Below are 72,089 nucleotides of genomic sequence, written 5' to 3' on the forward strand. Positions count from 1 at the left end.
ACCCAGTCTGCGCCAGTCCCAATGGTCAATTTACTTAAGGTCTCTTAGAGTTCTATTTATTCTCTCTACCTGTCCTGAGCTTTGGGGTCTGTAAGCACAATGCAATTTCCAATCTGCCCCAAGAAACTGAACTATTACCTGACTTACTTTGGACAAGAGAGCAGGTCCATTGTCTGAGCCTGTTAACAAGGGAAGCCATATCTGGGCAAGATCCCCTCTAGGATTTTCTTGGCTACCACATTTGCTGTTTCATGCTTAGTGGGAAATGCTTCTACCCATCCTGAAAAGGTATCTATAAAAACCAGAAGATACTTATACCCATATTTGCCAGGTTTACCTCAGTAAAGTCCACTTCCCAGTATGTGTCTGGCAGCTGCCTTGGAATCGGTGACCTTTTGCCTTTGAATGGGGGTAGGCATTGACTGTCTGACAAGCTTTGCAGTTCTTCACAATCTGGTCAATCAGATCATAAACATTCTGGACCATTTTATGGTGTCAGCCATTTTTCGTGGACCCATGTGGGTGGTTTTGTGGATCCTGGTTAAGATTTTTTTTTTTTTAGCCTCCCCCTGTATATGCTCATAGGGTAACAAGTCTCTTCTTGGTAACCTGTTATTCTTCCTCTGAGTGCCACCAGTCCTCCCCATCAAGGGGACATGGTCAAATATGGGGCACCAGAGCTCATGTGCACATCAGACCCCACTCTTCACTCCACTGTGGAGCATGTCCTGTCCATTGGCTAGATCTGGGTAGGAGGTCCCCTCAGCCACTGTCATAGGGGAGGGGAGTAAACAGAAAATGGGAAGGAGGAAGGAATGGGAAGATACAAGTGATAGGATAACAATTGAGGTGTAATATGAATAAATTAATAAAACATTTAAAAATATTTAAAAATATTTTTTTTTTAGCCAAATGTCCTGGGAGGACCACACTCCCATCAGTACTCCTCCACCATCTTTTTAAATATTGGCTCATGAGGTGGCATTTGTCCCAGTTATGTTCCTCTGGAATATATTTGGGTAGGTCTGGAAGACATGGTAGGCTAGGATCTGGAAGCAGGGTACTTATGATGGTGGGCTTGGGTTCCTGAAGGGATATCTCTCTGGTAGTTTTGTCAGCAAAGTTATTTCCTTTTGGCACCAGGTCTTTTTTCTTCTGGTGCACAGGGTGATGAATGATAGCCAACTTCTCAGGAAGCCAGAGAACCTTTAGTAATTCCAGAATTTCTTGTTTATTTTTAATGGCCTTCCCTTCTGCCATTAGAAGCCCCTTTCCTTGTAAATGACCCCACTGTGGCGAATGCATACCTACTGACTGTGTACACATTCAGTCTCTTTCCCTCACCCAACTAGAAATTCTTAGTGAGGGCAATCAATTCAGCATATTAAGCAGAGGTTCCTGAGGGGAGGGGTTGGGCCTATATTACCTTGTTCTTAGTAGTGACTGCTGCTCTGGTCCTCTTTTGTCCAGAGATGATGAAGCTACTTCCATCAATGAACCAGGTGGCCTCAGCATCCTTCAGAGGCACATCTAATAAGTCTGCTCTAATACTATGATCTGTGCCAAGATTTCCCCAGTCACGGAGGGGTGGTTCACTGTCTGGGTCTGGCAGAAACATTGCCAGTTAAGAGGCTGGGGTGGCTGGAAAGTGACCTTCTCAAGATTCAGGAGCAAAGTCTGATAATGTGTCATTTGGGTATTGCTCAGCCATTTTCAGATGACTGCTTGATAATGCTTTCATTAGCATGAGGGGTGGTGCCAGTAAGGGCTTGGCCAAGAGTTAGCTTAGTGGCATCTTTGACTAACACTGCTTTAGCAGCCACCATCCTCAAACATGGAGGCTAACCACTTGCCACACTCTCTAGTTTCTTAGAAAGGTACTCCACAGGGTTTTGCTATGGCCCTACATGTTGGACTATAACCCCTTTTGCAGCTCATTCATCCATGTACAGGTGAAAGGGCTTAGATGTATCCTGGAGGCTGAGAGTAGGTGCAGACAACAGGGTAATTTTAAGAGTCTCAAAGACTTTCTGGTGTTCAGGTTGCCAGAGAAGCTCATTCTTGTCTTTTGTAAGTTCATAAAGAGGTTTAATGATTTCATCAAAACCTAGTATCCAGAGGCGACAAAACCCGGTGGATCCCAGGAATTCTTGGACCTATCATGCTGTTCTGGGAACTGAGGCATGGAGGACAGTTTCCTTCCTTGCCTCAGTGAGCCATCTTTCCCCCTTCCTTTAGGATGTAAGCCTAAGTAGGTTACCTGGGTTTGGCATATCTGAGCCTTTTTGGAAGAGGCTCGGTACCCATGTTCCCCCAGAGTCTGCAGCAAGTCCTCAGTTCCAGCCCAGCATTCTTCTCTAGTGGAGGCCACTATGAGGAGGTCATCCACAGATTGAAGGAGTGTCACTTAAGGGTGCCAGACTGATACTCACCCAAGTCCTCATAGAGTGCCTCATCACAGAAGGTAGGGGAATTTTTGAAGGCCTAGGGTAGCCGGGTCCAAGTGAATTGCCCATGTACATTAGTCTCAGGATCACTCCACTCAAAGACAATAGTTCCTGGCTCTTGGAAGCCAAGAGAAGCCTGAAAAAGGCATCCTTAAGGCCTAGTACAGTATACCACTGTTTCTCTGGAGGAAGAGAACTCAACATGGTATAAGGGTTAGGCAGAGTTGGGTGGAGGTCTGCTGTTCATTTATTGACCTGGTGGAGGTCCTGGACTGGCCTGTAGTCCCCTGTCCCAGGTTTTTTAATGGGCAACAGGGGAGTGTTCCATGCTGACTTATAATGTTTGAGGACTCCCTCCTTAAGGAGCCAGGAAATGTGACAATTAATATCTTCATGTGCCTCTACTGACATTGGGTATTGGCATACCCAAACTGGCTCTGTACCTCCTTTTAGCTCCATGAAGATAGGAGGCCTGTGAGAGGTAAACCCCATCTCTCCCATTTCAGCCCAGGTTTGGGAGTAGTGGGTCAGCCAGGATTTATTGCTCCCTGGGAGGTCTCCTGATTTCTGGAACACTCTGTATTTTTCTCCCAAATGGAGGATTAGGACCTGTGTAGGTTTTCCTTGGTGATCCAGGAGGTGTTCTCCCTCTGAGTCAAATCAAATCTGGGTTCTCATTTTGAATAATAAGCCTCACCCCAACAAGGGGTAGGGACAGTCTGGTATGACCACGAAAGTGTGAGTTACTCATCCCATGCCTAGATCTACTGATCTTCAGGTAGTCCATCTATTGATGGAGCTTGGTACCTGTGGCCCCTTGTACCAAGGATAGCTTGGATGACAGAAGTCCTTGTGGGTGTTGTGACCCTGTGTCCACCAGCAAGTCCAAGGGCTTCCCCTTTACTTTTAGGATTACCCTGGGTTCGGGGAGGGAGCCTGAGCCCCGTTCCCCTCAGTTGCTGTCCTCCCCAGTGACCAGAACTTTGGCCCAACTGTTCTTTTTCCTGGGGCAGTCCTTTACCCAGTATCCTTCTTTGAAATAAGCACACTGATTTTTGCCTAGTGGCTGCTGCTTCCCTGGTGTCTTGGGTTCATGCCCTCCTTCAACCAGTTACTTTAACTGGCGGTGCAGGTCTGAGGGGTCCAGTCTCAGGGAGCCACTGTGGCTGCAAGAGTACCTTAACTAGATCCTGGTATTGTCTCTTTTCAGACTTGATCTGCTTCTCTTCTGGAGTATCTCTATTATTGTACACTTTCTCTCTCAATAGACACTAGATCCCTTAGTGACTTTCCCCCTAACCTTTCTACTTTCTGCAATTTCTTTCTAATGTTATTGGCTGATTAATTAATAAAGGCCATGGCTACCATGGACTTATGGTCTGCATGTTCAGGATCATAGGTAGTGAACTGGCAAAAAGCCTCCATGATCCTTTCAAGAAAGGCAACTGGGTCTTATTTGGCTCTTGCCTTAAATCATATACCCTTGTCAAATTGCTAGGTCAGCAGGCTGCCACCATAAGACCTGCCAATAGAATCTGGAGGTAGACCTTGAGGCGATCCCTTACCTCTCCCATGTTATAGCCCTATTGGGGCTGGATCAGGGGGAATCCAGCATTGATGTCTGCAGCGTTCTGGGTAGGGACTCACGAGTTGCCAGGGGCTAGTTAACGAGCCTCCAGCAAAACTCTTTCCAGTTCCTCAGTGGTGAATAAAACCTGTAAAAGCTGTTGGCAATCATCCCATGTGGGAAAGTGATTATAAAGTACAGTTTCAAGCAAGTTAATAAGGCTCTTGGGATTACCCGAAAGGGGTGGATTCTGGGCCTTCCAGTTATACAAGTCAGAAGACGCAAAGGGCCAGTATTGGTGGGGTTGGCTTCTATCCTCGGTTATAGTGCCAGCTGCAGGAAGGGAAGTGCCAGGGTGGAGTGTGCCTCTGAGAAAGCCTGCTGGCTTTGGATGCCTTGAGCAGGCCCTGACTGGTTGACAGGAGGTAGGGGGATAGGGTGGATAGAGGAAAGAGGAGGGGGGGTAAGAAGTTCAGTCTCAGGAGGTGGGGGTGGCATGAGGTTAGGAGGGGACAAAGGCAGGGGCATGGCTATAGTGTTGCCTTGTAGAAGTGGGTATGGTGATGGAGTCTTCTCGGGTTCCAGGGTGACCAGAGCCTAGCCTGTTGGTATCACCTTGGAACATCTTCTTCCTGTGTTTTTTCTTTAAGTGGAATGAATGGCTTCACCTATATGGGTGGGTAAATTTTGAGTCCCTTCTATACTACAATATAAGGGACTTGGTCAGGTTGCCCACGGGCTCCTTTCTAAAAGACTTTCTCTTCCATAGCCTCAATGATAGGGAGGTGAAATGTGCCTTCTGGAGGCCAATGGACATTGAACAAAGGCCATTCTGTTGAACAAAAATTCATTATTTTAGCTTCCTAACATCCACTGACTAGTCTTGTGCTCTGGCTCAAACTTTCTTAAAGTGAACTAGAACTAAGTCCAGGGGGCTACAAGTCACCTGTCCCATCTTGTCAGTCAAATTTTAATAAAGATCAAACACAGAATAGACAGAACACAAATATATACAGACACTTTCAGCTAGTTGCTAAAGGAAAAACAAAACAAACAAACAAACAAACAAACAAAAACAAAAAAAAAAAAAAAAAAAAAAAAAAAACCCTGGCTTAGCTGCCAAGAGAAAGCTGAACTGGCTGCCCGAAGATAGTTGATGGTAGAACCAGCCAAGTGGCGTGGAAACTTGCCTAGATCCGGGTACCAAGCAAGAGAACTGGCCAGGCAGCACAGAATTGCCTGGAAGCAGGTAGCAAGCAGAAAGCTGAGCTTCCAAGAGAGAAAGCTGAGTTGCTGCCAAAAGACTCAGTGAGGTGGTGCTAAAACGCACCCTTTCAGGGCACTGGGTAGAAACTTGAGGTCCCAAGACCTCCAGAGTGAGATTCTAAGACCTCCAGATTGGAGTCCTAAGACCTCCAGATGGAGACTTTTAGCTCCCCCACAACCATGACTGCTGCCACAGATACAGAGCCACCTGGGGACACCTGAGACCAAAATTAACAGGTTGACGAACAACGCAAATGGAACAATTACAGGACACAAGTGCTCAGACACTTACCAGCTGCTCTTGGACTTTCTGAACCTGGGGTACATGGAGGTCTGGAGGTTTGATGGCCAACGCAACAAATGTAATGCCCAAGTTGTGAGACCCTCCCAAAGAAAATCAGGAATCAGCCAGATGCAAATCACAGAGTCTAATTTATTTCCCTCAGAGCCTGGACTGTCAGCCTCCTTGTGAGGAGGGAAGATGGCAGTCTTTAGAGCTAGGGGAACAGGGTTTGTAAAGGAAAAAACTGGAGGCGGGTGTTCTGAGCCTTGCTGTTTGTTACATGATAGGTTAGAGGGATGGAGGAAAATTGCCTTTAAAGTTGATTGCCTGGGGGACCAGGGGTAAGGGAGAAGACCAGGGCCAGACCACAGGAGGGAATTTTTTTTATATGTTCTGGTCATGGTAACCTGTGGCTCTGATTGGTTGTCTTCTAGTCCAAGCTTCTAGGAACAGTTGCTAGCTGTATGTTTGAAACTCACAAGGAACTCCAGGTTATGGGTGAGAGGGAGGGGGCAGGGGGATGAGTTCTCAGGCTCTGAATACAAAATTCTCATGCCTTGATCACAAAATGGCACTGATTTGGTCCCTACATGTTTATAGGTCAAGACCCCTCTCCTGTGGGGATCACGGAACTCCTTGCCTGGACCAGGCATGTGACCTCATTTCAGCTTCGGAGGATTCTGCTCCACACCCTGGGCTCCCCACTGGGCCAGCAGAGGATGGTGTTGGTGATCTGCCTCCCATGATTCAGCCTTAGATAGTAGTGTGTGTGCTATCTGCCTTTGGCTGTGCTATGGAGACCCTGCCCTTAGCCATTGGGACCCTGGGGCCTCAGTTCAGTAGGCCAGAGGCTTGTGGCTCTTGGCTCGGGTTCTGCCTATTCTCACTATGGCTGTGAGGCCTCTGTTCAGCCTGCCCAAGAGTGTGGGAGCTTCCTACTGGGTTAGACTTCTACCCATTCTGGATCAGGGCATGGGAACTTGGTTCAGTCCATCAAAGAGTGCAGTATCTGCTCACTGGCTTAGGCTTCTTCCCATTCCTGGTTAGGCCATGGCATCTTGGTTCAGTCTTCCAGAGAGTACAGGAACTGCACCATAGCCAGTGAACATGTCTACAGCCACCTGCTGTGCACCTCCTGTGGGCCATGGGTCCCTCTGTGGACTGGGGTAATCTGGAGTCAAATCTATCCCAGACCCACACTCTGAGATTCTCCACTGGGCCAGCAGCCACTGACATCGGTGCTCTATAACCAACAGTTTTGTCCCAGAGAGTGTCAGAACAGCCTGATAGGCTGCACTGGGCTTTGGAGACCCTGCTCATGGCCACAGGACCTTGGGGCTTTCTGTGGATTGGCAGGGTAGTCTGAAGTCATATCCACTCATTCTCCTGGTTTCTCCCCTGGCCCAGCAGATCCAGATGCTGGCACATCACCACCCACAGTTCAGTCCCAGATACAGACCAAGATATAGAACCCAGCTACAGCTCTCAGGCAGGTATGCGGCCATTCTCTGGGGACTGGGTACCTGTCCTCCATGGACCAGTTAGATGGCCTGAGGTAAGACTCACCTGTGTTCTGCACCATGTGGACGCCTGTCACATAGGTCCCCTCCAGGTCTTATGGTCTGTAGCTCCTAGCCCAGTCCCTAGGTTCTGTAACATCTCTCAGACACTGCCACATTAGATCTTCTCAAGTCTTTAAATCTTGGACCCTACATACTACAAAGTGATTGGCCACAAGATTGATGTAATAGCAGCTTGAATGTTGTGAGAGTGACTACTACCAAATTCTAGTTGAATTTAAGCCTGGTCCTCAAAATAGAACCCATACCTGGTACTGTTAATTGTTAAAAAATAAAACAAGCAAAAACCACCACCAACAAAATATATGCCTGGGTTGTCATAGCCCCAGAGGAGATTCTAATATACTACCCTACTAACTTAACATACTATAAAATACTCGCTAAGTTCTTATTTCTAGAGCCATGAATTAGTGTATCTTTTAGCTACCATCAGATAAATCTCCTCTGTGGTGTATGGTGCTTAATAAGAGATTCAGAACTGATCAGTGTGCATGGAATAAGAGACTGTGAAGTGCTCAGCTTTAGTAAGACAAAGCCTCCTTCCAAAACTCCTGGATCATCATGGAAGATGAATGATTGAAGATGCATATGTGCATTACATGTGCATATTAGCTAATATTCATTTTAATGAACAAATATAGACCTCTGGCATCACTTTAATGACTATTCAATACTTATTGGATAGAAAAAACTAATTTGCTTAACCAATGCCCAACTGTTGGGCATTTGTGTTGTGCTTCATTTTTTCCCTATTAGAAATAATGGAGTTGAACACCTGTCTGGAAAGAAAAGGACAGAAAGAAATGAAATGTGAAGCCTGGAGCTGAAAAGAGTACCAGAACACTTAAGCGTACAGTCAATCATGTACTCAAAAAGAAGATGGAATTGTTCCAGAAATTAGAACCATCAAAGAGAAGCTTCCTGATTTGCAGTGGAGCAATAGAAAAGGTGCTGCCAACCAAGAAAGAGAACCTAAAGGGTATCTTGCTCCAAGAAAATAATTGCCTAGAAAATTTTTCATGAGATTTAGTGTACAGAAGCTGCTGTAGCTTTGGTCCAAGAGGAGCAATGTTAATCATAAATTGATGTCCAAACATCAGTGTTGTCCATGTGATACTGGCTTTAGAGTCATTAATGATGAAAGATTCAGGAGATTATGAGCTTTTCCCCCAGGGTTTCATGGAAAACCATGCAATCAGACAATGTATTTGAAGGTCAAAGTCTTAAGAAGAGGTGAGGCAACAGGCCTGACCTGGTTGCCCAACTCTCTTTCATTTTGTACTGGTAGGAACTCTCTGCTCATTTCACTGTCGTTATCAAATGACCATCAGCAGAAACATAACAAACATTTCTGCAAGTGATCAAAATGTTTTATACCCTCCTTTAATCCACTTGACAAACAGAACTCTGCAGTTTGAACCTGGGCTTAGAGAGTTTAATCCCAGTGACACATCACTCTGCTTTTGTCCAGACGCAGTTGAAGTCAGCAACTGATGAGAATTAAAAACCAACTACTAGAACTGAGTAACTAGGGGCTGACCCTAAATGTTATTCTGAGTCCTGTTGTTTTCTATGGTCATAGAACTGAGGCATCCTGGTAAGGTAGAATACTGTATTCCCACATTCTGTCTGTCTCTCTCTCTGTATATATATCTGTATCTCCCTTTCTTTGTCTTTCTTTAGATGATATTCTTTATTATGGGGAGTGGCCTTAAGGTAGCATAAGAACAGCTGTAAGGATGGCTCTGGCTGTCCTGTAGGTTTGTTTTGAACTCATGATTTTTCCATTTGAACCTCCACATGCTGGGTTTTCAACAGTGCCCCACCATATCTGGCTTACTTTTCTTTTTTCTAGCTTAGGACTAAGATCAATTCCACTTTTAGAAGCTGCTTACCGTTTTTGCTATGTGACCTTTCTCTGTAAACTAGGAATGAGATCTGCCAGTCCTGCTTCTCCCTAATTTGTTCTCTGCTATATCTTTGGAAATCAGTCAGCTACATATCAGATAATTGAACTTTAGGAACACATCTGTCTGAGTTTTCACCTTTAATTTTACTTTTAAAATGATCTGTACAATAGGCTTTAACATTTAGGTTGTTATTCCATGTCCAGTCGTTGCCTGGGTTTCACATCTGGTGGTCAGTCCAGAGCTCTTTGCTTCCAGATGGGAATACAGGGGCCTCAAGATCAAAGGTCCTATTTCTCTCTCAGGAGCATCTTAGAGTGCTCAGTGCAAATCCAGTGTACTATGTGAGCCTTCCAGTCTCATGGGGTGGGGGATGGGGATGGGGGTGAAAATGAGTTTTCCACTGTGTTTTGGAGTCAGCTCTTTTAAAACGAGATTGCTGGTCTCAGATGGTAGTGTAAACTTGGGAATCCCAAAAGCCTGTGATGGTACCAAAACTGTTACAGTCCTTTGTTAACAATAAGTGATAAGTCTCAGTCAGTGGAGGAATGGAGTGAGAGAGCACGTCTTTATTTTCCTGAATCAAAACATTTTAAACCTTGGGCAATGGGAGGGTTCTTGAGGCTGAATGTGTTAGATTCGCTGGTGCTGGAAATGCCAGTGATACTTAATCTCCAAGTAACAAAACACCCCTATCAAGAGGGAAAAGCAGTACTGAATTATTTTATGGGGGGGTGGAGGCAGAGAATCTTATGTAGGGTTTAAGGTCATTGGTTGAAAGCCAAGACACCAAGACAAATTATTAGCATAGTGTTGGTATCTCCATTAATCCCCAGGTGCTAGCTGAATGGTTTTTTTTTTAAATCAGGAAAGCATTGAGCCTATAATCTTCTTTGAGGGCTATGTTATGCTCCTTAGGGCATGCGAGGTTCACTAAACCAGGTAAAGAGAGAGAACACCACTTAGGAAGGGAGGCCGTCATCATGCAATGAGCTCAGAGGCTATGCGGAAATGCCAAGCCTCGACCTAAATAGCAGGGCTCAACAGTTCTTTAAATGTTACTCGACTTCTTTTTTTTTTTTTTTTTTTTTAACTTCTTGACACCACATTTGGTAAAAAGACACCAGAAATCAGATTTTTATCTTCCTTGTGCTGTGCTCAGGGTCTCGCTAAGATATGCTTTATTGATATTAAAGAAGAGCTTGCTAGTGTCAGGATGTTTTTTGCTCTTGATGCAAACTATCAGTAGATGCTTCATAGCATAATCTGTTGCACAAAGATGCACAGTTGCACAACTTGTCGCAACAGCACCATGACTTGTAACCTAGTGTCCAGAGAGTATTGTTATATAGCCATTCTACCTGAAAGAATTTTCTTTCTATCCTTGTCTTACTATTTAGCAATTTATATATGAATTGGCATTTGGCTACCCACACAGAAAAGGTTCGAGAAGATTTATCATGGAGTACAATATTCTATGCTTTGGATTCTTTTTTTCTTTTTTTTTTTTAATAAATACTTTTGCATATACATTTATATTATTATAAATATACGCAATAGAGAAGAACCATGACAATATCAGGAGTTATATAAATGTTACATTCTTAGTGCTTTGGCTATTTGTATTTGACAACCTTGATGAAAATATCCTTTCTATCTTGGTGCATTTAAAATTCTGAATGTAAATCAGTGTCTATCATATCTCATTATTTTCAACTTAAAACATCTATCTAGACCTAAAAACATCTTAATCCATAAACAACTAAGCTTAATTGTAAAACTAAACTATCTGTCTTCATTATTACATTTATTTACCCATACCAGAAAACACTGAAAAATGCTTGAAAGTGAGAATCATAGTTTATGATGTGGAAATACAATACTTACCGTAATATATTTTTCTTGTAAAATTGGGAGGCCTTGTTACAAATACATATGACATTTTCTTTAGTCAGTATTCTGTAAGAGATCCTAGTTTTATTTAGTGCTATAACCACAAAATAATATTATAGTTTATATAGTTAACATTTTAGTTAGTAGATAGCATGCCTTATTGTCTATTGAGGGACACACAATGTTTATAAAATGTTATTTCTAAAGTCAATTATATATTGGCAACACAAACGAACTAACATTCCTAAAAGAATATTTGAGCAATTGGTCACATGTTTAAATATATTTATTGCTTTTTCAGAAAACCTAGGTTCCTATATTTTCTCAAAGTCATAGATATAAACCATTCATATTATAGAATTCATATTATAGATCGAATATTTAACCATCTACTGTTTTATGATCTGTTTTCTGTTTTAGGTAGTTCCTAAGATTCCTTTACTCAAAAGTGTGTATTCTCTTGCCAAATGAATTTGGTTTACATTAATCAATATTACCTGTGTTAATAATAAATTCAATGTTAATGATGATTTTATTATAAGTGTATATAAGTGATATATTGATATTAAAATAAATTATATTTTAATAATCAGAAAAAACTTCATGATAGTGGCACTTATTTCTATTTTTCATATCATTTTACAATTATCTGTGGAACAATTGTAGAGCTTGTAGTGTTCTCTGCTTTTCTTTAGTGTGCTGTGAAATCCCATCTGTGAAATCCATTAGAAATGACACTGTGTATTCATGAACAGAGCATGACACATTCTCCTTGACATGTCTCAAGGACCCACATAGCTCAAAGACCACACCTTGGCATCTATTGCTATTCTTATCTGTCTCTAGGTCCAGGTTGCTGAGATTCAGATTTTATAATGACAGTACTCGAGAAAAGCCATGTTCTCTTTTATCAAAAGTGCTTCTGTCTGGAAGCCTTATGGTTATTGTGACAGCAAGAAGGTCTAGGCTGTAGACAAGGGAGCATGGTGAATGACTAGAGAAGACGAAACACTGTATTGTAGAGGAGGAAGACATGGCTACTGTACTGCACAAAGATGGCATCTCCCATTAGCATCAGAAGGATGCTGAACAACTGTCTTATTCTTCTTCCAGTTTTTGTGATAATATACCCTGGCAAAAGCAGTCTAGGTGACAAAGTATTTATTTTTATTCACAACAAAGAATGCAGCCCATTATTCCAGGAAAATCATATGTGGGGCCTTGACATGCAATCAGGAGCAGAGAGAAATGAACACATGTATGCTTATATTTCCCTAGATTTCTGGAGCCAAAATTGGGGAACAGGGACACCTACATTAAAACCCCATATTCCTAGATCAATTAATATAATAAAAACAATTTCCCATAGACATACTCACCATCCAGCATGATCTAGACCAGTCCCTCAGTGATAACTCTTTCCTAAGGTGATTCTAGGATGTACAAAGTTGACAATTAAACTAATTATTAAAATAGCTAACACAATTTCTTTTGAGTCTGAAGTTAACTAAGTTATCTAGGTTTGGGTATCTTAATACCTCATTTTGTCTTCAGGGTGTATTGTTTCAGTCTCATAGGAAATGGACACAATACCTACCCAATAGATATGTACTCATTTATTTTCATTTCTGCACCATTCACAATAACCAGATAACGGAAAGAAACAGCCTAGATGTGTATTAACTGATAAATGGACACTCGAATGTGGTATGAATACACAATGTAATATTAGTAGTAAAAATATGAAATAATGAAATTCACAAGTAATAGATGTGGAAACAAAGGTTCTGTGTGAGGTAAGTAAGGCCCCTTAATATAACTGCTACACATTCTATCTCAAGTGTGGATATTATCTCTGACTCTTTAGAGATTCAGGCTGTTGAGGTTAGTTTACACTCAATAGCCTGAAAACTAGTAAAGCCATGGGAAAATTTAAGAAAAAAGAGACATAGTATGAAAGATAAAAGGAAGAAAATGGAAAAGGAATGGTTTATGAGTTGAACAATGAAAAGGCAAGATAAGTAAGGATAGTGAAAAAGGCTAACTAATATAACTAATTAAATATATACTTATATGAAAAGAATTTAAATGGACTTGTCATGTGTCAGGAGAACAATGTCTTCCTCAGAAACCACCGTTTATCAAGATAAGGTGCAGTGTGAGATAAGCACTAAGTTTTTCCAAATTATTGGTCTGATGAGTGTGTCCTATAATTTACCCCCAAACCTTACAAGATATTACAATTGCTCTCAGATGTTTGCCAGAGTGTCATGGTCAGGCTGTATTGCTGAAGATATTTCAATGGTAGGACATGAAAAAATCAAGCTAGTACTGATCTATAAATGTCAGCACTACTATCTAAATTAAATAGGTTCACTTTACACTACAAGGAAGAAAAGGAGTCGCCAATCCTAAATATATCTGTATGTGTGAGATACAAAAATCACTGGCCTGGCATGAAATGCACCCTAGTACAATAATGGAATGGTTGTTATGTGGTCAACCAGCCATTTTCTGGTCATGGAATTCCCAGTATTCTGTGGTCTCCACTATAACTGAGGCTTCATCCTCATCAATGGCCTGTTCTCTCCTCAGCAGGGAGGCTCTGAATCTGGCACACACTACTGTGTCTCAAAGGTTTTCCATGGCCTCTCATGCCTTCAAAGGCACCATATGAGAAACCTTTACATTCTACACTATTTGGCAAATTCTGTTGGCAGCTTGAAGCACACTTTTTGCTCCTCACTGGATCACAGCTTCTGTGTGCTGACTGAATAAGTATTCTCATAGATTTTCCTGGGCTGATGTTGCTCTCAGATTCAAGCCAGTTAATTACTTTATATTCCAGACATCCAGCACCAACTATCTAAATAAAAGAAAGCTGTCACTTCCACAGATAGTTTTTTGTTTGTTTCTTTTCTTTTAAAAACTGTTGCATTCAAAATCAATAGTAAATTTAGGATAAATCATCTCTAAAACAATAATAAATAATCTACACAACTTGCTAACCTAGTTTTTGGAGTAATTCCATTCCTAGCTATAGGACTATAAGTCTGTGACAGACATGTGGAAAACTCACATAGTCCATTATCATAAAGAATAGTAGTAAAAAATAAGAAGGCTGAGTAGACTCTTTAACAACCTAAGCACTGAATATCCTTTTTTGCTTTGTTTTCAGAAAGTATTTACTTTGTAGTTCAGATTGGCATGCAGTTCATTACATATCCAAGGCCAGTCTCTAGTTTATGGCACTCACCTGCCTCAGCTTCCTTAATGTTGGGATTACAGGCATGAGCTACCACGGCCATTCCGACACTGGACTTAGTGTTTTAATTTAAAAATAACCAAAATTTTGTAATTTTATACACAATCCAATGTAATGCTGAAACAATCAGCATTTTAGCTTGAGAAGGGATATGTAACAGGGATGGAGCACTATCAGTGAAGTCTGCAAACCCTGTTGTACAAATAAAAATGAGTGTGTAACGGGACAAGAAATCCAAACACTAATGGGAAGGCGATCAGGAGGCTTGCATCCTTTTTTCTCTGGGATGGCTCTGTAGTTGTGATTGTTTTATATGTAGAACTTTTGACACATTAGATACAGACTTTTTTTTTCACTGTAATTTGAAGACTCATCTTGACTCAGTTCAGACCTCTCAGGTCTTATGAGTGAATTCCAGAAGTCTGCCATGAGATAAAGAGTAACATCAACAATTGCTGTAGTGCCCTCATTTCACAGTGCCTCATAAACAATGAATAACTTTTGATTTATTCCAGGAGCTATGGACACAAAAGTGTCAAGAAGAAAATGTTCTCTCTCTCTCATAAAAATATGTACAGTGCTTCAGGAATGGAGCTTCCACTCTGCCAGGCAGGGCTTGGGGATTTCTGCCACAGGAGATGAAAGGCTCCTTCCTCCTGTTTCATTGCTCTATGCTTCTGAGCATTAATCATCCAGCCATGGCATTTCTCCTTGTTGGATCCTAGATGCTATTCTGATAGCTTCTTCCAGAGATGGCTGCTCTCCAAGCTGAACTGCAATCTGCGTGCCATTGGATGTTGGCACTAAGGTCAGAGGTGTGGTGTCTGTAGTTGCGAAATGATGTGTATGTCTTTGGTGTCCCAGTTCTGAAGAGGTTGTATAGAATGCCGCCAGGTCTTACAATTGCAACCTACTGTTACTCTGTGCCCTAAGTGGTGACTGTAGCAACAGAGTGTGTTTCTGCTGAGATGACTGCATCGTGAGTGAGTGGGGACTGTATAGGTGTGCCGTTGTGTGCTATCATGGTGATGGTGTTGCCAAAGGCCAGCATGTCAGCTTGAGAAGTGTTGACATGTTGAGTCCCATCCTAGAATATGAGTGTAACCTGTTGACGACACCCAGACTGGGTGACTATGGCTACTTGTTTAGATACTATGTCCTCCCCTTCTACACCTGCAACATATGTGATCTGGTATTCCTTAAGCTCATCATCATCATCGCCTTGACCTTGGGGGAGGCTAAGAAAAGCCTTCCTCTTCCTCCTCAATGGGCTCTGTGTCATTGTGGGCTGTCTGTTTGTGCATGTCCAGTGTAGAGATCTGTTTGTATATTTCCCCTCAGTGGTTACAGTTCTGTAGTATAGAGTAAGTGTGGATGGCAAGGGGTTTATACGAACTGGGATATTCTGTAAACCTTTTTGTCACACCCAGGAACTGTGGCGATACATGGCTTTTCTCCTGTGTGTATCCTCACATAGTTTTTATAATCAGTTGTACTGGCAAATGTTCTCTAACTTCTGGTTCTCTGTGTGTGTCCTAATGTGTACTTTTCTTATATTTGAGGTTGTGATTGACTGACTGCAACCTTCAATAGGACACTTAAAGGGCCTTTCTCCTGTATGGGTTCTGGTGTGTTTCTGTAGATCTTCTGAAGTTTTGAAAGATTTTGTACAATTATCTTCTGAACACTGATATGGATTTTCTCCAGTATGAGGTGAAATGACTTTTTAATTCATAACCAATTGCAAATGCTTTCCCACCATCTGAATACTCACCCTAGTAAGACCAGATTCCTGTGTGTGGGAACTCATGGACCTTAAGATGGTGAGATATTGTAGAGAGTTTTCCATATGCATCATATTTACACTGAAATGCCTTCTCTTCACTCTGTTGGGATTTAGGAGTTACTCTCATAGCATGTCCTTGTAACACAATGTGCAGTTTCTTCTCTTGCTTATTTTCTCCAATCATTCCTGTACTTCTTACACTTTGACTCCCATCAGTGGACCCCTTTGCGGCATAGTGTTCCAAAGCATTAATGGTATTTGGATCAATTGTAGCATCCTCAGTGTGCCACTCTGCCACTCTTCCATCAGCCTGAGTCACCAAGATGGTATTGACTGTGGGATTTGCACTGCACGGTGGATATAAGCTGTTGTCTCATTGTCCAGTTGAACTGCTATGGTGAGCTCTTGCCGCCACTATCTTTGGAAGTGTGGTGAATAAATGTAGTGATTCCATCTTCTAACTACGGCTATGTATATCAATAATTAATATTAATAAAATAGTCAGTATACAACTCCATACTATAAAAATTCCAGTGTAATTTCTCACGAAAATAGGTAAAAACAAACTTAAAGACCTTGGGAATCATGGGCCACGCTGCAGAGCTAAAGCAATGATAAGGAAAATAGTCCTGCTTGAAGAATGCCAATAGGAGATTTCTTATAGTGCAGAGGCATGAGCATGAAATAAGCCTCATACAGATTTTAAAAGAGACACACTCCCTCCTTTACAGGCTGCCATTTGACACTCTCAACTTCTAGCAGTAATTTAGAGATTCTTACACGGTCTCCATTTGCCCCTCTCATGCATATCTTTTGTGTCTAAGTGGGGCTAAGTAAAATCCTTCATAACTAACCTTGTCACTTTGTGTGAAGATCCCTGCTTTAAACTACAGATTTTCATTCCAACTACAGATTTTCCTCAGGGTACTAAGATTATCATTTGATTGAATCTATCAGATAATGTATATCTCCCAGTGACTTTAAGGCTTTTGAGGTTCTTTTGTCTGCAGTTGTGGGTCTTGTGGAATCTTCTGTACTTTTGCTGCCTGTAGTTCATTGAGATAGTAGAGTGTAAGTTTGTGTCTTCTATCAGTTTGTACCTAATTCATATACATTTTTTCTCAGCCCAGCTCCACAACTTCTCTTGCTCTCTGTTGTGCTTGTGAGAGTCAACCAGCCATACATTAGATCAAGAAGCAAAAACATCTCTTAGGATTTGTTTTTTTTTTTCCCCTCTGATTCTGTTGAGGTAAATTTTATTGGCATGCCCTTCATGCCTTCATATTTATGTTTTTACTAAAACCATCAAACAAACAAATTTTATAGTTTCTTCATTTCTTTCCTATTAAGATAAAATGTAATTTAATAAGTTAAATAGTTAACAGCTTTTTTATTTATTTTTCATAATTCTAATTCTGCTTTTGAAAACTTGAAGGTAAACAGAGCTAACCTGACTGGATGAGAGGGAGGATAAGGTTCATCAAATTCCATGAGAGTTCTATGCAGTTCATAGGAGAGAGAGGAGAAAAACATGCAAAAGTAACCAAATATTTTAAATAGTGGGTTGGTGTTTCCAGGATGCACATGTTGGTTTCTCCACTCATCTTGTCTACAGCCTCCTCAACCTTTTTCCATCCATGACCCATGTAGTTCTGGTTCCATGAATTGGAGAATGACTTTTTATCCTGATATTATGGTGTACACACACACACACACACACACACACACACACACACACACACGCACACACACACGCACACGCACACACACACTCACATGCACACCACACACATATAAAAGCAGAGTTGGGTTAAGATTACAACATGAAACACGTAAGAGTGCCAGGAACAGCTTCTGCCCACAGGTCAATGAGGAAGGTGGGAGAGCGCTCAACTGTAGAATGTGTTCTGTGCCAAACTGGTAGAATATGAATAAGAAAAAGAGAAGAATTTTCACAAAGGAACAGACAAATGCCAAATTATACTCAATTTGAAAAATCTTTTGTCTAATCTGAATATTTGGAATAATATTTGTTTAATCAACATGGAGCGTCTCTATGATTATACAAGCAACTATATGAATCTATAAATTTTAAGTTTAATATATGGTGATCTGTATGCAAATTTATGAATTAGATGAACTGGTTTGTAATTTGGAAAATAACAGTAATTTCATTTTTACTTACATCTAAAATTAACTGACAGAATGGAGTGGAAATTTCTAAATGTGGGTGTTGATATTAAGGTTGATTAAATGTTACCCAACATTTTATCATGCTTTTAAACTGTTGCTACTACTCTGCAAAATTGCAATAGAAAAAAAGTGATTTCCTGATGCGTTTGGGCTGTGCTTTAATTGGGTTCTAAGTGCTGCTGCTCTTCTGTGTTAGGTGGTGAAAGAGGAACTCTCTCCTCTCGTGAGGTTTTTGTCATTGCTGCACATTTTATTAGACATTCTGTATTAAATTCTCTCCTATAAAGCAGTACAGTTACATAAGCAGTTTCAACAGTGACTTAATCTTAATACTGAATGCCAGGTCACTATTGCTAAAACCATCCTTTTACCTCATAACCTACCTTTGCCTTACTGTTCCGTAGTCAATATATGAGATGCCATTCATTATCACCTCACACAAGTTTGCGAAAGATTTATCATGGGACACAAAACTCTGTGCTTTGGATTCTCTTGTATTCTATTTGCTTATTTTATTTATTCACCTGTTCCAGAAAACGTGGAAGAACCCTGGAAAATAATATTCCTTAATGCTGGTATAAAAATGACTTCACTTTTGGTAATATATTTTCGAATGGGGAATTGGGATGGCGTGATAGAAGTATACTTGAAACTTCTATTATTTTGAAGCATTTGAAAGAGACTTAAGTTTTCTTTATGATTTATAAACCGGATAATCTTGATGTGTATTTATTTGTTATGTTTCAAATTTTCTACAGCAGGAGGATAGACAGTATTTTCCAAAACACTAAATGTTGTGATATATCAGCATCAGAATAAAACAAATAATATTGTCTGAAAGGAATTTTGGGGAATTGTTAAGAAGCCTGGATATTTCTGATGCTTTTGACAGTACCTAGACTCATAATTCTCTGTAATCTCACATATTATGCCCATTAAGTTGAAAACTTGTTGAATTTTAATTACTTTTCGTTCTAGTTATTTTCTCTTTTAAAGTAATTCTCAAGCTTTTTGTGAACAGGAAGTTTGTATGTTCTTTAGATCTTTGTATCACTGAGGGCTCAAAGCAAATTTTGGTTTGTGTACATTTGTCAAAACTGGCCATTTGATCTGTTTTTCCTGTGAGAATGATGTTTCATTATGTTAGTATTATTAATATATTTACAAATAGATGAAATGTGTTTTATTAGTGTACAGAAGTGATCATGGCATTCTTTTTTATTTTTGCAGATCTCTTTACTACATCTATTTGTGGAAGATAATTGATTGTCCTAAGTTTGTAAGAGTCAGTTGTGAGATCCCATCTGTAAAATCTGTTGTAAATCTGCACTGTGCTGAAATGCATAGTTTGATATACTGCCTGATATGTCTCAGAGACCCACAATGGCCCAACGGTCACTTCTTGAGACTAACACTTCTGTTATTACCTTTCTTTGTTCAAAATGCTGTAATTCAAGCATGAAAATGATATATTTGGATATACATCCACAAAAGAGAATACTTCAGGATACCATTGACAAAACATATTTTTTGGAAGCCTTAGGGATACAGAGATAATAGGAGTACTTACTTTATTTTCTTTTCTGAGGAATACTCAAGCGTGCTCACTTGGGTCTTCTTTGTAACTTAGCTTCTTTGTGTCTGAGGAGTTTAGTATGTTTATTCTGTACTTTATGGCTAATCTCCACTTATAGGTAAGGACATATCATACATGTTTTTTGGTTTGGGTTAGGTCACTCAGAAGTGATATTTTCTAGTTCCATCCATTTCCCTTCAAATTTCATAATGTCCTTGTTTTTAGTAGCTGAGTAGTAGTCCATTGTGTAAATGTACCATATTTCCTTTATGTATTCTTCAGTTGAGGAACATCTAGGTTGCTTCCAATTTCTGGCTATTATGAATAAAGCTTCTATGAACATAGCTGAGCAAGTGTCCTTGTGGTATGGTGGAGTATCATTGGGTATATGCCCAGGAGGAGTATAGCTGGGCCTTAAGGTAGAATTAGTCCCAAATCAGCAGATTGATTTCCAAAGTGTTTGTACAAGTTTGCCCTAATACCACCAACAAGGAGTGTTTTCCTTTCTTTACATCCTCTCAAGCATGTGCTGTCACTTGAGTTTTTGATCTTAGCCATTCTGACAGGTGTAAGATGGAATCTCAGAATAGTTTTGATTTGCATTTCTCTGATGACTAAAGACTTTGCACATGGCAAGAAATAATCAAACTCCAGGCAGAAATCAATAAATTAGAAACAAAGTAAACAATTCAAGAATCAATTAAATGAACAGCTAGCTCTTTAAGAAATCAGCAAGGCATACAAAGCATTAGATGTGTCTGCTTCTTTTCCTTCTACAAATTTCAGGTGTGCTGTTAACTTGCTAGTATGAGATCTCTCCAATTTCTTTATAAAGGAACTTAGTGTTGTTAACTTTTCTCTTAGCACTGCTACCATTGTGTCCCATAAGTTTGGGTATCTTGTATCTTTATTTTCATTAAATTTTAGGAAGTCTTTAATTTCTTTCTTTCTTTCTTTCTTTCTTTCTTTCTTTCTTTCTTTCTTTCTTTCTTTCTTTCTTTCTTCCCTGACCCATGGTCATGGAATAGAGAGTTGTTCAATTTCCATGAGTTTGCATGCTTTCTCTTGTTTCTGCTGTTGTTGAAGTCCGGCTTTAATACAAGGTGATCTGATAAAGTACAATGGGTTAATTAAATTTTCTTGTATTGGTTGAGGCTTGCTTTGTAACTGACTAGGTGGTCAATTTTGGAGAAGGTTCCATGAGATGCTGAGAAAAAGGTAGCAGGGTTTAAACTGTGATTTATGTTTTAGTAATGTTTCTTTTACAAATGTGGGTTACCTTGCATTTGGGGCTGATATGTTCAGAATTGAGATGTCATCTTGTTGCATTTTCCTTTGATAAGTATGAAGTGTCTTTTCCCACCACTTTTCATTAATTTTGGTTGAATGTCTATTTCATTAGATAGTAGAATGGCTACTCCAGCTTGCTTCTTGAGTCCATGTACTTGCAAAACTTTTTCCAGCCCTTTATTCTGAGGTAATGCCTATCATTGTTGTTGACGTGTATTTTTAGTATGCAGCAGAATGTTGGATTCCTTTTGTGTATCCATTCTGGTAGCCTGTTGTTTTTATGGGGGAATAGTGTCTATTGATGTTAAGATAGCTTAATGACCCATGATTGTTAGTTCCTGTTATTTTAATGGTGGTGGTGGTAGGTTTTTTTTTTTTTTTTTGTGTGTGTGTGTGTGTGTGTGTGTGTGTGTGTTTCCTTCTCTTCTTTTGGTTTTGCTCCAGTGGTGTTATTTATTTCCTGTGTTTTTTGCATGTAATTAAACTCCTTGAACTGGAGTTTTCCTTCTAGTATCTTCTGTAGGTCTGGATTTAACTACAGATATTGCTGGAATTTGAATTTGTTGTGAAATATATTGTTTTCTCAATCAATGATGACTGAAATTTTTGCAGGGTATAGTAGCCTGGAGTGACATCTGTGGTCTCCTAGGGTCTGAAAGACATCTATCCAGGCATTCTCTCTTTTACAGTGTGTTGAGAAGTCAGGTGTAATTCTTTATATGTTACTGAGCCTTTTTTCCCTTGCACCTTTTAATATTTTTCTTTGTTCTGTACATGTAGTATTTTGAGTATTATGCAGTGGGAAGATTTTCTTTTCTGGTCTAATCAGTTTGGTGTTCTGTAAGGTTCTTGTATGTTATAGGCCTTTCCTTTTTTAGTTTGGGGAATCTTTCTTGTATGTTTTTATTAAAAAAATGTTTTCTGGTACTTGGATTAGGGATTCTTCTCTTTTTTCTCTTCCAATTCTACCTAGTTTTCTTGTTTGCATTTGTCCCTAATTTTTTAGATATTTTGTGTCAGGAACATTTTAAAATTAATATTTTCTTTGACTAATTTATCTATTTTTTTCAATTGTATTTTCTATGCCTGAGATTCTCACCTCCATCTCTTATATTGTGTTGGTGATGCTCAAGTCTGTTGTTCCTGTACTCTTTTTTGAGTTTCTATATCCAGATCCCCTCAGTTTTTGTGTTCTTTCTAGTTTCTATTTCCATTTTCAGATCTTGAACCAGGTATTCATTCCCTTCACCTGTTTGATTGTATTTTCTTGTGTTGCTTTAAGAGATTTAGTCATTTCCTCTTTAAAGTCCTCTATCATCTTCATAAGAATAAATTTAAGATAATTTTCCTGTTTTTCAGTTGTTTTAGGATATCCAAGGCTTCCAGTAGTAGCATAGCTGTGTTTATGTGGTGCCATATTACCATGGCTCCTATTGGTTGTGTTCTTATGTGGCCTTTAGCTATCTAATTTTCCCTGGTGCCAGCTGGGTGATTCTGGTGTCTGTAAGATTACTTGGGAAGACTGGTAGAGCCCTAGTCCAAAGGCTGGGTGTTTCTTGTATTCCATCAACCCTCCTCAGTAGGCATGTGGGGCATTGGGCCAGAGCATGGAGCAGGATACCTCTGGGGTCCTAGCAGCCCTCCTTAGGAAGGTGTGTAGAGCCATAGGCTAGAAGCTAAATATTCCTGGTGCCTGGGAGGCTTCCTTTGGAATGCAGGTGGAGCTGTGAGTCAGAAGCTAGATAATCCTGGGTCCCAGAAGGCCTCCTAGGCAAGGCAGATAGGGCCATGGGCCTGAAGCTGGACTCAAGGCATGATCCACAGCTCCCCTCTGCTGTCTGTGTCCCAGTTAGACCCACAGGCAGGGAATTGGAGTCTAACTTTGATGATCCTGGGGTCCAGAGGTTTTCTGTGAAAAGGCAAGTAGGGCCGTATGCCAGAAGTTGGATGATCCTGGACCTTAATAGGTCTCTCCCCATCCTTTTGTTCTTATCCACTCCATTAGTCTGTATGTTTTAACAGGGAAATGGAGACCATTGATGTTGAAAGAAATCAGTGACCAATGATTATTTCTTATCATTTTGTTGGTGTTGTTGGTACTTGTGGTGGTAGTGATAGTTGTGGTATGTGTGTGTGTGTGTGTGTGTGTGTGTGTGTGTGTGTGTGTGTGTTTCTCTTTTGTCTTTCTTGGTTTGGGGTTATTTATTCACTGTGTTTTTGTAGCTATAGTTAATGTCTGTATACTGTAACTTATCTTTTAATACTTTATATATATATTATCATGGAATAACTATTCTATCCATCTATACTGATTGAAAAAATTTGCTGGGTATGCTAGGCTGGGCATGGCATCTGTGCTCTTTTGGAGTAGTACATCTGTCTTACAGTGTCCAGTGTCAGGTGTAATTATAAAAAGTCTGTCTTTATATGTTACTTGATGATTTTTCCCCTAGCAGCTTTTAAAATTCTTTCTTTTCTGTACATTTGGTGTTTTGTTATTATGTACAAGGGGACTTTCCTTTCTGTTCCAGTATACTTTGTGTTTTGTATGCTTCTGTACTTTGATAGCAACTCCTTCTTTAGGTTCAGATAATTTTCTCCAGCTGGTTGACACAGTTCCAGCAACGTTCTGCCAAATGCTAAGATCACTGTCATTCTGTCTCTCATTTTTAGGTTTTGGTCTCTTTGTGCTACATTCGTGGGTATTTTTACTGCATTATTATTCAATTTATGTCTTTTCTTGAGAATATTACTTGTGTCTTTTTTTTTTTTTTTCAGGAAAATCCTAAACTTACTATCCCTTCTGCTTATAGGGAAATAGCTTTATCTTGCTCTATTTGGAAGTCTTCCTTATGCCCTGAAGACTCTGAAACTAGGAGTTTTTGACCTAGCCCATTACTCACGGAATCTTTTGGGGATATCTGCCCCTAAGCAAACTCAAACAAGATCATTGGTATGGGGTAAATGAAAGAACTGACAATCTCTCACTGGAGAGGAGAATTATGAACAGATTAAGGACCCCTTTTACTATACACTTGGATATCTCTGAAAATGTAGTTTAAAGATAGAGGTCATAAATTGTACATCTCTGGAGGAATAGAACTCAGTAAACAAGAAAGATTGACAAAAATAAACTTTTCCAATTTTAAGCATAGACAATAGAATGCTCTAGTAAAGGAAGTTAGGTATTAGTAACCACTATTTATAAAAAAGTGGTTCAGATATTTTCTGTTTGTCTGGGGTGATTTAAAACTGTAAACATTGACAGCATAAAAGCAGGCTTTCATATAATAAATGTGTTTGATTTGGCAGAAAAATTCTTTATAATCTTTTAACTGAAATTGTAGGGCTAGTGATAAAAACAAAATCTGTTTTATTTGTACTTTCTAGTTATGACTGAACTTGTAACCCAGGACATGTAACAAAAAAAAAAAAAAAAAAAAAAAAAAAAAAAAAAAACCAAACAAACACATGTACTGAAATAAAATGATATAACCTTTATTTCTTGAATAATCACTAGTCTGTCTTTAATCTGTAGAACCTGTAGAAATAAAGAGGAGGCCTGATAGCTAGTCAGTAAGAACTTCAGGATTTCCTGTCAACAGGTGGCACTTAGGAGTCTAGAATAAAGGCCTTTTCCTGAGAATCATGTGCATAGTAGTATGGGAAACTGAACTGTTTTCCTTTTATTTATTTTGTTTCCTTAAATGTTTTGTATAAAGGCAACACTACATTGTTTATTAGCTTTTTAGCTTTATTAATTTCTAGTTCACTGAATAATTTAAGAAACATTGTTAGTTCCCCTGTAAAAGCCCAGTAGTGGTCAGCAGTGTGCCCTGCAGTCTTAGTTTCTTTCTTTGTAAGGAGGACTGGGTTGGCTGGGGGAGGGGGGAAGAGAGAGAGGTAGGGTAGAAGGCTGAGGTGACAAGAAAGGGAGCTACAATCAGAATGTAAAGTCAACAAATTTAAAAAAATAACAAAATCCAAATAAATCATTAAAAAGAAAAAAAGAATTTTCAATCCTGCCTCTACTTTGCTCTGATTATATCTTTAGAAATTGCTTATTAATTTTTAAAATTTAAGAGTGGTAGTTAACATTTGTTTAGAAATTTTAAAAATGTATATTTTCAATGTTTTTTAGAATTTGTTTTCAAAATATTTTTTTAAAGAACTTCTGTATTTCATTGGTATTTGTGGTAATTGCCTGTCTTCTAAGTTTTATTTTATTAATTTCTATTTTCTTTCTCTTTTGGATATTTTGGGAAAAGATTGTTCTTCTATATTTTAAAATAATCAAGTATTTTATTCATTATTTCTTTGTACTTTATTTAAATTTTGACTTAATATATGCTCTTAGTTTTATTACATTTTGTATCTTATTTTAAATTTGAATTTTTTGTTTTTCATATAAATAAAGAACTTCATAGACTCATCTGACATAAATTTATACGATCTTTGAAGCCATCATTCATTTTTATAAGTAGACTTCATGATTCCTTATCCATCCTTTTAACCATGTTAGTGTCTTTAACTTTACTAGCTGTAGAAAATTATCTTCTTTAGGAGTCGTATATTCTGCATTTTTTTCAAGACAAGGTTTCACTGTGTAGCCTTTGCTGTCACAGACTCGCTTTGTAGAGCAGGCTGGACTCAAACTCACAGAGATCCACCTGCCTCTGACTCCTGAGTGCTGGGATTAAAGGTGTATGCCACCTTGCCCAGCTATATTCTGCATTTTAATATTTCTTGTGTTTTTGTGTTATTGGAGAGTGGAAGAAACAAGCAGAGTCCTAATTTATGGATGGAAGATTGGTTTTGCTTTTTAAAATATACAATCCAGTTCAAAACACTCTGTGGGAGAGGGGGATGATTGTGGAAATGGAAAGGTCCATTGGACTTAGGCTTTAGAACTTGGCAAGAGGCAGGGAGCTAAGAACACAGGAGGTAACCTTGAAGGTTGAACATCTCAGTGACCTAAGGCCCTAGATTTTCAGTATCCTTAGTGACCCTCAGATAATGAATGGTCTTTGGTCCTTGATAGAGATGGAAGTGCAACTGAGCACAGTGCCCTCCACTGTCAGAGATTAGGGATGACCTGCTCCTCCATTCTGATTCATACCCAGACATAAATGTTAATTGCCTCTAGGATGCCTGACCAGTGATTGTTCTTTTTTTCTTGTTCCTAGAGTAACTCAATAATTCTGGGTGCAACTTGTCCACAGCTCTAAAATCTACAGAGACTGACAAAACAGATTTAGTCTTCACTTGACATGCACAGTAAGATAGGATGATAAATGAAGCACCAAATTCTCTATCTGTATTTTAGGATTGTGATAATAGGCATTTTTGTTTGTTGCTGGACAGGATTCCCTTCTTTAGTTTATAACTGAGTCTTGATTTTCCCCCTTTTATTCCAGGGAGATTGAAAGACCAGTTCCTAATTTTCTTCTTAAACTGTGTATTAGATCTTTTGACCTGTTTGATTTTTTAATTATCATTTCTGATTATCTTCAAAATTGAATGTCTTTTGCTTCTGCATTTTTTTCTCCCCCATAGCATCACATGGGATCTGCTTTGAATCAGTCATTCTTACCCAGCAAGTCCTCTCAAAACTATTTCAATTTTAGCATGGTGAAAATAGATACTACTAAGTTTACCCTCGCCTCTGTGTTTTATAGGTAAATCAGCTGCTTTAAGCACATTGATGTGATCAATTTACACACTACTTCTGTTCCTGTTACTCCTTGTCCTAACAACTTCCTGGAATTGTTTTCTATTTTAAATATATCATCTAGGGATAAGAACACAGTGTTTTTCCTTTTGTTGTCTCCTTGTTTCATACTGCGTAATGGTCATAAGGATAATTCATGCTGTAGCAAAACATATTCCCTTTACCTTTAAACTGTATAGTTTTCAATTGCATGCGTATATCACATGCTTAAACTCTCCCTGCTAGTGAACATTTGGGTTGTTTTCATGCTGTTGTTATTAAGGAACATATTTTTGGGAAGCTTCTGCCCTGTTTGATTTCATTTGGCTATATATCCAGAATTGAGATTTTTATTGATCCCTATGATGATTTTAGTTTCAATTTTTAAATTTTTCACTTTTTTTTGTGAATAAGAATGTGTTTGAATATACATAAGGCATGGTGCATGGGTGGAGGTCAGAGGATAAGTTTGGTGAGTTAAGTCTTTTCCTCCCATCCTTTGTGTCCTAGAGATAACCTTCCTGTGGCTAAGAGTGTTTATCTACTAGCCATCCCATAAGCACAGTGCTTCATTATATGACCACACTCTATTCTATTGTTATTAATGTTCTCTTAAGGGCTATAGATGTGATTCTTCAAGTCTCAGGACTGAGCACAAGGCCTTACATATATCTAGGAAGTGATCTGCTTCCTAGATCTGCAGAGCCTAGACCTCTGTTGTAAAATTTTACATCCTTGTGATTAATGCACAGAAGTTCCAATTTCTGTGTAGTCTTAACAATTATTTCTCCAGTTTACTCATAATGACTACTATAAGGAGTGGGAGGGTTTATCTTATTGTGACATTAAATCGTGTTCCTTGTAAATAATTGATTGTTTTGAGCTATTTCATATGCTTGCTGTCATTTACTTTGGAGAACTTCCCATTCAACTCATTTGTCCATTGTTAAGTCACATTATTTGTGTCAGTGTTGTGTTGTAGAAACTTCTTCTTTATTCAATATATTCATTATGTTAGATCTATAATTTTGTTTGTTTTGTTTTTGTTTTGTTGAGACAGGGTTTCTCTGTGTAGCGTTGGCTGTCCTGGACTCCCTTCCTTTGTAGACCAGGCTGGCCTCGAACTCACATCAATCTACCTGCCTCTGCCTCCCAAGTGCTGGGTAGGTGTAGAATTTAATGGTATAATATTTTATTTATTTTTTGAGATTTTTCTCATACACACACACACATGCACACACATATATAATTTGATGCCATATAGCCTCCATTCCCTCTCCAGCTCCCACTGACAATTTCTGCCAATACGTCTTTATGTCTCCCTTCAAATTTTATAATTTCTTTTAACTAAATTACTTACTTGGTACAATTAGTGCTGGCTGTATGTACAAGCAAGTCACTAGAGAACTGCAAACCTGGCAGTACCCACATCATCAAAGAAAAATCACTCTCACTTCAGACATCAGGTGTCAATTGCTCCTTAGCTAGACATGAGAATTCATAAGCCCTTTCCTAAACTGTGCTAGAGTTTTAACTGGGTTGCTGTTGTGCTTTTATAGCCCATTTGTGCAATAGCATCCCATGTCCAGAAGACAGCATCTCACACTTCTCTTCCTCACTCTCTAGCTCATACATTATTTATGGCTCCTCTACCAAGAAATTCTTTGAACTGAGCACTCATGCAGCTGTGTTAACTCATGCCCAACTACCAGATCTATAATTTTCCTAAGGGTTGCTTTTCCCTGATTTCATTTCCTTTGTTGAATACAAGATTTTTCAACGCGATATAATGCCACCTGTTTTTCCTGTTACTGCCCATGCTTTTGGTCTCCTATGAATGAAATCATTATTAATTAAATCCAATTTTCCAAAGCATTGTCCCTATCTTTTCTTTCTGGTAAGGAGTAATTCAATATTTTTAATGAAATTTTAACATATAAAATAAAAAAGAATAGTAAAACTCATCACACACAAATGTATAAGTAACACATCCTCATTCTATAAATGAGCTTGGAAACCACAATATGTTTGAGAAATGAAGTAGATAGCCACTCACATGGCTTTCTCAGGATGCAGTCAAGTCACATCTGTCCCCTTTCCAAATACAGATGTTCCACTGGACTTTATAGCAATATATTTATAGCTTCACATAATATTATCATACATATGTGTACAGGAAATTTTTGGTTCATTCTTGCACATTTAAAAAGATGTCACATTTTAAATATCTTAAGCAGGGAGTACACTACTCTTTCTTATTTCTGGTGTAAAAGCTTTATGTTTGAAATTTATGTTTCTAAAAGTGACTAGTGTTTTCTATCACTCACTCCTTTGGCATTTTTCCATCTCCTTCTCTTTGTATTCTTATGAATTGCTAAGGAGAACACAGAGGCTTGGTCGAACTCAGACTCATTTTTTTATCAAGTATACATGTGGCAGAATTTTAATTTTGTAATACTTTTATATTTTTATCTATATATTTGATGTTTATGTGTGCAAGCACGTATGTACTTATGCATATGTATGTGAAGGTCAGATAACAGCTCTTGGGAGTCATATCTCTACTGCCAGATATTTTTTTCCCTGTAACCCAGTGTCTCTCATTTGCTGTTGTTTCCTTTTTCACTAAAATTAACATTTAGAATTAACAAATCATTAATTAGACTTCCCAAAAGTCCTTACTCTTCCTTTCTGTTTACTAAGAATCTATTTTGGGGTATGGTTAGCCCTTTCTACAATTAATAGTCCTGTACAATTGTGTGGTATACCAGCAATGTGCTTTATTTTATGATAGGCAAAGAATTACTTCATCTTAGTGGATACAAATATGGGACCATTACAAGTCTTAATTTTTGCAGTATCCCCATAATTGCCATTATTTCAAATAGTTGTGTAATTACCCAGTCAGCCTTTTCAGAACTTAAAGCAGGCGGCCATTGAAACCCTGAATACATATCAATGGTATGGTGTATGTGCATTTGTTTCCAAAGTCTGCAAAAGGAAACACATCCATGTGACAATTTCATATCTTTTGGTACACTTAGGGTTAAGTACAGCAGGTAATGGAGTTTGGTTATACAGAGATGTAAGACTTTTTTTTTTATTTTATTTTTGGCTTGTTGTCTAGTGATATAAAATTTTGCTTTCTTTCTTTTTTTCTTTATGGTTTTTACAAGATAGGTTTTCTCTGTGTAGACTTGGCTGTCCTGGAACTCATCCTGTACAACTTTCTGGCTTCAACTCACCAAAATCCACCTGCCTTCTGTCTCCCTGAGTGCTAGGATCAAAGGCATGTGCCACCATATCAGGCCAGAATTTTTTTTCTTTAAATCTTTACTGTAAACACGGTGTTTCTCATGAAATTTCGAGGCTTCTAACACATATCCTTAGTAATTCATCGATTTCCTCATTTGCTTGTGTCAATGGACAAGGAAAACTGTTTGATAGCCTGTTGCAACTGCATAAATAACAAAGTTGATTCTGAGTTATCAGGAGTAAATTCATCAAAGAACTCTTCCTGCACATTGAGAGTCAGTAATTATATTAGTAGTTCAAAGAAAATCTAATACACCTGCCACTCCCCAAGACCAGCACCAGGAACAGCGAAGAGGAGGAAAGAGAGGTGGATCCATGGGAGGGAAGATTGCGCAGGTAATGAATGACTGGTTAAGGGAAACCAAGTGTTGGTTGAACAAGTAGATAGAGGAACCAGTTGTTGAGGAGAGGTTGAGGAATGGAGAAAAAGAGATACTTGGAGACTCAGGTATCTGTGGTAGAAGCTGAAGGTCTTAAAGCCCAGGATAACTTTTCTACCTGTCTCTGTCTCTGTCTGTCTCTGTCTCTGTCATGTTTGCTGTCTGTTTGTCCAACTACCTACCTACCTACCTAACTAACTAACTAACTAACTAACTAACTAACTCCATGGGCCAACTCCAGTATTTTATTGTAATGAAGTTCAATTTTTTTCTTTACAGATTACACCATGATTTCTTCTTTTTTTTACAATCAATAGAGCCTTTAAAAATTTATATTGTAAGAAAACAATCTAACAAAAAATTACAAGCAGTTCTATATAACCTACTATAAAGCATACAGAAAAAAATCAATCTATTTCCAAGCAATGGTCAGCATGATATGATTATTATTTCTTAAGTAATACTTGGGAAAGTCTAATCATAAATTTTCCCAGGTGAAAGCCATCATGTTTACATGATTGTTATAGCAGCATAGCTTGAAACTAAATGTTCTTTAACAAAGAAAAAAACCTGACCTACTTACAGTCCAGACAAACAGGTGTGCTATCTAACCTAGGCTAACTGCCAAGGGGTCATCTATTGTAAAATATCTGTAAAGTATGACGTCCCAAGTCCACCTTCTATTGCTCTCAAAGCAGATTCTAAAGACTTTTCTACAGCTAATAGTATCTAGCCAAGTACTGCTATGTCAGGTGTTAACTTTCTTTCATGCAGTTTCTGTTTGGGTGCTCACAGTCAGAGCTAAAACTTTATCATTGTCTCAAGCTTTCAGCTATACACCCTCTTTCAACATTCTCTATGGAGAAAAAGAGAAAAAAAATCATTTTAGAAAAAAATAACATATTTCTAAACAACATTACGCCTGGAGCATACATAATATTTGGTGGTAGTGCTGATCAGCTGGAGATCTTTAGAACTTTGTCAAGCAAAGCCTCAACAACTGCTCTAGATGTCTAATGACCATGCTGAACAGTCAGAGGTCTTTGGAACTTTGTCAGGCAAAACCTCTATGACTTGTCCTCATGTCTGTGACAAATACCTTAAGAATTGCATACAATTTTGATTTTTGAACTGAGGTATATGGGCTTTGGATCAGAGGCATTCCCTGCTCTCCACACAACAATGGAGAACGAGCTATCCATTGCCTAGATCTGAACATGGGGTTTAGGTTATAGCATGCATTGTCCTTGGTTGTCATAGCAGTTTGTGCAGGCCCTCTTGGGTCCAGATCCACCAGCCTTGATGGTCTTCTTGTGGGGCTCCCAGGCCATCTGGCTCCTTATGACAGCTCTGGAGTCTAGCAGCAAGTCCCAGCATCTGTCCTGATTTCCCACTGAGTAGAGACTCTCAGAGAACATCTGTGTTAGCCTAATATCCACTTATAAGTGAGTACATACCATGCTTGTCTTTCTGGGTATGAGTTGCCTCACTCAGGATGATCACTCCTAGTTCCATCCATTTGCCTGCAAATTTCAAATTTTCCTTGTTTTCAATAGCTGAGTAGTATTCCACTGTGCAAATGTACCACAGTTTCTTTATCCATTGTTTGGTTTAAGGACACCAGGTTTTTTTTTTTTCTTTTTTTTTCAAGATTCTGGCTATTACAAATAAAGCTGCTATGAACATAGTTGAGCAAATGTCCTTGTGTGGTGGAGCATCTTTCAGGCATATATAGCTGGGTCTTGATGTAGCTCTATTCCCAATTTTCTGAGAAAACATCAGATTTATTTCCAAAGTGGTTGTACAAGGTTGCACCCCGACCAGCAATGGAGCCGTGTTCCCCTTCCTCCACATCCTCTCCAACATGTGCTGTCACTTAAGTTTTTGATCCTAGCCATTTCTGTACAGTGTAAAATGATATCTCAGAGTATTTTTTATTTGAATTTCCCTGATGACTAAGGATGATCTATTAAAGGTCATGTCTTCTTATCATATTCATGATCAACATTAGTAGCAGACATGTGCTACACAATTACTGGGAAAAATGAGGGTGACTTTTTAATCCCAGGCAACTCTTTCAGCAGCACACTTGGATCAAGATTAACCCTTTTGTCCTGTACAACCTTCTGATCTTCTCAGATGCCTAGCAGCAAAAGTGCTCAGAGCAGGGCAGGATGATGAGCGTGGGAAACTCTGGCTCTCAGTTACCAGGTGTGAACACTTTTTTCTCCCTCTCCAGCTGTGCTATTCACTTCCCAGTTGATTCCTTCTCTACTTGAAAACTCTGTAGTTGCACATCCAACTCTGCAATTCTTTCTAAAATAAGAGAATTTATTGACACTTTCGGTTTTTCAGCTATTCTCCCAATATTTTTTAAACCAAACACAGGAAGACAACTAGGCAAAAACAGAAAATCCCTTCTGGGGGCCAAGTGAGGGAAAACCAAGAGGCAGGAGCTGCCACGTTGCAGACATCAAGAAACAGTATTTTCATTCTTTTATAACCTGCCATCTCCTGGGTCAGAAACATTGGCATATGCAGTTAGAACAATTAAACTTGCCTTTACCAAGATTAAAAGATAAGGACCAACACCACAGTTCATTCCTGACTTCCACAAGCGTACATAGCTATCATATTTACAATTGGATGCACGGACACACACACACACACACACACACACACACACACACACACACATTCTCTCTCTCTCTCTCTCTCTCTCTCTCTCTCTCTCTCACACACACACACACACACACACACAATTTTATAACACTAAATTGCATGTTCAGTCAAAAAATATAATGAAAATACTTGAACATACATAAAATGTCATTTTCAGATAATTTTTTATCACTATATACCTAAGATTTTTATTTTTGTTTATTTATTTTCATTTTATGCTTTTTACTTTATTGAAATTAGATTTTTGAAAATTGTACACAGTGATTTCAGATCATATTTACCCCTCCTGAAATTCCTTCCAGATTCATCCATCCTTTCTTATGCAAATTTGTGTCCTTATTCTTCCCCCCATTAATGTAATCCAATCTGCTCTTCTTATGTATGCTCTTTCTTCAGCATGTAGCCATAGACTAGATATATCAACAGACACACCATGAAAGAAAACTGACTCTCCTTTTCCCACTAGATATACATTGTCACTAGTTCCTTGCCTAGTGGTGGCAATTTTTGACCATCTTCTTTCTCTATGCTAGGCATTGGTCTGGTTTATGCTTGCATAGTTCTTGAGCACGCTGTCATAACCACTGAATTCATATGTGCAACTGTCACATTGTGTCTGGCGAACACTGTTTTTCTGGATTCATTCTATACATCTGATTTATACAGTCTTCCTGTGCCCTTTTCTGCAATAGTTTATGAGCTTTGACAGAAGAGAAGGGAACATATATATCCATTCTGAGTTGAATATTCAGTATTCACTTTTTCTTTCTGTCATGGTCCATTTAGCATCTCTATGTTAGTCACAATCTACTATAAACAGAAGCTTCCCAGGTGAGGATTGAGAGATATATTAATCTATGGCTATAACAATAAGTCAAAAGAAGTCAGTTTAGTACTATATGTTTAATAGAGTGGCAGTAGGTTCTCCCATTATGGCCTATGGCCTATGATCAAACATTCATGACCCAACAGCGATGCCAGGTATGAGGTTTGCCTTGTGGAATGGGATGTAAATCCAATAAGATTGTGCTTGCTTACTCTTATAATGTGAAAATCTTAATTACAATAATAGGCAAGTCTTGCCAGTCCAATAGTTATTGTAGTTTTTAGGGTTCACAGTTGAGCAAGATTGGCATTTACTTTCCTCTTCTGGTAATATTTATAACAACTTCTGACCCCATAAAAGGTAGCAAATAAGGATGAAGTTTCCATGACAATAGCAGATTAATATCTCCAAGCATTTATTTTATTTATTTATTTCTGTTACAGTTTTATTCATTTATTCAATGAATTCCCTTCACTCAACCTTTCCTGTGTCTGCTAGAACCCGTTTTCTCAGCAACTAGGCTTTCCTGTTTTCATCGACTTATGCACTCCAATAATTTAAATTACTTTCTTGCTTGAGCACTGCAAGGAGGTTATTTGCCATAGCAGGGATAACACATTAACAGCTATGGACAAAATGACTACTCCTACCTCACCAAATAATAACTACCAATATTTTCTCAGGAAAGGATGGGATTTTATTGACCCACACTTATCCATGATGAATTATTAACAGACTCAATTATTTCAGGTCTGATACACATATCTTCATTGAGATTTTCATGATACCAAAATAATGTTAGGATATAAAATATAGAATATTATCACATTGTTTATTTTACTATCATTTCATCTTTTATACTTGTCATTAATATGAAAATGTATAATATTTAAATTTTTGTCTTGTTTTTATAGGCCACATTATTCGAAAACATAGGTCTTATGAGATATGAAGAAGTATTTTTAACTTTAGAATCACTTGAATTTACAAAACCAGTTTCAGATGAAAACATTACAGTGATTGATACAAACTTTAGTGACATCCCTGTTCGTCTGTACTTGCCAAAAAAAAAGTCTGAAATACAGAGACCAGCTATAATTTTCATTCATGGTGGTGCCTTTGCCTTGGGAAGTTGCAGTAAGTGTATTTTTATATGTGTGCTATATGTGTTTATTATTACTGTCATTCATATGATCATATTGAAATACTTGTGTACTGATGAGCCGACAGTACAATGTCATTAGGTAATATGTGGGTCTTAAAAGAGATTCACTTAAATGTATGAGTCATAACATACACACCACCCCCTATCTCCTCTCTCCTCTCTCTCCTCCTCCTCTCTCTCTCTCTCTCTCTCTCTCTCTCTCTCTCTCTCTCTCTCTCTCTCTCTCTCTCTCTCTCTCACACACACACACACACACACAAAACAATCAAGAGAAACAAGATAGCTTTGTTAGAAAATATAGTTTTAAATAAACATTGATTTTCTAAGCTTTAAAGGGCAAGCAATAAATTTGGAATTAAATTAAAATAACCTAATCACATGGATTAAATAAACATTGAGGTGGACCAGGTGTTTTAACTATTAGGTCCAAAATATTATAATTGCTGCCATACTACAGCTAACATTTGTTCAAGTTGTTGATTGTCATATAACAATAATGTTGAAGCTAAAATTTCAAAGCATAACTTTTTATTAAAATGATAAAAATGAAATAAAGCTGACTAATCAGTTCCTTCCTGGAAATAAGTGTAGTAGCTAAGACAGATAGACAAGTGGAAACACACACCTACTATTTTAGACTTTTAATGGCTTATGGATTTACTACCCAGAACAGTATTGGGATATCGTACTATGTACTCAATAGATATAACAAACAACTAATAGAAAATGTTTCCTTAATGTACCTATAGCTCAGTTATATTATCCAGTGTTTTGTCTTCATAATCTGTGACTAATTCAAGATAAGCAAAATGCTTCCGTGTAAAGCTGGGCAGCCAACTGAGAAAGCACTTTTCAGGTAGGTATTTTAGATCCTTCTGCAGAGTAAACACCTTAAAGACAGGTATCTTCATCATGTTTTAGTGGAGAAGAAATGTTTTCCAAGGCCCACAGGTAGAAAGTGGAAGAAACAACAGGCCTGTGAGCAGACACCAGGGGACTAACGAACCTGCTCCTGCTGAGCACTCATCCATGCTCTCAGTGTTGCTGGAATATGCCACCTCTCAAAAGCAGTTAGTACCTATATTTTGCCCCAAAGACATGTCTAATTTTAATCTTGTTTCCAACTTTACCCACTCCTTCCAGGACATAAGCTCATGTGTTTGGCATCTCCCAGTCTACTTCTTGCCTTAACTACCTATACAATATGAAACTTACTGGCTTCTTTTCTGTTTATTTATTTATTTACACACTTACATACTTTATACCTCTATCATAGGCCCCTCCCACTTCACCTCCCAGTCTCACCCTCTCTCTCTCTTCCTCTTTTCCTACTTCCCCTATTCCTCAGAAAAAAGGAACCCCCCCCCCCCAACAACACATAAAGTCAAATCAGGACTAAGTGCTTCCCCTTCTCCTGTGACCTGACAAGGAAGTCCTGCCCTGGGGAAAGTGATCAGTAACCAGGCAACAGAGACCATGTAAAGGACAGCTACAGAGTGTAGGCTCTCAGAGGACAGCTATGCTAGGCTTTTGTCTGCAAGCATAACATTCTATACTTAATAGTGTGAAATGTTGTTCTCTCCCATTGGGGTGGGTCTCAGGTTGAGCCAGGCATTGGTTACATAGTCCCTCAATCTCTGCTTTATCTTTATCCCTGCAAATCTTGTAGGCAGGTTAAATTTTGGGTCAAAGTTTTGGTGGGTGGGTTTTTGTTCCCCTTCCAACAATAGGAGTCCTCTCTTGTTATATGGTGTTCTCTTCAATCTTCATGACCACTGCTACTAGGTGTCTTAGCTAGAGTCAGGCCCATATCCTCTCAGAAGCCTACCCTTTGTGCCTCTCCAGCTTGTCACAAAGATGCCCTGGCCCACAGTTTCCCTTCTCTCTGAATGCCCTCTGTCCTCCCACTCCTGCTAATGGGTCTGAAAACCACCTTCACATCCCTCTTTCTCCCTTTCATACTTTGTTCCCTTTCATCAACCACTTTCTTTGTCTATTCTATTTATCCTTCTGAGTGAGATTTAAGCATCCTCCTTTGGATCTTCCTTGTTACTTATCTTTTTCAGGTCTGAAAATTGTAGTATGTTTATTCTGTACTATATGGCTAAAATATGCTTATAAGTGAATACAGACCATATTTGTGTTTCTGGGTCTGTTACATCATTCAGAATGATCTTTTCTAGTTCCATCCATTGCCTGCAATTTTTATTATTTCCTTATTTTTAATAGCAGAATAATGTTTCATTATATAAATGTACCATGGTTTCTTTATCCATCCTTCAGTTGAGGGGAATCTATTTTATTTCAAGATTCTGGCCATTACAAATAAAGCTTCTATGAACATATATGAGCAACTGTTCTTGTTGTATGGTAGAGCATCTTTTGGTTATATGCCAGGAGTGGTGTCACTGGATCCTGAGGTAGAGCTATTCCCAATTATCTGAGGAAGTGTCAGATTGATTTCTAAAGTAGTTGTGCAAGTTTTATCTCCCACCAGCAATGTATGGGTGTTATTCTTTCTCAACAATCTCACTAGAATGTGCTGTCACTCTAGTTTTTGATCTTAGCCATTCTGACAGGTGTAAATAGAAATCTCACAGTTGCTTTGATTTGCATTTCTCTGAGAATAAGGACTTTGATGATCTCTTTAAGTGCCTCTCAGCCATTCGAAATTCCTCTGATGAGAGCTCTCTATTTAGCTTAGTACACCAATTATAATTGTATCATCCGATTTTTTTGGTAAATTATTGAGTTCTTTTTATATTTTGGATATTAGCTCTATGTCAGATGTAAATTTGGTGAAGAACTTTTCCCAATTTGTATACTGAGATTTTGTTCTATTGACAATATCCTTTGCCTTACAAAAGCTTTTCAGTTTAAAGAGGTCCAAGTTTTTCATTGTTGATCTTAGAGCTGAGCTATTTGTGTTCTGTTCAGGAAGCTGTCTCCTCTGATAATGAGTTCGAGCCTAATCCGTATTTTCTCTTCAAATAAATTTAGTGTATCTGGTTTTGTGTTGAGGTTTTTGATCCACTTTGATGTACATTTTGTGCAGGGGGATAAATATGGGTCTATTTGAATTTTTCTACATGTAAGCATCAAATTAGACCAGTATTAGTTGTTGAAGATGCTTTTTTTTTTCATTGTGTGGCTTTGGCTCCTTTGCCAAAAATCAAGTGTTTGTAGATGTGTGGGTTTATTTCTGGGGTATCAGTTTAATTTCATTGATCAATCAGTCTATTTCTCTGTGAAAACCATGTAGGTATTTATTAATATTGCTCTGTAGAATAGTGTGAAATCAGAGATGGAGATACCTCCTGAAGTTATTTTAGGATATAGGATTGTTTTAGGTATTGTGGCTTTTTTTCTTATGAAAGTTAGAATTGTTTTTTCTAGGCCTGTGAAGAATTGTGTTGGAATTTTGGTGGGAATTGCATAGAATCTGTAGACTCCTTTGTTGAGATGGCCATTTTTACTATCCTACTGATCCATGAGCATGGGAAATATTTCCATCTTCGGATATCTTCTTCAATTTCATTCTTCAGAGACGTGAAGTTGTCTGAAGGTATTTTATTTGATTGGTTAGATTTATACCAAGATACTCTGTATTATTTGTGGCTATTGTGAAGGGTGTGTTTTTCTCTAGTTTCTTTCTCAGCTGGTTTGTAGTTTGTACACAGGAGGGCTACTGATTTTTAACTACTTTTGAATCTAGCCACTTTGATGTTGGTGTTTCCCAGCTATAGGAGTTCTCTGGTAGAATTTTTGGGGTCATTTATGTATACTATCATATGATCTGTGAATAGCAATATTTTGACTTCTTTCTTTCCAATTTGTATCCCCTTAATGTTCTTTACTGTCTTATTTCTCTGGCTAGGACTTCAAGAACTATATGAAAGAGATATGGTGAAAGTGGGCAGACTTCAAGTACTATATTAAAGAGATATGGTGAGAGCGAGCAGCCTTGTCTTGTTCCTGATTTCAGATTGTTTTAAGTTTCTGTGCATTTTATTTGATGTTGGCTATTAGCTTGTTCTATATTACCTTCATTGTATTTAGATATGTTTCTTATATCCCTGGTCCTTCCAAAATTTTAGTTGAAGTAGTGTTGGATTTTGTCCAATGCTTTTTTAGCATCTAATGAGGTGATCATTGTTTTTTTTAAAAAAATTTGTCTATATGGTACATTAAGTTTATGATTTTTATATATTGAACCACGCCTCCATTCCTGGGATAATCTAATTGATCATGATGGATGATGTTTTTTATGTGTTCTTGGATTCAGTTAGCATATATTTTGCTGAATATTTCTGCATTAATGTTCATAAAGGAAATTGGTCTGAAATTCTCCTTCTTTGTTGGGTCTTTGTGTGGTTTAGGAATAATGGTGACTGTGGCCTCATAAAATGAGTTTGGCAATGTTCTTTTTCTATATTTTGTGGAATAGTTTGTGGAGTATTGGTATGAGCTTTTTTTTTTTAAGTCTGGTAGAATTCAAGGCTGAAACCATCTAACACTGGACTTTTTTTTGATTGGGTGACTTTGAATGACTGCTTCTATTTCCTTGGGGGTTAAAGAACAACTTAACATTTACATGATCTTGATTTAGCTTTGGTAATTGCAATCCATCAAGAAAACCAATCATTCACTTTAGATTTTTAAATTAATGGAATATCATCTTTTGAAGTAAGACCTAATGACTCTTTGGATTTCCACAAAGCCTGTTGTTGTGACCCATTTTTCATTTCTGATTATGCTGATTTAGATATTGTCTCTCTGCCATTTTAGTTAGCTTGGATAAGGGTTTGTCAATCTTGTTGATTTTCTCAAAGAGTCAGTTTTTTGTTTCATTAATTCTTTGTATTGATCTTTTTGTTTCTAATTTATTGATTTCAGCTCCATATAGGGAGCTTGCTAACTACTCCTCTTGGGTGGGTATGCTAATTTTTTCTAAGGCTTTCAGATGTCACTTTGCTGGTATGAGACCTCTTCAATTTCTTCATGAAGGCACTTATTGCTATGAACTTTCTTCTCATCACTGCTTTCATTGTGTCCCGCATATTTGGGTATGTTGTGCCTGCAATTACAATGAATTTTAGAAAGTCTTTACTTTCTTTATTTCTTATCTAAAACAGTGGTCATCAAGAAGAGAGTTGTTCATTTTCCATGAGAATTTAGATTTTTTCTTATTTCTGTTGTTGTTGAAGTGCAGCTTTAACACATGGTGATCTGATAAAGTACAATGGGTTCATTAACTTTTCTTGTACTAGTTGAGGTTTGCTGTATGACCAACTGTATGGTCAGTTTTAAAGAAGGTTCCATGGGGCACTCAGAAGAAGTTATATTCTTTTATGTTTGAGAGAAAAGAATTGTAGGTATCTATTAGGTCCTTTTGATTAATGACATTTGTTCATTTCATTATTTCTCTACTTAGTTCTGTCTTGATGATTTGTTCATTTGTGAGAGTGGGGTGTTGAAGTCTCCCATGAATAGTGTGTGGGAATTGATGTGTGATATATCTTTAATAAGGTTTCATTAACAAATGTGTGTGCCCTTGTTTCTCAAGCATAGATGTTCAGAATTGAAATGTCCTCTTTGATTATTATTTCTTTGGTGAGTACGAAGTCCCCTTCCCCATCTCTTTTGATTATTTTTGGTTGAAAGTCTATTTTATTGGCTATTACTATGTCTACTCCAGCTTGTTTTCTTGGAATGCCATCTTTCTACCATTTACTCTGATTTCATGTCTATCTTTGTTTCTGAGGTATGTTTCTTGTATGCAGAAGAATGTTGGGTTCTGTGTTATTGTTATTATTGTAGTTGTTTTGGGTTTTTGATTGTTTTTGCGGTAAGGTTTGTGTGTGTAGACTTGGATGTCTTAGACTTGCTCTGTAGGCTAAGCTGGCCACAAATTCACAGAGATGTGTCTTCCTCTGCCTTCCAAGTGCTGGGATTAAAGTTGCATGTCATTGTACATCCATTCTGTTAGTCTGTCTTTTTATTAGAGAGTTGAGGTCATTAATGTTGAGAGACATTAATGACCGCTTAGTTATTTTCTGGATGATGTTGGTAGTGGTAGTGTGTTTTTATGCTTGTTTCTTTTTGTTGCTATAGTGAAGTTATTTATATTCTTTGTTTTCTTGGGTATAGTTAATCTCCTTGTGTTTGAGTTTTCCTTGTATTATCTTCTGTAGGGCCAGATTTGTGCATAGATGTTTAAGTTTGGTTTTGTTATGGAGTGTCTAGTTTTCTCCATCTATGGTGCTTGAGAGGGGTTTTTGGATATGGTAGTCTAGGCTGACATTTATGGTCTCTTAGGGTCTATATGACCTCTTCCCTGGCCCTTCTGGCTTTTATATTCTCTGTTGAGAAGGCAGGTGTGCTTCTGATAGGTTTGCATTTATATGTTACTTGGCCTTTCTCCCTTGCAGCTTTTTAATATTCTTGTTGTTTTTTTGTTTATTTGGAGTTTTATTATTATATGGCAACAAGAATGTATTTTCTTGGTCTTCTATAAGCTTCTTGTATGTTTATAGGTCTCTCTCTCTCTCTCTCTCTCTCTCTCTCTCTCTCACTCACTCTCTTTCTTTCTTTCTTTAGGTTGGGGAATTTTCTTCTATGATTTTGTTGAAAATATTTTCCTGCTTTTGGATCCAGGAATCTTCTCTTTAATCCATTCCTATTATCCTTAAATTTTTAATTTTCATTATGTCATGGATTCTTGGATGGTTCATACCAATAATTTTGTATTTAATATTTCTTTGACATATGTATTGATGTCTTCAATTATGTCTTCTACCCCTGAGGTTTTCTCCTCATCTCTTGTATTACATTGGTGATGGTTACCTCTGTAGTTTCTGTTCTCTTCCCTAAGTACTCCATTTCTAGGATTTCTGCAGTTTATGTTTTTTCAAATTGATTCTACTGCTATTTTTTGTTACCAAACCATCTTATTCATTTACTTGCCCTGTTTGATTTTATTTTCATATATTTCTTTAACTGATCTATTCATTTTCTCTTTAAAGACCTCTATGTGTTTGATTGTATTTTCCTGTATTTCTTTAGGGTTTTATTTATTTCCTCTTTAAAGGCATTTACTGTCTTCATAGCATAGAATTAATGTTGTTTTCCTGTGTTTCAGCTGTGTAAAGATGTCCGGAGCTTTTTGTATTGAGATTGTTGGGTTCTAGTGTTACCATATTGCCCTGGATTTTGTTAATTGTGTTCTCATACTGGCCTTTAGCCATTTAATTGTCCCTGACATTTATGGGTTGTTCCTGGAGCCAGCTAAGTTTCTTGGGCATGCCTGGGGTGGAATGAGGCTTCCTTAGTCCAGCTAGGGGCTGAATATCCTCAAATAGCATACAGCTCTCCTCTGCTTGTTATGTCCCAGCTGGACTTATAGGCAGGGATTTAGGGTATGGGTTCCTGTGATCCTGTGGTACTGACTGTCTCCCCAGGATAGCTATTACAGCCATGAACCACAGGCAGGATCTACACATCTCTAGAATCCTGAGTGTTCTTCAGGATTGCAGCAGTAGCTGGGAGGTCTGAAGGTGATGTCATGTGTGTCTTGCAGTGGGGATACTCTCCCATCTTTGGGGAAACAGAAACAGACATTGGCATTTCAAAGTCAGCAGCTTGACTTCTTGCTACCTCCAAAGTCACTGTGCTTCTGTACTCAAACTCCACTGGGAATCCTGAAATGAGACCTTGTAGGTTCCTTGGCTTCCCAGTCTCCACAGAAAGATGAGTATAACCATGGACTAGAGCCTGAAACCATGTCCTTGGTATCCAAGAACTGTTATCAGTAGGTGAGGGGAGGCTGGTGTCCAATGCTGGAGCCTTGACAGAGCCATGTGTTTCTGGAATTTGGGTAGGCAGAAAGTACCAGGTGCCAGGAGCCTAGGACCCCCTCTGTTTCAGGGGAATACAACTATGCATCCCTACTTCCCAGGATGCCTCCTCTTTTCCAGGAAACACAGGCATTGGTGGTTTTAGAGTTACCAGCCAGGTCACTAGTTTGGTCCACAGTCTTTGATCTTATGCTACTCACATACTGTACACACTGAATGCTGCCCTCTTAGAGTCTCCACTTACTGGCTTCTTGATCATCTCTATTCACTACTCTACTTACATCCTGGGGAAAGGCATATTTATCTTTTGAAGAAGATGAGCTTTGCTTTCCTAGGAATTATATTTCTTTCCAATTAATCATCTGATTTCTGCTTCTTCTACTTCAAATTTTAGCCCTTTTGTTGACTCCTAAGTATGTACTGTCTTTCCTACCTTGACTTCTGTTGGACGCTGTTTTTTCTAATTATTACTTTATTGTGCTTTGTTTTCTGAAACATGCTTCCGTATGCTGTAAGTTCTATCTCTTTCTTTCCATCTGATTCTATTTGAAACTGTGTAATCTGAAAATGAACAATGGCCTTTGCTACACTGATAATTTTATGAAACAAATTTCTTTGCCTTTACTTTTTCTACCGAATCCTATCACTTCATTTGCAACTGCAACTTGAAAACAAAAGAAAAGCTAAAATCATGCTGAAACATGATTTTTATAAATAGTTCCCGTGTTCTAGTATTTCATTCTTTAGCTGTTAGTTACATGTTTTTCTCTACTTTATTCTTCACTTGTTTTTACTTTATTCTCCATGCTTATCCTGTTGATATGTTCTTTGTTTCCAGTCTCTAACATTGTTGCTGAACTTAAATTCAATAAACTCAACTGTGGACTGGTCTGTACACCTGCTCATTAGTGTATCACATGAATTCCTTAAGACACACCATCATATTACTTTCTTAAAGAGTAATATAAATAAAAGAGTAATATAAATAAAATTCCCAAGAACACAAGAAAGACAAATGTTTCCCAGTAGCAACCATCATGATCTTCTTTTTAGTATTTTAGCTCCAACCCTTATGGCATATTCTGAACACAAATTCTGAGCGTCTTCTTGTTTCTATACACACCATGTAGATTATCATTTGGATTACTTTATATTCATTTATCCGTGGTGGCTTACCACCATTTCATCATTTCCATTACCTTCTTTTCCAACCTTCCATAATGTGAAATTATGACCACATTTATTCTTAAAAAAATATTTCTGAAGTAGTATCAACCTGTTGACAAATCTTTTGTCAAACATTGAGGTGTAGATGCCCACATTCTTCTTTAGTTATCTTGTCTATTTTCTGCCTCTTCTCTCTCTAACTTTACATTTCAAACATAGTTATCTATATATACTTCCCAAACTGTGAATCCTTGGTAAATGGTTGTACATTTTTACTAAGATAACATTTCATTCTTCTCTTGTTAATTTCCTAGCACTTATTATTTTTATGTTTAATATGATGAATACCAAATCATGCTTTGTATGTGAATTAATAGATATTGTTGATTAAAGGAAATCATTGCCATTATTTTCTCCTAAATTGTTTAGGAAAGTATTCTCCCTTTCTAATTCTTTTAAGCATATTAATTATTTTATCTACAATTAACTCTTTTAAGGAATTACAAATGCAAGAGCACACACTCTTATTTGATTTTAATGAAAATTAAAATTGTCACCTATAAACAGAAAGGTCCCCTAAAGTTTACTCTTACATTTATTAAATATTCATGGACTTATGTAAATACTTAAGCCTCTGGGAAAACACAAACTCATTTATTTTAATTGCACTAAACAATACAACTTGCCTTAAGTAAGTTGAAGCCCTTTGTTGAAAAGGTTCTTAAATAAATAATAAATATGGTGAATCTCTGAATTTTTGAAAAGTATAATAATGAGTACAATGTTATCTTCAACTTAATTCCACATTTTCTAATACTTCTACCAAGACATTTATGGCGGAAAGGTGCTAATGAGTTGTCTCTAATCGTTTTCCTGAGTTCTGACAGAGTGTTGTTTTACTTGACAATAAAAGTAGTTACTGAGTTTCAATTAATTAATCAACCAAAATTCATACTTGTGATTGTTTCTGGGTTTCCATTCTTTTCTATTTACAGTTACTATTTTGTATTTATGTCTTTCATTTCAGAGAAAGGAGCCTATGATGACCTGAACAGACAGACAGCAAACAAGCTTAATGCTGTTGTTGTGGGAATAGAGTAAGAGAGTGATAATACTTCTTACCACAGCTCTTGTGCTCACAATATAACTTGGCTTTTTTTGAGCTTGTCACCCAGCCATCAAATATCCATATCCTATGCATTTTTGCTATATTAATTTTCTTATAATTTTAATGACAACATGTCCTTAAGGACATCAGTATTTACTTTGATTTCTGCCATTTTTAGATACAAGAGTGAGGCCAGAATAATAAGCATCTTTGTTGTCACAGTTATGACATCTCTGGAATATGAATTATAGAATTCTCAAGCACCTAATTTTATCTGCAAGTAGCATACCTTGAAAATTTAATCATTATGTTCTTGAGACATTGGATTTTATTTGACCTGTTTATAAACACTGCTGGGAATAGAGTTGTTCTTGGTTCTAGTTCTATTACATGCAAATATTTGAACATATCAAGACATTATCCAAATGATAAGCTTTAATAGTCACAACATTACTTCTGTCAACATTTGTAATAAAATACCCAAGCTGAAACCCTTAACCAGAATGTACTCCACACTTTAAGAAGTACCAGTGAGCTCGGGGTTCATTGGTGAGACTTATTATTCAAAGTAGGGCCATATATCAATGTATCTCTTGGTGAGAGTGAGATATTTGCTTGTATGATTTTAACAAGTGCTTCATTGTGGTTCTGCTTGATTTACTTCTTAAGCTACAGACTTGCTCCTCAGCATCCATTCCCAGCTGCTCTTGAAGATTGTACTTTTGTGGTCAAGTATTTTCTCCAGGATAAAGTTCTTGCAAAATACAGAGTTGATGCTGCTCGCATCTGCATTGCAGGAGACAGTTCTGGGGGTGCCTTGGCAACAACAGTGACTCAACAGGTATGTTGTTTATGATATATATCCTATTGCTAAAGAAACTGTGTTTTAAGTGTGTTTGCATTACTTTTATGCTCTTATCTGTGAAATTTAAAATAAACAGGTGTGGTTATTTTGCCTGATATTATTTTTTATATGGTTTTAATTGACTAATACAAAGTAAGGCTTTAATCATCCTACTTTTTAAAGAGGTTAGAGATCAGGTTCTGATCATTAAACCCAGGGCTGTGTGCTTGGCAGATAAATACTCTACCATAGACATATGCAACCTTTTCTTTTAAAATTACCATTTGAAAATTGGATTCCTGAACTGCATTGTAGTTTGTGCATGCCTTGTATTTGTAAACCTCATGTCCCAACAAGTAAAAAACCAGGTCTTGGAAACTGTAATAATGACCTTGGCTTACTGTGCCAATTTTAGGGAAAAAACTTCACCAATTTCTTTAGTCTACTCTACATACTTTAATAAAGAATTTTTGTTCAAAGCTTAATTGCATTTCATAGGAAAAACTATTTTTTAAAATTTTCAATATTTTTGTATTATTGTAGTTGAAAACTCTATTAGTTACATTTTCGTCCTCTGAAACTAAACATCTAACAAAAAGCATTTAAAGGGAAGAGGTTGTAATGGCCCCTGAAACATCCAGTACATCATGGCAGGAAAGGTCTGGCAGTGAGTGATGCTTATGGCTGTGGCAGTTGAGTGTAAGGCTGCTTGCTCTTAGCTCCCATCTAGAAGTCAGAGTTAGTTGATTGCTGGCACTAAACTTCCTTTCTTGAATATCCCTCTTCTTCTGACGCCTCAACCATATGGAGGTGTCTCCAAATACAGGGAGGGGAGACTCTTTACCCATTAGTTAATGCCTTCTGAAATACACTCGTAGATACTCCCAAAGAAGTGCTTCTAACTCCATCTCCTACCTGATTATAAACCCATGCCACTTAGAACTATGATTAACCATGACAATTCGGTAAACATTGGGCAACAGACCATGCTTGTATAGAAGAATTTTTACAGTAGTAAAATTAAGTCACTTCATATTAAAATCCTTGCTGAATATAGCTAAATAATCATTATCAAATAGATAATATTTGGAGATCAATCTCAGTCAAGTACATGAACATTAGTCCCCAAATGCCTTTATAGGACAAAATGCACATATAGACTGGCTAATTTTTTTTTTTTTTTTTTTTTTTTTTAAGACATGGTTTCTCTGTGTAGCCTTGGCTGTCTTGGACTCACTTTGTCGACCAGGCTGGTCTAGAACTCACAGTAATCCACCTGCCTCTGCCTCTGGAGTGCTTGGATTAAAGGTGTGTGCCACCACACCTGGTGACTGGCTATTTTCTTATAAACCAGATGTGGTCTCAAAGTTTAGAGCTATTGAATACCTCCAGGTTTTAAAAATTTTAATCTTATAATCCAACTAATAAAATGTTACTTCTTCAAGACTAACTTATTTTATGAAAACTACTCCTGTAAGTATGCCCCCATTATAAAATCCCAATTGAAATACCATAGTCTATAACCCTAAAAAACACTCAAAATTTTTTCTTGAATCACTTCAATGTTCTGTTTGATGGGCTCATCAGTGCTCAAAAAGGTTTTACAGCAGGTCACGGTTTTCTAATAGAAAAACAAATGATAGATTTACTAGAATACAAATTATATGTGTTTTGTGGCTTAAATAAATATAACAACATTATTTCATTTATTAAATGCAAAGAGTTTCTTTAAAATCCAATTTCTTTCATATTCAGTCTTACCGTATTAACATAATTTTTTACCTGTGGCAAGCAATGATGTTTAAGAATAGAGAAACAGTGTTTAACAGGTGTCATAGACTCTAGAAATACATATGTATATATAAGTATATATATGTGTCATTTCATAATCATATAAACAATGGTCTTATTTTACATATATAAAGATTCTATGTCTTTCATTAACTATAAACTATAATAGTTTGCTACATAAATAAAAAGTATATGCCACATTGTTCTCTAAGGTATCTCTTTGTCTGTGGTCCTTGCTAATTTACATTACAGAATCTTTTCCTTTTCAATTCATAATTCCTATTTGTTGACACAGATACTGAGCTTAATTTGTGCTGGGTCTTAAAGACACTATCTACATTCTTTATGAAAAATATATTTTTTGTTACTTTATTTTGTTTTTTTTTTGACAAATTTTTATTATATATTTTACATATACATTTATATTATTATACATATATACAATAAACTACCCAGAGCAAGAAGAACAATGAAACAATCAGGAATCATATAAATGCTACATTTACAATGTTTTGGCTATTTCTATTTTACAACCTTGAATAAAGCATCTTTCTTATGTTGGTTTGTCTAAAATTCTAAATATAAATCAACACCTATCATATCTCATCATTATCAACTTAAAACATCTATCTAGACCTAAAAATATCTTGATATTTAAACAACTAATTTCAGGTTTTCTTTCATCTTTGTTAAGAAAATGTTTAACTCATGAAAACTATCATGGGTTTTCCTTGCCAACATGATTGAAACACACATGCAAGGTTCTCTGTTCATCAGCACGATCCATTAGTCTATGAGACTACCATCGCACAGCCACAGGTAACAGAGAAATGACTAAGACTACAGCAGCTGATTTTCTACCCAAGCCTAAGATCCCTCTGAAAGCAGAGCTTGCAACAAGAACTTGGCTGTTCTTGGCTCACATGATATTCTATAATGTACGACAAGAAAAAAAGATGATATTCTAAGCTGTGTGGTTGAAACTGATATAATGAGTTAGAGGTTAAAAATGGGTCACTTCATTAGGGAGCAGCACTGTGAACCCTAAGTTCAAAAGATTGCACCAAGTCATTTAAAAAGAAACTATGATGAAGGGGTCAGTTAAATAAAATAAAGATGGGCTGGAGAGATGGCTCAGCCATTAAAGGTTAGGCTTACAACCAAAATAAAATAAAGATAGAACAATAGTTAAGTATTGTGATGGCTCAGAAAGTGTCAGAAGTAAAAATTAAAAAAAAAAATTAGAATTTTGTATAAAAAGAGACAACCTTGCACTTAACTGAATAAAATTTTATGCATACAGTATTTAGCCAGGTGGGGATGGCTCGGCCCTTTAATCCCAGCACTCAGGAGCCAGAGGCTGGCTACCTTTGAGTTTGAGATTAGCCTGATCTACAGAATGAGGTCTAGGACAACCAATGCTACCCAGAGAAACCCGACCTCGAAAAGCCAAATATAAATATATAGAGAGAAACCCTGTCTCTTAAAACAAAATATAAATAAATAAATATATAATATGTACATCCTATATACATTCCTAATGTATAATTTGCATAATAAAATATTGTGTGTCTATTATTATTTTTTGAGACAGGGTTTCTCGGTGTAGGTATATACTGTGTACACACACACACACACACACATACACACACACACACACACACACACACACACACACACACAGAGTGTTTAGCATGAGGTTAGGAATAATCATTGGTCTATTGGGAGTGAGGCAGATTGCTCTTTGAGTTTAGGAAGTGAGTCTCTTGAATAGGTATTAAAATATACAAACACAAGTGAGTATGATTATGGTAAAAATTAAGTACATAATAAAAGACATGGAATGGTTGTTGCCAGAATATTAATCTTGTGGTTATAGCTCATAAAAAATCATTAAATTTTGATATTTTAATCCTTCAGCTGATTGACAAAAAGAAAATTTGGTTTATGACTAGAGCTAAGATAGATAAGAGCACTACATGCTAAATTAGCAAGAAGCGTGATGGAAGCTTTAGGGATATTAGATTCAAATTATTTGTAATAAAATAGTTATTGAAGGTGGGAAAGTTGGCTCAGCAAGTAAAGGTGCTGGAGACACATGGACACATACATGCAATTAACATGCAGCATATTCTCCACAGTTGTGTGGAAAGCAGGGACTGACTCGGACAAGAACTTTGGTGCCCCTGTTTGAACACTTTGCCATGGTGAGGAGACCTGGTGGCACTAAGAGGAAGAATAATCAGCTTACCAGGATGAGACGTGATAAGCTATGACCATATGGTGGGGGATGAGGGTCCTCTTCTGTCACAGACCTATGGGAGGGGAATAAAATGAAAGAGGGAGGGAGGAGAGGGGATGGGAGATACAAGTGAGAGGATAACAATTGAGATGTATTCTGAATACATTTCTTAAATAAATTTTTAAAGGGAAAACCAATTAATTAATTAATTAATAAAAACCAAATGTAGTAAAGTGTTTTGGAAAAGATAAGATTATAAAAGAGACACATCAGCAAAGATGATAAGGAGATTAAGAACATGTACTGCAGGGCTGAACAAAGAAAACACTTCATAGAGTTACCTCAAGATTAGTCTCTGTTGTGCTGAGATGCTGAGGTTCACACTGCTCTTACTGGCACCCTACCCTCCTACTCAACTCTGTGCACCCTGTTTCACTAGCCACATAAGGAGCCATTAGCATCCTTTGCTTTAGTGCTACTGAAACTGCCTTTACATTTTGTTGATGTGGCTATTGACAATCTGTTGGAATGCCTGCAAGAAAAGTCTAGAACAAAGTCAAGTGATTTAAATCACCATATATATTATTTACCTCTCCACAAGATCATAATTTTTCTAGTTTAGGAGTCAGCCTTATAGCTGTACTGTTTTTGCTTCCAAAGTTCTGGCATCAGGATGATTGAAGAGATGGTCTCAAAGTATGCAGATTATGTAAAGCCATCTTTTGATTCTATTGAAAAGGTGGCATGCTTCCCACAAGATAAAAAAAAAAAAAAAAAAAAAAAACAGTTTAAAAAAAGAATTACTTAATGGAAAAGACAAATATTTCCATTATAAAATTTTACTATCTTTATGTTAGTAAGATTAGGAGAAAAAGAGCAAGTCTCTCAGGACAGCACAAAGTAGTCATATTTGGAGCCTAGACACTCTCGCTCATGTTTTTTCCTTTGAGACAGTCAACCATGGGTTTCTTTCCAGCCTCTTTTGATTTAAAGATTATAGAATTTTCAACTACTACTGAGAACTCTTGTTCCTTATTTTTTTCTCCTTAAATTTCATAATTATATCTAGTGTCTTTCTTTGGTGGTACACATGTGTGTGCACAAGAATGTGCATGCTCATGTCTGTGCATGAACATAGAAGCCAGAGTTCGACATTGGGTGTCTCTATCATTCTCTGCCTTATTTTTGCAACTGGGTCTTTCATAGAGCCTGGAGAACACTGAGTTAACTAGACAGCTGTGCAATAAACTTCAGGGATCCCCTTGTATAAACACTACCTACACAGTATGGAATAACATATATATGCTGCTATGCCCAACTTTCTAGCTTTCTTTATTCTGGCTATCTATACTCAGGTCATCAAATACTTTATGGACTAATCCATCACCTCAGTCTCAGATTTTACTGATTTCTCACTTTATTCTGTATTTCGATATAAAATTAAAAAGTGAAACTAAGGTTTAACCCTGTTGCTCCTCAAGTACAAACATATGTAATAACTCACTTGGAGACAGCACTTCTGTTACACAGGAACAAGATATCACATAACTGCCTCACTTTTCACATTGTGCTTACCACTGGTTTTTCTACTGATCCAAAGTCTGCATTTTATTTATAAAACTCCCATACAAAAGCCACTGTGAAAAATGAGGACCATGGAATAAGACTCTTAGGGAATATTTTCTCCCTGAATTTGTAGGACCTCCCTTCTATTATCCTGCCATTTGGAGTTGGTCAGATGGTTAGCCTTGTGATGGAGACTTCATGGAATTCTTTCATTCCATGTTAGTCCTTTGCCTTTATGAGAGCACGCTCCTGAGAAGTCTTTGCATAGTTTGGGATTTCCCAAAGAGTTGCACAGATCTAGTAACTGACGCAGAACTGCTGTAGGAGCTGATATTGTATAGTACTTACTCTCACGGTCAAGTCTGGGTCCGCTGCTGTGGATAATGTATCTATAGACTCAGGAATCCTCTTATATCTTTTAAGAAACAGAGGCTGCACATGCAACATCCAAATCCTTTCCTGATCTTCTGATTTTCATAAATTATTCTATATATTGTCTGTCACTTGTATCACTGCATACTACTTAGATAAATGTTAAGTGTTTCCTTTGGCATGCAGTGCCAGCAGGCTTTAGTTTATATGTGAGTATCGGCAGTTTTATTCCATTATATTTGTAGATTTAGCACATTCTGTTGCTCAGGTTGAAAATTATTTTAGGGAAGTATGACATGTTAATACAAGTTTAGTATTAGAGCTTTGAGAGATTGAGAATATTCTGTATTCTATGATACAGAATAACCCTGAGATTTGCAACAAGACATTATTACAAAAAATCCAACATTTCTGAAAACAAATAAGTGGGCAAAATTCCAACATCATACACACACACACACACACACACACACACACACAAACAAAAAAAAACAAAAAAAAAACCAAAAAAAAAAAAAAACCAAAAAAAACTCATCATTCTCACTAAGATGCTGCTGATCATCTTTTTGGGTTGTCATATGTGAATCAATGTGTGAGCAACAGAGTTTGTTTCTGACAGTGGAATGACATTTTCACATCTCTAAGCTAATGACTAAATGTAGTAAGAAAAAAAATCACCTGATAGTGTTTCTGACTGATAAATTTATTTATTGCTGGATACTAAAATGAAATTACAAATCCTTTTGTTTGAAAGCTATTGATCGATTTATACTCATTCTATTTCCAGCTACAGAATGATCCAAAGCTCAAAGACAGAATTAAGGCTCAAGCACTGATATACCCTGGCCTACAATCAGTTGATAGTTCCCTCCCATCTCATCGAGAGTATAAACATGGTCCGATTCTGTTCAGAGAGATGACAGTTAAGTTGGCAAGCCTATATCTGACCGAAGACAACGTTCTGCCGCAGGCTGCACTGAGAAATGAGCACATGCCAACAGAGTCACGACATCTGTTCAAGTTTGTCAACTGGAGTTATTTCCTTCCTGAGAAGTATAAAAACAACCATGTTTACACTGAGCCCATTCTTGGCAAGCTAAATGCTTCCTATCCAGCACTTATGGACAGCAGGCTGTCCCCTTTGCTAGCCAGTGACTCGCAGTTACAGAGTTTGCCACTGACCTACATCCTCACATGTGAACATGATCCTTTAAGAGACGATGGTCTCATTTACATCTCGCGGCTTAGAAATGTTGGGGTTCAAGTTTCTCATGACCACATAGAGGAAGGAGTCCACGGAGCCATGTCGTTCACCAGGGCTCCAATGTTTTTACATTTAGGATTTAAAATAAGAAATAAGTATATTGCTTGGTTAGAGGAAAATTTATAAATGAATGGTACATGTAGCTAGGTAGTCAGTAAAGCAATCTGATAGTTATATTAGTTATATTTTGAACTATTGTATGATGAGTGGGTACCAAATGAAGTGCCTCGTAGATAAAGCTGCATGTCAATTTGAATGAAGATTACTGTATATGTTTGAGAAAATTACTTCACTTTCTAAATCTTAGAAATAGTTCTAAAATGAGGATACTCCATTGTCCCTATTTATTAATCCTTTTCAATAAAAATAAATGGAATCATGAGGACTGAATACGTTGACACATTACTCTCCAGCCCTCCAGAAGAAGAGAGACAGTTGGATTTTTGTGAAATCAAGGCCAGGTCTATGTAGCTAGTTCCAGGCCAGCCATACCCCTCTCGTGGCACAATGTCTCTAAACAAAATTAAATAGAAAGAGGAGTAAAGATAAAAGTGATGAATGAGAAGAAAAAAATGCTAAAGTACAGCCGTAATGGCATTTGTAGAACCGAGCGTTATACTGACCTTCTGCCATGGGTTTTCTTGTCCTGTGCTTCCATACATTGATATAATCTACTCAAGGGAGATTAAGCTAGTTGTTCTTCTAATTCAATTTCCACAATGTTTACCTACTGCTTTTTATAAGAACACTTTGTATACTGGAGGAAAAGTTTAATTTGACTGAAAATTGTTCCTAAAGCTTAACATTTGGGACTTCTTACTTAAGCTTTCGTAAGATCAAACTTGAAGGGAACCTATGTGGATTGCATTTATTGCTAGACAAGGCTTCTCAATGTGTGGTGGCCCCTAAATCACTATAGATTGCAGATAGAATTATTTGTAGTCATCTTTTGAATTTTGTAGTGAAGCACTGTGCACACAGAAACTGCATATCAAGGAAGTTGTCTGAGCTGATAATATCCAGACACGTTTGCTTCCCTGTGATGATAACCATACTCCTATCAGCCACAAATTAACTTATAAACATCAACATTTCCACTAGGAAACATTAAAATCAATGTTTAATTTTCTGTTGTCCTCATGATTCTCCTGTTAGTGTATTGTTGTTAGTGTATCATTGTTTGGCCTTTTTTTTCCTCTTTCTTTATGCTGAATAAACTTTGTGAAAGGGAGGTAAGTGCATGTTGTGAATTAAGTTTGTAATCTACCCTGATCTCCAAACATGTTTTCATTAGTGTTTTTCTGCAGCGTGAAACCTTTTGTTCATCTCAACTATGGCTAGTGACCTAGTCTCTTAGACTTCATCATATGAGCCTTTACTTTGGCATTCAGACAGTAAGCTATAGCATGAACATCAGGAAATGTGGACTAAAAAATTCTTTGTTGTTGTTTGTGAAGCTATAACATCCTAATTAACATCACTCTTTTTGCTTCATTTGTAAAAAGAGAGGACTAATGGTAGTCTTGTAGCAAACCAGTCTTGATGAAAATTGTTTCTCTTCATTAGCTATTAATCAAAAACTTAGGCAGAACTGGAAAGATATATGTAGACATAGATCATGAATGTGAGGTGCCTGCCTCTGGTTCCAGAAGTTACTTGAGTAAAATGTTTGGAAAAGGACAGGAACTGGGTATTTAAACATAACCAGTAGAGGAAGCATGACAGCTCAGGCACTGTGGAAAGTATCCACCCAGAGCTTCATTAGCAGATTCCCTGCTTAGGTTCCCTCCCATCCAAAAGAAAACTGCTTGTAATAAATCTGTTACTTCTTTTTCTCCGTGGCTTGGTCTTATGTCATTCCTGGGTATTCAATCCTCTGTTATTTCCATGGGATAGGATTGGCAATCCTCTAGACCACCACCTATAGCCTTGTTATGCTACCCAGAGTTTCTGTCAGAATTTGAGAAGCTCTCCACTCTGGGTTTGTATGCCGAATTGAAAACTGCAGGGAAGGAATGAGAAGTGGCCGTCATATCCGGCACTCCCAGTGCTCCTTCTGAGTGAGGGCACCTCACTGACTCCAACCACTAGTACCATGGCCAGATACTCCATCCACACTAGGTGTAAGGAGAGTAGGAGACAGGAGATGAAAGAATGATGGGCTTTGCAAAGCAAAGCTAAGCAAAAATATAGGGTCAATGGCATAAAATATAAGGAACCAATTTATTTTTTTTATTTATTTATTTTATTAATTTATTCTTGTTACATCTCAATGTTTATCCCATCCCTTGTATCCTCCCATTCCTCCCCCCCCCATTTTCCCATTATTCCCCTCCCCTATGACTGTTCCTGAGGGGGATTACGTCCCCCTATATATTCTCATAGGGTATCAAGTCTCTTCTTGGCTACTTGCTGTCCATCCTCTGAGTGCCACCAGGTCTCCCCCTCCAGGGGACATGGTCAAATGTGAGGCACCAGAGTACGTGAGAAAGTCGTATCACACTCTCCACTCAATTTAAAACATATAAATTTTTGAAAAATATAAACTTATAGTTCTCATACTAATAAATGTAAAACTGACTCTAGTTAATGATTGTGTTTTAGCAGGACATGCTATAACTTCTTCAAAATGACGGATATAATTAGTTTTACAGATAAACTCAAACAGTAACTAGAGTTTTCCTTCATTCTCTCTTATTTAGGCAAAGGAGATATGTAAAATATTTCAAAGATGTTAAACCCAATAATTCAAAAGCTAGATAGGTAGGTATTTCCTTGGAAGCATATAGTTATTTCTTGAGTCATTATTCACCTTTCCTCCAAAGAAACAGACAAAGCTCACTACTTCACAACACTAAGGATAGTTTAGCTGATGGATTTTATCTGTGAGCATACAGAGACAGCGTATTTGATGGATTCTCTCTGTGCACAGAGCATACAGAGATACATCATGGGTTAAGTAGAGAGCTTTGTACAGGGGAAGGTCAGTGCACCAATATAAGAAAGCAATTAGATATATAGGTTATTTCATGGGAAAAATATCAAGTCCTGAACCTTACTGCTCTTTTATTTGAGACATGTGAGAGACGTATGAGTTGATTTATTATAATTGTTTAATGACAACACACTAGTTTGCTTGACATCTATACAGGTTCAGTAAAAATTAGTTACCAAGATTACCATGTAAATCAGATTAGCTTCTTAAAAGCTACTGAATTCGGATCGGAAAGGGAAATTAGACATGGTTTATGAAGCATCTATAGGATATCTCAGGCCAGAAAAGGTGGTCTTTCTGGAGATTCCATCTCTACAGAGGTTAGAAGAAGAAAAGGAAAAGGAAACAGGATGAAGATGCTTGATGAATTGAACCCACATCATAACTGAACTAGCTCAGCCTCTGATGACACCTTGTACTCTCAGATGGTGTATGACAACCTCAGAGGGACATCCAGCTGACCTCACTTCATTCTGCACTCAATTGTGACATCTTTATGACACTACCTGGCTTCCACTTCTTTATGCTGTCTTTTAGCTTTGAATGCCTCTTGTCTTTGATAAAATATTGGGGTAACATGCTATCATTCAGATAAATATTAGGTTTATATGGTTCTGGGAGTTTAGTTGATCAACTCCAGCTTTGGTGGGGTTTGTTTTGTTTTGTTTGTTTGTTAGTTTTGTTTCATTTCTTTTGTTGCTATTGTTGTTGTTGTTTGTGAAGCAACAGGAAAAATGGTTGTTATATTGTCAGGGATTACAATACTCCCTTCAGGGCCAGTGTTTCTTTGGCTGCTTTGATGTTCTTCTAATATGTCTTCCCTCTCCACCTAGCCACATTAATAACCAGGCATGTGGCTACACTCAAAATACTTTTATTAAATGCACCAGCAGGCAATTTATAAGTAAAACTATTATCGTTGTGAAATTAATGTGGGTTTTTATTATCACTACCCAAAGAAAAAGAACAAATGTTAGCCTACCCTATCCTAGGGTAGGGAGGAACAACTGACCCTAGTTGCAGTGTGTTAGGTTTCCCTGACAACCCTCAGTATGGCCTATGATGGCCATCTTTGTCTCAGTCTATGTGGAGAGCCGTGCTAGTAGCAGTCACTGTGCTTACGGCTGTGGCTGACAGCTGAAATGAAGTTCTTTTTCACAAAACCAGCACTGTTCCAAACACAGGTGTAAGAGCTTGAAGTGTTGTGCTGCATCAGCCATGCTTGCCTGAATAAAGTTGAGCCTTGATCAGGACTTGTCTTGGCTCCATTCCTCATGTCTCTGTCCCCTCAATCCCCACTCCCTCTTTCAGGGACCCTGTATGACTTGCCACCTTGCCATGGGACAAGACTGACTTATCCATCCTTGTGTATAAAATTATGGTTCACCCTTGCCTAGAGAAGAGTGATCTATGACCTCTTTTGTTTGTCTGGATTTTCACATGTGCAGTGAAGGCCACAAATTTCTTTTCTCACAGTACATGAAAACACTGAACTTTCATTTCATTTCATTATTTCATTTCTTTTTCTCTCGCTCTCTCTCCATCCCTCCCCCCTTCTTATCTTTTCTGTTTTCCTTTATCTGTTTTTGTGCTGTATTGTATTTATTGGTGCATTCTTACATTGCTAGAATGGAGCCGTATTTGTTATGGTTTGTGTTTATTTTTGTAAGCCTTTCTTTTTATGAAGCAATAACTTATTTGATTAACAAAATATTCATTGACACCATCATCTGCATGGTATTTTTAACATATGGAGGAAATGAATTTTATTGTAATTTATAATTTTATATAAGCTTGTCAAAATGACAAGATATTGGCTTTCATTGTGTCATTATCACATATATGAGGCATTCATTGCAAGACATTGCTTTTATTGTTGTTTGATTTTGTTTTGTTTTGTTTTCTCATTTCTTTTTTTTTTTTTTAACTGCATCAAGCCTGCCTCTGGGTGGTTTCTCTCCTGAAGATAGTACCTGGTCTGTTACATATATGTACATATATATATAGATATATATGTGTGTGTGTGCAATATATTTATAGTATAGATGCTATATTTATAGTTTATAAATACACTATATAGTACAGTATATATACTTTATTATACAATAAAATATGTATCTCATCTAAATTTCTTGAATCATTTTCTGTTTCTTTTATCTTAGTCAATGATCAAATACCAATAACATTTTTAATGTTATTAATTTATTCAGATTACATCTGAATTTTTATTCCCTTGCTTATCTCTTCCCATTCCTCTCTCCCACCCTCTTTCACCCTATTCCCATCCCCTAGGTCTGTGACAGAAGGGGAACACCTCCCCCACCATATGCTCACAGCCTATCAAGTCTCATCTTGGTAGGCTTCCTCTTCTTCCTCTGAGTGTCACCAGGCCTCCCCACCAAAGGGAGGTAGTCAAATATGGGGCACCAGAGTTCATGTCAGAGTCAGTCCCTGGTCTCCACATGACTGTGGATAATGTCCTGTCCCTTGGATAGATCTGAGTAGGGGTTTAATATTTACTGCATGTATTGTCTTTGGTTGGTGCGGACCCCACCACCCCCGGTCTAGATCCACCCATAAGCCTTGTATGGCACAGCCATATCCATCGGAAATGGTGAGAGTCATGAAGCCAGCACAGCTGTTTGATACAGTTCCAGCAAAGCTGAGCTGAATGCTGCAATCATAGTCATTCTGTCTCTCAATTTTAGATTTTTTTTGTCTCTGACTTTTGCATCCTTGGGGACTTTATACATTAAATTAATTTTATGTATTTTCCCAAGAAAATTATTTCTCTGACTTTTTAAGAAAAGTCCTAAAGTTACTATCACTTCTGCTTACAGAAAAATGATTTTATCTAGTCCTATTTGGAAGTCTTCCTTATGTTCTAGAGATTGTGAAGCTAGGAATTTCTAAATAAGGCCATGACTCTGGGAATCTTCTTGGGGTTTCTAATACTAAGCAAACTGAAACATTATAATTGGTACAAGGTAAACATAAGATGGTGAGTAAGCAGCTGAGATTTTACAGAATCTTGCTCTGCAGTCAGCTTTTTGTTTTTTAGAGGCATATGTTATAACTGACAGGAGTAAGCTTTTATAGTCAGGCTGTTAAGGACAATGCCCCATTGTCGGAGCTGTTCCTCCATATCACTTTTTTCCTCAAGTAAGAGCGAAATGTGCAATAATAAATCTAATAAGTGGTCTTTCTAACTTATTCTCCTTCCAAATAAAGACATCATCAACGAATATTGAATGCAACATGGCAAAAATAATTTATTTATGAACTTAAAATTAGTGAGATACAAACAGCAAGTTAGTTAAATAAAAGGGAAAAGTAATGACCAAGGAGAAAGAGGGGGCATATGCGATAAAAGAAACGCAGAAGAAAGCACACTTGTGCTAGAAAAAGGGTAGGAAGCAGCAAGGAAGAGTCATAAGCACAACAAAGAAATAGTGCAGAGACAACAATAGATAAACAGAGAGAAAAATACAAACAGCCAGTTTTCGACAATGGCAAGAATTAAGAATAGAACAAAAAGTACGCTACAAAGAAAAAGATGAAAAGTAAATTTACGAAATAAAAATGCAGCTACGGTTTCTTGGTTTGGCCTCTAACATGATGATTTACCAGTTGGATGAAATATTCAGTCAAAGCCGAGGTGGTCCCATTTTTCCTCTTCAGGTTGGTGCTGAGCCTGGCCTTTTGGAGATGAGATGTCCAAAAGAGCTATTGGCACCCTCAAAGCCTCTTTTCTTTGTATAGTAGGAACCTCTGGGGGTTAAAATTAGTTTTGCAGCTGTGGTTTGGACATGTCCTTTGCTCCAGAGACTCAGCAGATTGTACATCCCAGAGTGGCTCATTTTCAAGTTTTCAAATCCTAAGAGTACCTCCCATGGTTGTTGGAGAGAGGAAGAAACAAGCAGAGCCCTATGGTCTGGGTGAAGGGTTTATTTTCCTTCTTTTATGTGCTATCTAGCTGAAAGAGTATGTGGGAGATGGAGAAGACTGTGGAAACTGAAAGGTCCACTGGGCCTGGGCTTCAGAACTTTGCAGAGAGGTAGGGAGAAAAGAAGGTAGGATGTAGCCTTAAGGGTTGAACATCCCAATGACCTAAGGTGGGGTTTTCCGTATCCTCAGTAACCCTCAGATATTTGCCCTTGGTCCTTGTTACAAATGGCAAGATAACTGACCAGTGTACCCATCATGGTCAGAGATTAGGGCTGCCTCTCTCCTTCCACATAGAGATTATATTTGACTGCCTCTAGGCTCCCTGACCTGAGATTCTTCCTTTAATCTTGGTCCTAGAGTAAATCAGTCTTTCAAGATGAAACCCAGCTGCAGCTCTCCAAGCTATAGCGGGTGACAAAGCAGATTTCTTCTCTACAGTTGACACACAGATAGGATGATCATTGATGCATTAGGTTCTCTCTCTGTAATTTATGATTGTGATAACAGGAGTTTTGGTCTGGCGTTGTGGCTGCCACTTTGTCGCAGGGCTCCATAATTTAATTTGTGACTAAGTCTTAGTCTTCACTTTCTTGTCCAGGTAGAAAGATAGCTGTGCCTCATTTTCTTGTTTAAGTTGTCTCTTTGGGGTTTTGACTTGTTTGGTAATTTTTTATCATTTCAAATGATCTTCAAAATTGAATGTCTTCTGCTTGTGAAAATTTTATTCCCCATAGGATCACATGGGGTCTGCTTCTAATCAGCCATCTTAGGCAGCAGGGCTTTCTCAAAGCATTTTAATTATTTCATGGTGAAAATAGATACCATTAAGTTTACCATCACCACTATGTTTTGTAGGTATATCAGCAGATTTAAGAACATTGAAGTCATCAGTTTACAACACTAATTTATGTTCCTATTTATCCTTGTCCTAACAACTTTCTGTCTCTTTTGAACATATCATCTGAGTAGAAGAACATGTTTAACTACTTGCCTTGTTTTGTGTGGCACAATAGCAGTAAAAATGATTCATGTTATAGCAAAACATGTCATTCCCTTTACCTAAAAAGAGTATAATTTTCAATTGTATGTATGTATCACATGCTTAAACTCTACCCACTGATGAACATTTGGGTTGTTTTCATAGTTTTGTTATTGTGAATCATGCTAATATGAAAAATTTGGGGGAAAGATTCTGTCGTTCTTTCATTTCTTTTGGCTGTATATATCCAGAATTGTGACAAGTACTGATCCATATGGTGGTTTAGTTTCAAAGTTTTGATTTTTCCCTTATGGTTTTTTTTTTGTTTTGTTTTGTTTTGTTTTTTTTGTGAATCAGAATGTGCACATGGATATTCATAAGCCATGGTGCAGAGGTCAGAGGATAAGTTTGAGGAGTTAGTCTTTTCGTCCCGCCCTATGTGTCCTAGAGATAAAATTCCTGTGGCTAAGAATGTTTATCCACTAGCCATCTCATATGCAATATGTTTCGTTATATGATTAAACCCCCATTCTGTTGTTGTTAATGTACTCTTAAGGACTATAGATGTGATTTTTCCAAGTCTCAGGACAGAGCTTAGGACATTACATATATTAGGCAAGTGGTTTGCTTATTAGGCCAGTCCTGTCAGGACAATTTTACATTCATATCACTAATGCACAGAACTTCCGTTTTCTACATATTCTTAAGAATTTCACCTTCAATTTATTAATAATGACCATTCTAAGGAGTGTGAAGAAATATGTTATTATGATTTTGACTTGTATTCCTTTTATAATTAATTATGTTAATCTTATTTCATATGCTTGCTATCATTTGTACATCCTCTTTGGGGAATTTTTCATTCAATACATTTGTCCATATTTTAGTCAAGTTATTCACATCAGTGTTGAGTTGCAGAAGTTTTTTGTGTGTTTGGCATATTGTTTTTATTTTATTTTATTTTTATTTTTTTTTTTTTCATTTTTATTTTTTTTTATTTTTTTTTTTTTATTTTTTTTTTATTAATTTATTCTTGTTACATCTCAATGTTTATCCCATCCCTTGTATCCTCCCATTCCTCCCCCCCCATTTTCCCATTATTCCCCTCCCCTATGACTGTTCTTGAGGGGGATTACATCCCCCTATATATTCTCATAGGGTATCAAGTCTCTTCTTGGCTACTTGCTGTCCTTCCTCTGAGTGCCACCAGGTCTCCCCCTCCAGGGGACATGGTCAAATGTGAGGCACCAGAGTATGTGAGAAAGTCGTATCACACTCTTCACTCAACTGTGGAGAATATTCTGACCATTGGCTAGATCTGGGAAGGGGTTTAAAGTTTACCTCCTGTATTGTCCTTGGCTGGTGCCTTAGTTTGAGCGGGACCCCTGGGCCCAAATCTGCCTATCATATTGCTCTACTTGTAGATTTCTAGGACCCTCTGGATCCTTTTATTTTGCTGTTCTCCCATGCGTCTCTCATTTAGAGTCCCAATAGGATGCCTTCCCCTCTGTATATTCATTTTAATGGTATATTTTATTTTAAAGGTATTATTTATTTTTGAGAGCTATATATATTATATATAATAAACAATATATATTTATTGTTATAGTTATTGTATATTATTATACATATTATATTTATTATATAATATATAAATATATATTTATATATAAGATCTGATCATATGTGGCCCCAGTTCCCCTCATTGAGATCCTCTTTTTTTAAATGACTGACATGGTCCATTTAATGCTGGCTATATGCACAAGGCAGTCACTGGACACTGAAAACATACCTGTGCACATATCCTAAAGAAAAGCCACTCTAATTCTCCCTTCAGACATCAGCTCCTTAGCTAGGCATGAGAAGTCCTAATCCTTCTCCACTCTGTGCTAGAGTTTTGGCTGGATTGTTGCTGTGCTCCTGCGAGCTCCCTGTGCAATAGCATGCTGTGTCCAGAAGACAGCATCTCACAGCTCTTTCCTCCCTCTTCAGCTCCTACATTATCCATGCCAGCTCTCCCAAGAAGTTCTTCATGCACTTTGAACACTCATGAGGCTATGTAAGCCCAGTCCCATTTACCAGGTATATACTTTTTTAAGGGTTGCTTTTTTTTTAAATTTTCATTTCCTTTGTTGAATACAAGATTTACAGTGTCATGTAATGCAATCTGTTTCCTGTTACTGTCCGTGCTTTTGGTCTCCTTTGCATGAAACCCTTGTTAATTAAGTCCAATGTCCTAAAGAATTGGACCTATCTTTTCTTCCTGGGGAGGAGTAACCAGATAGTTTTTAAGAACATGTACATTATAAAATCATGGACATTGCTTCAAAGGTGGCAAACAAGCCACTGGGCAAAATATCCTCATTTCTATCACAGACAGAATTCTGCCTAAAAAAGGGTAAGCTTGGATGGAGGCAGAGTCGACAACCAAACTCTGCCAAAACAAGGTAAGCGTCCTCAACAGTTTCTGCCTCACAAATATGTCTGTCAGATATATTAGGCCAGAAGGCTGAAGAAGATGCTCCAACATAACAGAGAGTTTGGGTGACTGTTCAGGTAGAAAACTATCTCTGTCATCTTCTCATTTGGAAAGCTACTAACCTGCACTCCCAGCATACTCAGGTAATCACATTTGTTCCTTCTCAAGTCTCTGATGGTGTTGAAGACCAGGTAGTTTACTTTTACAATGAAGCTTAGTTGTTTAGGAGTTAAGATGTTTTTTAGCTACAAATAGAAGTTTTAAGTCGATAATGACAAGATGTGATGGAGACTGATTTACATTCAGAATCTTAGATGCACCAAGATAAGAAAGATGTTTTCTTCGAGGCTGCCAAATACAAACAGCCCAAACACTAAGAATGTGTTTATATATTTATATAACCCCTGGTTGAGTCACAGTTATTTTTATTATGGGTAGTTTATTGTATATGTGTGTGCAAAAAAAAAAAGAATAATAAAACTCATCACACACATGTATAAGTAATAAATTCTTGTTCTATAAATGAGCTTGGAAATCACAATATGTTTGAGAAATGAAGCACAGATAGCCACTCACACGTCGTTCTCAGGATACATTCAAATCACAGATGGCTCCTTTTCAAATGCAGCTGTTCCACTGGACTTTACAGCAATATATTTATACCTTCACACAATATTATCATACATTACACATACTTGAAAGTTCTATCTTATTCTTGCACAATTGAAAAGATTGTATATTGTAAATGTCGTTAAAAAAAGAGAGGGTACACTACTCTTTGTAATTTATCTGGTGAACAAACTTTATGGTTGTCGGATATAGTTTCTAAAGTTGTCTAAGGTTCGCCATCACACGCTACTTTGGCAATTTACAATGTTCTTCTCCTTTTATTTTTATGTATTGCTAAGGGGACCCAGAGGCTTCATTGGACTCAGATTCACTACTGAGTCAAGAATATATGTGGTATAATTTTAATTTTGTAATATTTTTACATTTTTATCTATATATTTGATTGTGTGTAGGTGCACATATGTATGTTTCTACTTATGTATATATGTATGGAAGTCACGTCTATACTGCCACCTTGTGGGGTATGGGCATCAAGCCTCCAGGAAAGGCCCTCTGCCTATTGAAGGAACATCTCATCAGCCCTCATTTTTTAAGTTTATTAAAACTTTATTGTAAAGAAGTTGTAAGTAAGGAAACATCACAAAGTGAAATTAACCTGACCCAAAGTGTATACAAATCAATGAACTTCTGTACAGTTAGAACAACCATTCTGAAGCAATGGACTTTCACATTCAAATATCATCAAATATATTTTATACTCTTATCTACCAGGCAAAACTGAAAAAGTCTGTTTGAGACTTAAAACTACAAAAACAGTTAGCTTTGCTCCGTTTTTTTGGCTCATGTCCATTACTTGCATTCAGTCTTTCTTGTTAGCTAATATTTACAAGTACATGGAATAGTAAGACACCATCTTGGTGGTTTAGGATAGTCTTAGCTTATTCAGACAATAATAGCTTAGAAAATATTATTGACAACATATACAGCATGAACAAGGAACAGCAATGATTTGTTTCTCACAACTCTGGAAGGAGAAAAGTAAAAAAGAAAAGAGAAGAAAAGAAAAGAAAAGGATTTTCTGTCTGTGAGGGAGCATTATGTTAACACCTTTTCTTGTTGCTGAGACAGAGCATGAAACTGAGACTCTTTAAGGATGGAAGGATTGACTTGGGCTCATAGTTTAGGAAGATCTTTTCTATCATGGTGGGAGGGCATGGCAGAAGGAGTGACTTGTGCTTGTCAGTGGGACCACAAAACAGCTAGTTGCTTCCCTCACATCAGCAGTGGGAAGCAAACTGTCAAGAACCAAGGAAAGGCTATCTCTCCCTAGGCCCACTTTATAAACCTGCATTTATCTATAAGCTATGCCCCATTTTAAAATATCTCATGTTCCCAAAACAGTATTGTTTACTGGGGATCTAGTTTTGGATCCAGAGTCTCCGGTACACATTACACAGTCAGCACTTAGTAAATCTGTTTTCTTTTCCTCATATTTTCTTTTCTTCCACTGTTGTCTACACATGGTGAAAAATATAATACAAATGGTGTGTGTGTGTGTGTGTGTGTGTGTGCTCGCGCGCATGCATGCATGCACCTGTATGCACATCCCTGTAGAGACTATGGATCAATCATGTATGTTGCTCTCAGGAGCTCTCTGCCTTGTTTGACAGAGTCTCCCACTTAACCTAGAATATGATGGTTGGCTGCCCAGTGAGTGTGGGATGTGAAACAGACTTGTGTGAGAATGTGTGGTGTTTTTCCGCTGGAAACAGGCTTGTGAGAGAACAAGTGATGTTTGTTCAGTGAAAGAGGAACTGCCTCTTGTAGAGGCATGGTCTTTGCCAACTGATAAACATCCTCGCATGTATGTGTGTGTGTGTATGTGTGTGTGTGTGTGTGTGTGTGTGTGTGTGTATGTATGTGTATATATATATATATGCTTGTAACAACAATTGATGATAAAAAGAGACCATGAAATTTGTAGGGAGAAAAGAGAAAATGGAAATGATGTAATTGTATGAAAAATTTAAAAAACAATGAAAGAAGAAAAGTTCCACTACTTCTCAACAACCCAACAGCCATATCTCAAACTCAAGAAACCCTAAGGTGCGAAGAAACACATAAACCATAGGAGCGTCTTTCTGTATATGCCTCTTCAGAGAACAAGGGCCATACCTACTGGATACATTCAGTTTCTTGTTATTGTGACAGTGGTATGAATCAGTATTTCAGGACAGTGACAAGATAACCAATAAACTTCACTGGGAAGGATCACTGTATGATGCAGTAGAGGTTTTAAGTTAAACATTACAAGCAGGAGGAATGTATGATTAGAGAGTGAGATCAGAGAAAAATTGAAGGGGTTAATTCTCATAAGCGAGGCCAGCAATCCCAGAAGTCTTCCCCCCCACAAAGTCTTATGTGTATTGTGTCAGTTGAGTCACATCCAACAACTAAAACTAACCTAAATTATAAGATAAAAGAAAAAATATTTTGCAGATGTTTGAAAACATACGCTATCCTGTGGGAAGCATGAGTTTATCATATGGAAAAAGTGAGAAAGTATTTTTTACTCTAACATGTTTGAAACTGACCTGGTTAGAAGTGAAGTGGAGGAGGAGGCTTCAGAGATGCCACAGGTGTCAGTCAACTAATATGACACTGATAAATATTTTATTATTATTATTATTATTATTATTATTATTATTATTATTATTATTATTATTATTATTATATTTAGATTTCATATAAATTGTTATGGCTTCACTTGTACTTTCCCATTCCTCCCTCTCTCCTTCCCTCTTTCACCCTATTCCCCTCCTCTAGACTTCTGACAGAAGGAGACCTTCCCCCCTCACCACCACCATAAGACCACAGCTTATCAGGTCTCATCCAAACTGCCTGCTTCCCTTTTCTCTGTATGCCACCATATTAAGGAAAAATTCTACCAGACCTTCAAAGAAGAGTTCATATTGATACTCTTCAAACTACTCCACAAAATAGAAATGAAAGGAGCATTACCAAACTCATTCTGAGGACCCATTCGTCTTGATATCTAAACCCCACAAAGACCCAACAAATAAAAAGAACTTCAGACCAATTTTTCTTGTGAACATTGATGCAAGATACTCAATAAAATACTTTCAAAATGGTATCCAAGAACACATCAAAGATATCATTGACTATGACCAAGTAGGATTCATCCCAGGCACACAGGGATGGATCAATATACAGAAATCCATCAATATGATCCACCATATAAACAAACTGAAAGAAAACAACCACATAATTATCTCCTTAAATGCAAAACAAAAGCATTTGACAAAATCCAACACCCATTCATGTTTAAAGCCTTGAAGAGATCAGGGATACAAGGCACATACCTAAACATAATAAAGGCTATATACAGCAAGCCAATAGCCAACATCAAATTAAATGGAGAGAAACTCAAGGAAACTCCACTAAAATCAAGGCTAGACATGGCTGCTCACTCTCTCCATATCTCTTTAATATAATTCTAGAAGTCCTAGCTAAAGCAGTAAGACAACAAAAGGAGATCAAGGGGATCCACATCAGAAAGGAAGAAATCAAAGTATCAGTATTTACAGATGATATGATAGTGTACATAAGTGACCCCCACCTCAAATTCCACCAGATTCTGGTAAATCTTAACAGAAAATGAAAGTAATCACTTCTAAACTGTTAGAATCCACTTCAGAGCCTCAGCAAAATCAACTGTTGGGTATGCAAATGTTATCTCTCTTTTCTCCCATAACTACTTTCTGCTATTTTGTGCGTGCAAATTTGCAGATGTGAAAGCAGTGACCTTGTTCTTTGATCTTAAGTCTGTTCCCTTTTTTGTTGTGTCAGTGACTTACTCTTATTTTAATATCTGAACTCCATTGCTGCTGCTGGCTGTGCATGAGTCCCCACTCACACCAGTAGGTATTAACTGACTAACTAGAAAGATTGTCCCCTATTTATAGAAAAATTTTATCAAACCCCTATATGTGAAAAGCAGTAAATCCTTAGGTGTTTCAAATATATGATTCCTTTTCCAATAACTACTTTATTAGAAATGATGGACATAGAAGTGGATTAAATTTAATTTCTGGACAATATGACAAGTTTTTTATAGGACACTTACAGTAATATTTATGTTATAGCAGTGAATAATGTTCATTAGTGTTCTACTTTAAATTATCTTAAGATAAGCCTACATGATTCAGTGAAGATATATAATCAAATGAGCAATTTGATAATTTCAGTAACGTAGACCTTGGAATTTATTGTTGTGACTTAATGGACCACATTAAGTAAATAATCTTCTTAAAGAAATTAAACCCTATGTGTGTGGATTCATATCTGGGTCTTCAGTTCGATTCCACTGATCAACCAGCCTGTTGCTGTGCCAGTACCATGCTGTTTTAATTACTATTGCTTTATAGTACAGTTTGAGATCAAGTATGGAGATTCCTCCAGAGCACCTTTTATTGTACAAGATTGTTTTAGCTATTCTGGGTTTTTTGTTTTTCCATATGAAGTTCAGAATTGAACTTTCAATGTCTTTAAAAAACTGTGTAGGTATTTTTGATAGGGATTGCATTGAATCTGTAGATTGCTTTTGGTAGGATGGCCATTTTTACTATGTTAATTCTCCCAATCAATGAGCAAGGAAGATCATTCCATCTTCTCATGCCATCTTCAATCTCTTTCTTCAGAGTTTTGAAATTTTTTTCATACAAGTCCTTCACTTGCTTAGTTAGAGTAACTCCTAAATATTTTATATTGCTTGTGGCTAATGTGAAGGGTGTGGTTTTCCTAATTTCTTCCTCTGCAAGCTTGTCATTTGTGTATAGGAAGGCTACAGACTTGATTTGGGCCCAGGGGTCCCGCTCAAACTAAGGCACCAGCCAAGGACAATACAGGCGGTAAACTTTAAACCCCTACTCAGATCTAGCCAATGGTAAGAACATTCTCCACAGTTGAGTGGAGAGTGGGGTATGACTTTCTCATGTACTCTGATGCCTCACATTTGGCCATGTCCCCTGGAGGGGGAGACCTGGAGGCACTCAGAGGAAGGATAGCAGGTTACCAAGAAGAGATTTGATACTCTATGAGCATATACAGGGGGAGGTAATCCCCCCTCAGGAACAGTCATAGGGGAGGGGAATAATGGGAAAATGGGAGGGAAGGAAGAATGGGAGGATACAAGGGATGGGATAAACATTGAGAGGTAACAAGAATAAATTAATAAAAAAAATTAAAAAAAATACATAAATCTTAAAAAAAAGAAAAGAAAAAATTGTGGACAAAAAGAATATGCCAAATACAAACCTAGATATACACAAAGAATAAAGCATTTTTAATATAGTAATATACAAATAAAAAAAAAGAAATTAAACTCTACTTTTAAAAATGGACTATTTAAAAACTAAAGGTTAGAGAAGAGAGGTTAAAAATTGCAAGTTTATCAAAAATGACTATTTTAGAGTCTGAAATTGTTATCAAATGTGGAGAGTGAAAATACTATAGAAGACAATATGTCAGTTTCAAGGAGATGAAAGACAAGCTTAGCACTAATGACTGTTCTGAGTGAAAAATATCACTAAAATTAGTTTTATATGTGTACTATTCAGTTAGTTCTGACTCATCAGAAAATACTACAACCACAAAACATTACTTCAGTCTATTGTATTTCTAAGATATCTTCAGGTGATTGGCTAGAGTGTAGAGAGACCATGTACACATATGAAAAAGTTATATGCACATCCCTATATATTTAAGGTCTATAAGAAACACCTGACTAGATTGATGCTTTTATATAAGAAAAGTACTACAGTCTTCTGTTTACACAAAGGAGACCAAGATATGCCACTGATTTAATTCATTACAAGTTTAAAGTCCTGAGGTCCTAAGGGATAAGCTCTCTGATGTCAAAACCAACAATGAGAATCTTTGACATCCAATGATAGGACAGATAGAGTTCTTATGTGAAGGACAAGTAAACCAAGTTAATTGACTTGAGGATCCTAGGAAAAATAGAGTATCCGTAACATGCTCTTTCAACCAGCCAATGGGTCAAGAGAGGAGAGAGGAGCACATGAACATAATTCTTTCACTGAAGTTTAGGGGTGTATCTACCCAGGTTTTCTGAGATTCAGGGATAGTGTTTAATTCAAAGACGATGATTAATTAATCACGGGAACTCAGGGATTACGTTCAGAAGTTCATCAGGTTAAAAACCAACAGCATAAGGAGGTTGAGAACTTCAGAGTGAGGGTACATAAAACAAAAACAGAGTGGAAACATTCTCAAATGTATAGATTAACAATGACAAATCCAGAAGTAGGACAGAAGGCGAAAGCAAGTTAACATTCATATGTTTAGAAGCATACAAGGCATGCTCAAGAAGAGAGCAAAAAGAGTGAAATGACGCTTTCTTTACACTTGTCTTTTATTTGTGCTTTAAATGCCTCTGATGACATTCAACCACATCTGTGAGCCGTTCTACCAATTCAAACCTCATCCTCTTCTGGAAATATCCTTACAGGCACACCCAGAAACCACATTTTATTAACACTGAGCAGCTAATCCAAGTCATGTTGACTCACAAGCTTGAGTCACCATAGTATACAATCTTCTAATAACCAAAATGCTTTGCTAAAATACTTGTCCTGAACTTTCTGGTAATTCTGGTTCAGATTTAAAGTTATAGTTTTGGTGCATGATGGATCTTGAATAAGTGTCCACACCCCCCTTCCTTCATTCTAAAGCTTGGTCCACACCTGGCAGGGTTTGTTAACATAGATAATAGTCATTAATAATAATGTTAACATATATCTTGACTGAATATCAGGTAACTTTCTATAAACCTGTTCTAAAATATTGCAACCACAAAAGTTTAGTTCAGGAATTATCCAGTGCTTGAATTTGGGCCCAGTTTTCCTAAGAACCATTTTATGCTGATGTTAGTACCACAGACTGTAGACAGCATGGGATTTATTTGCATGTTAATAACAGGTGCCTAGACTGATGAATTTCAACATCTGCTTCAGAGTTGGTGTATTTGCAAAACAAGTTGGAACTGACACTGCAATACTTGAATTAAGAGTCAGCTTCGCAATGTGAAAACAGTTGCATCACCTGAGAAGGTTCCCAGTCTGCCCTCATCCTGTGGCTTATTATTCAGTATTTATGGAAATATTTCAATTCTGCACTGTGAAGAGGCTAGGATACTATGGGATTCAAAACTCTCTGTTTGGGGCTGCTTTGTGTTAGCTTTTTGTCTTATATTTATACACCCATACCTGACAACATTGAAGAAAGCTGGAAAGTAATGGCCTTGGATGCAGCTGCTAAAACTTGTACATTTATGGTAAGAATAATATAATATTTACAATAATTAAGAATGAACATTGGCGAATATTTTATAATATTGATATTATAATTTTGAAATAAACATTACTTTTTAAAATATTTTAAATTTGATTTTTACTTGAGTTCTAAGAAAAAAAGATGATCCAATAATTGTCTTATCCTATCAAAATATGAGTTATTGATAATAGTACTTGCTTGACATCAAATTAGAACTTTTCTTATTACCATCTTTGCGATTTTTTAAAAATTTTCTTATTTCTATATTTTCTGTTGCCTGTCTACAATTTTAAATTGCTGAAATTCTGGGCTTATCTTAGAATATGCAGAGTGGATGGAAATTACATAATTGTTCCCCTGTAGTCAGAAACTGGCATTTTTTGATGCTGTAATATATATG

At 37.4% G+C, this 72,089-nt stretch overlaps 2 protein-coding genes and 1 pseudogene across 2 annotated transcripts in view; 2 read left to right on the top strand and 1 right to left on the bottom strand.

The window, feature by feature from the left end:
- Positions 1–14,892: 14,892 nt before the first annotated feature.
- On the bottom strand, positions 14,893–18,614 carry LOC127199006 (zinc finger protein 143-like; annotated as a pseudogene).
- A 23-nt stretch (positions 18,615–18,637) lies between these two features.
- LOC127199268 (arylacetamide deacetylase-like 2) lies at positions 18,638–53,513 on the top strand. Its single transcript, XM_051157233.1, has 5 exons — positions 18,638–18,785; positions 34,881–35,103; positions 45,182–45,251; positions 45,932–46,103; positions 52,865–53,513. Exons 1-5 carry the CDS (start codon positions 18,648–18,650, stop codon positions 53,465–53,467), a joined length of 1,206 nt encoding a protein of 401 aa, XP_051013190.1. The 5' UTR covers positions 18,638–18,647; the 3' UTR covers positions 53,468–53,513.
- Positions 53,514–71,466: 17,953 nt separating this feature from the next.
- Positions 71,467–72,089, top strand: part of LOC127199270 (arylacetamide deacetylase-like 2) — a 13,280-nt gene continuing 12,657 nt past the window's right edge. Inside the window, exon 1 of the mRNA XM_051157235.1 lies at positions 71,467–71,690. Within this exon, the coding sequence (XP_051013192.1) occupies positions 71,553–71,690 (138 nt within the window). The 5' untranslated portion in view covers positions 71,467–71,552. The remainder of the gene's footprint in view (positions 71,691–72,089) is intronic.

Source organism: Acomys russatus, chromosome 15 (assembly GCF_903995435.1).
Source record: "Acomys russatus chromosome 15, mAcoRus1.1, whole genome shotgun sequence".
In the NCBI taxonomy this organism is placed as follows: domain Eukaryota; kingdom Metazoa; phylum Chordata; class Mammalia; order Rodentia; family Muridae; genus Acomys; species Acomys russatus.

Coding starts and splice junctions, on each gene's coding strand:
- LOC127199268 (XM_051157233.1), top strand. CDS start 18,648: ATGGGACACAAAACTCTGTGCTTTGGATTCTCTTGTATTCTATTTGCT. Junction 35,104..45,181: donor CTTTGCCTTGGGAAGTTGCA/GTAAGTGTATTT, acceptor CTTTCATTTCAG/AGAAAGGAGCCTATGATGAC. Junction 45,252..45,931: donor GCTGTTGTTGTGGGAATAGA/GTAAGAGAGTGA, acceptor TTACTTCTTAAG/CTACAGACTTGCTCCTCAGC.